At 38.7% G+C, this 58,512-nt stretch overlaps 8 protein-coding genes and 2 non-coding genes across 10 annotated transcripts; 6 read left to right on the top strand and 4 right to left on the bottom strand.

The window, feature by feature from the left end:
• The first annotated feature begins 7,023 nt into the window (after nucleotides 1–7,023).
• On the top strand, nucleotides 7,024–7,587 carry LOC116253239 (uncharacterized). The gene has a single exon (XM_031628005.1). The coding sequence runs from the start codon at nucleotides 7,024–7,026 to the stop codon at nucleotides 7,585–7,587; it is 564 nt and encodes a 187-aa protein (XP_031483865.1).
• A 2,788-nt stretch (nucleotides 7,588–10,375) lies between these two features.
• LOC116253240 (uncharacterized) lies at nucleotides 10,376–10,858 on the top strand. The gene has a single exon (XM_031628006.1). It carries the CDS (start codon nucleotides 10,376–10,378, stop codon nucleotides 10,856–10,858), a length of 483 nt encoding a protein of 160 aa, XP_031483866.1.
• A 2,297-nt stretch (nucleotides 10,859–13,155) lies between these two features.
• LOC116253242 (uncharacterized) lies at nucleotides 13,156–13,734 on the top strand. Its single transcript, XM_031628007.1, has one exon. It carries the CDS (start codon nucleotides 13,156–13,158, stop codon nucleotides 13,732–13,734), a length of 579 nt encoding a protein of 192 aa, XP_031483867.1.
• Nucleotides 13,735–18,868: 5,134 nt separating this feature from the next.
• On the bottom strand, nucleotides 18,869–24,741 carry LOC116252871 (uncharacterized). The gene is made up of 4 exons (XM_031627477.1): nucleotides 24,568–24,741; nucleotides 20,999–21,158; nucleotides 20,445–20,732; nucleotides 18,869–19,774 (listed from the first exon to the last, which is right to left on the bottom strand). The coding sequence occupies exons 2-4, from the start codon at nucleotides 21,140–21,142 to the stop codon at nucleotides 19,094–19,096; spliced, it is 1,113 nt and encodes a 370-aa protein (XP_031483337.1). The 5' UTR covers nucleotides 21,143–21,158; nucleotides 24,568–24,741; the 3' UTR covers nucleotides 18,869–19,093.
• Nucleotides 24,742–30,446: 5,705 nt separating this feature from the next.
• On the bottom strand, nucleotides 30,447–35,948 carry LOC116253063 (ATP-dependent Clp protease proteolytic subunit 4, chloroplastic). The gene is made up of 2 exons (XM_031627799.2): nucleotides 35,427–35,948; nucleotides 30,447–31,071 (listed from the first exon to the last, which is right to left on the bottom strand). Exons 1-2 carry the CDS (start codon nucleotides 35,894–35,896, stop codon nucleotides 30,588–30,590), a joined length of 954 nt encoding a protein of 317 aa, XP_031483659.1. The 5' UTR covers nucleotides 35,897–35,948; the 3' UTR covers nucleotides 30,447–30,587.
• A 473-nt stretch (nucleotides 35,949–36,421) lies between these two features.
• Nucleotides 36,422–40,908, top strand: LOC116253752 (40S ribosomal protein S3-3). Its single transcript, XM_031628734.2, has 6 exons — nucleotides 36,422–36,581; nucleotides 37,561–37,708; nucleotides 37,821–37,992; nucleotides 39,444–39,498; nucleotides 39,587–39,718; nucleotides 40,562–40,908. The coding sequence occupies exons 1-6, from the start codon at nucleotides 36,552–36,554 to the stop codon at nucleotides 40,721–40,723; spliced, it is 699 nt and encodes a 232-aa protein (XP_031484594.1). The 5' UTR covers nucleotides 36,422–36,551; the 3' UTR covers nucleotides 40,724–40,908.
• On the top strand, nucleotides 38,906–39,021 carry LOC116253780 (small nucleolar RNA snoR83). Its single transcript, XR_004172543.1, has one exon. It is a non-coding gene; the product is annotated as a small nucleolar RNA snoR83 (small nucleolar RNA).
• LOC116253779 (small nucleolar RNA snoR83) lies at nucleotides 39,181–39,300 on the top strand. Its single transcript, XR_004172542.1, has one exon. It is a non-coding gene; the product is annotated as a small nucleolar RNA snoR83 (small nucleolar RNA).
• A 998-nt stretch (nucleotides 40,909–41,906) lies between the features above and the next one.
• LOC116253751 (uncharacterized) lies at nucleotides 41,907–46,650 on the bottom strand. Its single transcript, XM_031628733.2, has 2 exons — nucleotides 46,420–46,650; nucleotides 41,907–42,853 (listed from the first exon to the last, which is right to left on the bottom strand). Exons 1-2 carry the CDS (start codon nucleotides 46,596–46,598, stop codon nucleotides 42,232–42,234), a joined length of 801 nt encoding a protein of 266 aa, XP_031484593.1. The 5' UTR covers nucleotides 46,599–46,650; the 3' UTR covers nucleotides 41,907–42,231.
• Nucleotides 46,651–49,189: 2,539 nt separating this feature from the next.
• On the bottom strand, nucleotides 49,190–52,534 carry LOC116252772 (probable polyamine transporter At1g31830). Its single transcript, XM_031627295.2, has 2 exons — nucleotides 52,079–52,534; nucleotides 49,190–50,791 (listed from the first exon to the last, which is right to left on the bottom strand). Exons 1-2 carry the CDS (start codon nucleotides 52,098–52,100, stop codon nucleotides 49,317–49,319), a joined length of 1,497 nt encoding a protein of 498 aa, XP_031483155.1. The 5' UTR covers nucleotides 52,101–52,534; the 3' UTR covers nucleotides 49,190–49,316.
• Nucleotides 52,535–58,512: the final 5,978 nt, after the last annotated feature.

Genomic DNA, 58,512 nt, shown 5'->3' on the forward strand with positions numbered 1-58,512 from the left:
ACATATGTTATGCTACGAAAATGGCGTCAGTGAAGACCCATCGAGACACTCACCATCGATGGAAAGGTGTAGTGCTAGTATAGTGTCAACGGAGACCATGAGTCATTGCTGATAGGCATCAATGATGACCCATGTGAGTCCTACCCCCCATCCTTAAATGACATGGTTTGTTTTAGCGTTAATGAAGATAATCAAGTCTCCAACCATTTGTCACGCACAGATAATGGTGTTAATGAAAAATCATTGAGTTGACTGCCTGTGAAACAGTTTGGTATAGTGTCAACTGAGGGCATCGAGACTGTGAGTAATATCCTTTATGCAGTGTAAGATGGCATCAAAGAAGACAATCCGTCCATGATGCCTTTACAATTACTACCACTAAATATGAATCTGCTCTGACGAAATACCAGCACATGTCATGTTTTCTTTCGGGCTTAGATCTTCTTTTCTTTTTCTTTTTTCGCCAATGAAAGTGGCACTTTACGAACACTTTCTTTTTTCCACATTGATAAGGACCCAATTTGTTGCAGTACTGTGAGAGTCGGTAACTACAAGTTTGTGGTTGATGGTATGGAGCGTGAAACCCTAAAAAGGAATGTGGCTTATGTATTGCTCATTCTCACCATGATCGGATGGCAGATTTTGTGACCATTCTTGCCAAGTTCACCATACTTTGATTTCCAATACCAGGATATTATTGCGTTAATATTCATTTGGCAACGACGAAGAGTTTTTGTAACTTGTTTGGAGGACAAATATATTAGAGCAAACAAACATTGCATGTAGGGGTTGTTTGGTCAAACTCAATGCCCAAAAAGAAATGGAGGCTAAAATACATAAACAAGCGGCAAATATTGATATTGAAAACCATCTTTCACGAGCTCATGGAGAGCTCCACAAATTGCAACGTTCGGCCAATAGCCCAATCCCGTCTATCACAGGTCCTAGATTGCACCCTTCGCATTGGGAAAGTATTGGATTTCATTTCGCTGCCCAAATTGTTGGTGCCTAACTTATATTTAAGCATGAGCGCTAGTCAGTTCATCTCATAGGCCTTGAAGAATGAACTAAAGAACGAACTGAAATTCCTCGACTGGGTCATTTCTTATACTAAGTTCTTATCTTGGAATTTTGATGGGGCAAGGGTCATTCATTCTATCTACTTATTGCTACCTGTGGTGGAGGCACAACAAAGAGCGGCCTCTTCCCAGGGACAGAGCCAGGGAGGGCAGGGGGCCATGGCCCTTTGTAAAACTTATACGAATTACGACCTATGAAATTAAAAATTTTCAAACATTTCATTTAGTTGGTCGTATGACTGCGATCGAGAACATGATCTCAGCTCTGCCTCTGCCTCTCCTGAGGCCGCAGTGTATGATCTGCTTATCCGAATCAACTGGAAATTAGCCAGCATTTGCACATTTATCCAACGAATGAAGCCTGAGAATCCTAGTCAAGCCATGTAATGGGGAAATGGCCCCATGGCCGAGAGACACCTTCACTCGCCGGCACCATTCACCATGTGGTTGGGAGGCATCCAACCAATCCACCTAGGGCTAGGGACGACCATTGAATATCCCCATCAACATTCATATACGTACCCACCAAGATCCTGCAGTTTGGCAGTCCGAAGATGGACCATGATTAAGTGAAAAAAAAAAAAAAAAATCTAAATTCTCATCTGATGACATTTACAGACAACGTTCTCCTTGCAACCCAAAACCCAATCTGCCTTCTAAATACTGTAACCGCAATTTGATTGCAGAAAGAACAATGAAAAAGGCTTATTAATGGTGTCTGCACATCGATATTTGGGCAACCAGTTTTCCTTTCATTGATTGGCCAATCATTCAATTTATTTGCGGATGTATCTTATTTGTATATAAATATTGGAACTTGCGGTCTCCAGATCCATCGCAGAATCTCATTTTATCAACCTCCAGCAGGCTCAATATTCTAATTTTCTTCTCCTCAAACTCTCACACTCCCCCATTTCTCACGGATGCGTGCGCCATTAGGTGCACGCGACCTATATACCCCTAAAGGAAAAAGAGTACATTTTTGTTAATTATTGAAAAAGAAATGTCTTTTTTATATTTTTTTTGTCCTCACAAAAAAATTTCCTTTTTCAATAATCGGGGATATTTTCGTCACTAGTAATACTGGTGCACACAAAAAATCATACACCAGTATAGCTTACATGGGCACCCCTTAAGTTCTTAACCCAACATAATTAGTGAGGAGAGTCCCACTCCTCTGTCTTCTCATCAGTATTGCCTTGTGCATTTGGGTCGCAGCTAGTGCCAGGGACGTGCCCAAGCACCAAGAGACTAATGGTGATCCACAAATTATACGTATGATGATCTATAACTGAAATTCATATACAAGTCTTCACGTTGGGGATTGCGTTTAGGAAATTCCCCCGTCATTTCCGAGACGTGGAAGGTTCTGAAACAAGGGAATCCATGCTTTCAACTTCATTATACAACTAGTCAAGACATTCTGATGAAAAGCGCAAAAAATAATTGGAAATTATATGTATATGTAATTTTGAGTTGATAATTATGGGTCCGTTAATTCATTTGAGAAAACAAAAGCGGCTCTATACATGGTCGCCATATTCTTAGTAGGGAATCGATTGTTGAAGGAACAAAATTGTGCGTACTATTATAAACGAATTTCTGACCCCTGCGGTGAACATCTTCATTGGTGCTGTTTTAGTGCCACAAGGCTTTTGGCTCCGTTGTTTCATTCCCTCATTGGAAGGCGAAAACAAACTAATGTCAGACAGCCGAAGGTTCTCATTGTGCACTAAGAAGTTAACCCAAAATTAATTCTAACTTCAATACATTTCGGACAAACCTAGACACCTTAATTTTCTCGATGTTTTCTGCGTTTATTTTGAACGAATATATACATTTCGGACAAACCTGTACACTTCTTGGGTGTACAGTTTGGCGCTCAAGAAATGGGTCAAATCCTTAAAAAACAACTTAATATATAACTGATCAGAGTAAAAGGAAAGAGTTTCTGAATTAATTTGGATCAATGTCCCATAAATGATGACGACGTTGATGAAAACTGGCAAAAATTGTAAAGGCCGACTATGCTGGAAATATCAACCACTAAAATAATTCAAAATTTCAACCTAAGTTAATCTCCGGTGAACAACTCAAAGTTACACTGCTAGAAGGACGTCGTGGGAACCTCAAAGAAGCTATATAATGATTAGACTCATGCGTGCTTGCACGTCTTCATAATTTCTTTGAGAATATGATATGTCCATCAAATGACCAGTACATGCATACATGACTACTTCTCTATATAAAGGGGTCCAAATCACTCTTTGTTATCCATAGCCTAGTTCTTCTTCTTCTTCTTCTTCTCCTCGATCGGCTGCTTCCTTTCCTCACCCTCCCAAGCTCCTCTGATCTTGTGCAAAAATGAAGAGCACGACATTCCTCCTCATTCTCATCGTAGCTATTGCCCTCTCCATATGCATAGCGGGTGCCAGAGACCTATCAGAAGACCATCGTAAGGAGCACGAGCATGACCACCGTGAGACGCATTTAGACCATCACCATGAGAAGGATCACAAAGATGGCCACCATCCGCATGGCCCTCATGAGGAGCATCATGAAGTGCATGATCATAGGGATCACAAGGACAATGAGAAGCATGAACACGACAAACACGAGAAGGATCATGACGAGCACGAGCATGAGCACGAACACGAGCACGAGCACGAGCATGAGCACGAGCACGAACACAAGCACGAGCATGAACATGACAAACGCAAAAAGGAATATCGTAATGAGCATGACCATGACGGACACGAACACAAGGAGGATCATAAAGAGCGCGACGATGGTCATCATCATTGATCATGCTTTGCATGAGAGTAGTGCATCTCAATTGTGTTGAGATGATGCATGCTTTTGTTATCTCATTTGCTTTTGCTATTTGGTTTTTGTCATTGATTATGTTAAATAAGTGAATGCTACACAATTGCAGTTAGACTGCTACATATAATATGAAGGAGTTCAATAAAACAAACCTTTGCCTTCTATCTATGAAATGACTATTTTATTCCCACTCATCTTTGTTGTGAACGCATATCGGCATAGATCTTTTATTCCTAGGTCGACTGAATAGAAAGATTATCTTTACCATCGACTCTCTCTCTCTTTCTCTCTTGAAACTTTCGTTTTCAGCAACCGCATGGAATTTTGTTCCCGCTAGGAAAACACTTAAGCGCCTATTGACGAGTGAGAATAAAAGATGGAAGAGAGTTTATATCTGCCTTCCGATCATGATGAGCTCGAGCACGAGCATGAGCACGAGCACGAGCACGAACACGAGCACGAGCATGAGCACGAGCACGAGCACGAGCACGAGCACGAACACAAGCACGAGCATGAACATGACAAACGCAAAAAGGAATATCGTAATGAGCATGACCATGACGGACACGAACACAAGGAGGATCATAAAGAGCGCGACGATGGTCATCATCATTGATCGTGCTTTGCATGAGAGTAGTGCATCTCTATTGTGTTGAATTGCACGCCTTTGTTGTCTGATTTGCTTTTGCTTTTTGGTTTTTCTCAATGATGATGTTAAATAAGTTAATGCTATACAATTGCAGTGAAACTGCTACATATAATATGAAGGTGTTCAATGAAAGAAGCCTTTGCCTTCCATCTATGGAATGATTATTTTATTCTCACTCGTCCATGTTGTTGATGCATATCGGCATAGATCTTTTATTCTTAGGTCGACTGGATAGAAAGATTATCTTTACCATCGACTCTCTCTCTCTTTCGCTCTTGAAACTTTCGTTTTCAGCAACCGCATGGAATTTTGTTCCCGCTAGGAAAACACTTAAGCGCCTGTTGACGAGTGAGAATAAAAGATGGAAGAAAGTTTATATCTGCCTTCCGATCATGAGACTGTTTCATGAATCTACCTCAAAATTAAGATGAATGTATGGGACACTTGAACCATATTGACATTGTGAATTCTTTTGGTTTACCTTTCCTTGATAGCATATATGGCCATTATCACTTCCTGCCACTTCTCATCAATGTATATGCGTTTATTTTTTATACTGAGAACAACGAAATGTTTGTCCTTCACTGCGACCTGTTATTAAGTTGTTGCACACGTTGACGTTTTGCTTGGTCATAGAAAAGAGGCATCTAATTACACGACAAATTGCTATTTTGGGACGAGATCATACCTGAAAGAACAGATTTTTGTTAAAATGAATGCAAGAAACATACAAAAAAGGTGCCTGATTTGTTTCTGATATCTTTTTCTTATATGTATAAAATATAAATAATATATGGTTATGTTACTTCCACAAGTAACTCTTTTGTGCTTTTCTATGATCATCTTTCGCGTGTGGGTGAACTAGCTACTTATGGAACTTAAAGCATGTGTACTTCCGTGATTGTTTACTTCTATATAAAATCTCCAAATCCGTCACAGTCTCAGTATATCAGTTCAACCTCTGGCTGCCTCACCTATAACCAAGTGGTACCTAGGCGCTACGGACGTGCCCAAACACCTGCACAAGAAGAGATTAATGGTGTGATCATCGACAAATTATAAGATGCTACTCAAATTCACAAGCCCCAAGTTGGCGATCTGTCAAGGAAATTCCACAAACAGAAATTGATTGCCATGAAAGTACGGCGCTACAGGCCTACAGCACACAATGTGATGAAGAAGAAGCTGGAGTGGACTTTGTATTTGTTTAATAAATAAGATATTGACGCGTTGTGTTCACGAGGAGCCACTAATTTGCCAAGCTGAAAAGATACGTGAATAAATCGAGTAAAAGGAAGAGGTTTGGCAGCCGACCGATCTAAAAGCGAAATGCAGATCCACTTCCAACTCGCTCGGGAACGTGATCAGCTGATCTCAACGAGAAGCCACCCATAACTAAATCTAGGTGTTTTCATGGACCTGGGGTTCAAAACTGGATCATGGTATCGTCCTCCCTCATTGCTCATGAAATTTATTACCTCGAAGTAGCGAGGAGGTGACGACTTGCATTAAGATGAGAAAAGGTGGCGTCCGCCATTTCGTACGGTACGCAGTGAAGGAGCAATGGGTATTTTTGTAATTTTTAAAAAGAAATGTCTTTTGTAGTATTTTTTACTTTTCACTATTTTCTTTTTTATCTTCACAACAAGTTTTTTTTTTTCAATGTCAAATAAAAGTATTTTAATCATTAGCCACACTGTGACACATATAACCCAATAATAGGTGTGGTCCTACTGTCATTTCCAAGATGTGAAAGGTTGAAACAAGGAACTCTTGCTTTCAACTTTCACATATATATATATATATATATATATATACTTTTTTCAATTTGTTTTTTTCAACATAAACGTAACAATATATATATATATATATAAAAAGGGAGAGTTGTGGTACTTCTCAAAAAAAATATTTGAACACTTTTTTTTCAGTGGTCTTTGTGTTTATTTTAGAAGAATATATATATTACTGTATGATCACTTGCCTAAATTGGCAATTTACTCTTCTTAGATGAACCATTTTGGCGCTCAAGAAAAGAATCAAAGTCTTAAAAACAACTTAATAAGTGGCCGGTCCGAGCAAAAGGGAAAGTTTATTAATTAATTCGGATCAATGTCCCACAAGTGAAGATGTTGAAAAATGGGAAAGGCCAAACATGCTAACAAGAAAAGGTGAACCATTAAAAGAATTCAAATTTTCAACCAAGTCAATCTCCGGACATCAACTCAAAAGTTAAATTCTAAGAGTACGTCGTGGGAACCTCAATAAAAGCAATAAGATTCACACTCATGCGTGCTTTCACGTCTTCGTTTTTTTGAGAATATGCTATGTCAACCAAATTACTAGTACAACATCGCTACTTCTCTATATAAAGGAGTTCACTTTGCTCTTTGTTATCTATTCGCAAATTCCTCTTCTTCTCTGCTGCTTCCTTTCCTCACCCTCCCAAGCTCTTGTGATCTTGTGCGAAAAATGAGGAGCACAACATTCCTCCTCATCCTCATCGTAGCTATTGCCCTCTTCATATGCATAGCGGGTGCCAGAGACCTACCCGAAGACCATCGTAAGAAGCACGAGCGTGGCCACCATGAGACGCATTTAGACCATCACCATGAGAAGGATCACAAAGATGGCCACCATCCCCATGGCCCACATGAGGAGCATCATGAAGTGCATGATCATAGGAATCACAAGGACAATGAGAAACATGAACATGACAAATGCGAGAAGGATCATAATGAGCATGACAAACATAAAGAGCACGACGATGACAAACATAAGCAGCATCACGAGGTTCATGACGATGAGAAACACAAGAAGGATCATAAGACTAAGCATGACGATGACAAACACGCAAAGCATCATAAAGAGCATGATGATGACAGACATAAGAACGAACACAAGGATCATCATGATGAGAAACACAAGAAGGATCATAATGAGCATCATGATAACAAACATAAGCATGCTCACAAGAGGCACGATGATGACCATTATAAGAGGGATCATAGGGAGCATGATGGCCGTCATTATTGATCGTGCTTCGCATGAGAGAAGTGCATCTCTATTGTGTTGAGCGGCATGCCTTTGTTGTCTGATTTGCTTTTGCTCTTTGGTTTTTGTCTATTATTATGTTAAATAAGTGAAGGCTTACAATTGCAGTGAGACTGCTAAATATAATATGAAGGAGTTCAATAAAACAAGCCTTCGCCTTTTATCTATGAAATGATTATTTTATTCTTGCTCGTCCTTGTTGTCGATGCATATCGGCATATATCTTTTATTCTTAGATTGACTGTATAGAAAGACTATCTTTTCCGTTGACTCTGTCTCCTGAAACCTTCATTTGTGGCAACAACCAAGGATTTTGTTCCCGCTCTTAAAACACTTAGGGGCCATTGGATATAATTAGGAGCAACACAACAGAGTTTCAGAGTTTCATGAATTTTTTACTTTAAAATTGGGGTTGATTCATGGAGGCACTTGTTAAGTGTTTCCTAAATCTACTTCCAATTTGAAGAGGGACTCATGGAATATTCACATCGCAGGTGGCATTATGAACAACTTATGAGTGTTTCATGAATCTACCTCCATTACAAGACACTTGTTCAAGTATTCCATGAATGTTTCTAAAATTTGAGGCAGGTTCATGTGATATTTGCACATTATTTCTAATGCCAAACAATCCCTAAAGGGCTACCATGGCTGTCAAGGGTCTCTCTCGCAGGTAGCCAACACATAAATAACTAAAATGTCCATGAGGTTTTGCTACGTAAAAAAGCAATTTATGTGGGGTTGTGCCTCCACCACGAGGCCCGGGGCCCATGCAAGGGCATTCTGCATCCTGTTGGTTGCCATGCCTACCTTGGGCCAGCATGGCTCATCCTTGGGCCATGTTAATGCTAGGTAAAATACAAGATATGCACTTCAATACATGAAACGTATTGAAAGGTGTCCTGTCATTGATTTGCATAATTTTCTCTGTTTTTTTAACTCGATTTAATAAAGGTGGAGTATCTTTGCATATATAATGAATTTTTACTGAAGTATATTTGTATTAACCTTTACTTGAAAGGGGTGAGCCGTAAGCACCAAAAAATGTAATGCAATGAGATTATTAATACTGTAGACAGCGTGAAATGAGGTTGTTCTGTATTTGCACTATATATGTCGTAACATGCATGCTATATGTGCAACCGAAACATATGTAATGCTGCGAAAATGGCGTCAATGAAGACCCATCGAATCACTCACCACCGATGGAAAGGTGTAGTACTAGTATAGTGTCAACGGAGACAATGAGAGTCTTTGCTCATATGTGACGCACAAAATTTAGCATCAATGAAAACCCATGTGAGCTCCCCCCATCCTCTCTTAGAAATGTCTTTTTCACTTTTTTTTTTCGACTTTTTTTCTCCTCGCAAAAAATTTTCTTTTTCCAACAATCGGAGATATTTTCGTGATTCGTGATACTGACACACAAAAAAGTCATACACCAGTATGCCCTACATGGCCACCCCTTGACCGAACATAATTAGTGAGGAGAGTTCCAGTCATATTTCTTCTCATCATTCTAAGTCCGATGCATGTATTGCCTTGTGCACTTGGGTCGCAGCTAGTGCCAGGGACGTCTCAAGCACCTCCACAAGAAGTGACTCATGGTGATCCACAGATTATATGTATGATCTATAACAGAAATTCATATACAAGTCTTCACGTTGGGGATTACGTTTAGGAAATTCCACTGTCATTTCCGAGACGTGGAAGGTTCTGAAGCAAGGGAATCCATGCTTCCAACTTCCTTATACAACTAGTCAAGACATTCTGATGAAAAGCGCAAAAAATAATTGGAAATTATATGTATATATAATTTTGAATTGATAATTATGGGACCTTTAATTCATTTGAGAAAATCAAACGGCTCTACACATGGTCGCCATATTAGTGGTCAGTTAAGCAAGTATTGACAGTTGGCACGGATTAGCTACCGCCATCTCTGGTGTTAAGATGGCACCAGTCTGTTCTCATTGTGCACTAAGAAGTTAAAGAATGGTAAAAAGCTTTTCGCGTTAACCCAAAATTAATTCTAACTTCAATACATCTCGGACAAACCTGGACACCTTATTTTTCTTAATGTTTTTTGCGTTTATTTTAAAAGAATATATACATTTAGGTATGATCACGAGCCTAAATTGCCAATTTACACTTCATAGGTGTACAATTTTGGCGCTCAAGAAATGGGCCAAATCCTTCAAAAACAACTTAATATATAACTGGTCCGAGTAAAAGGAAAGTGTTTCTGAATTAATTTGGATCAAGGTCCCATAAATGATGATGATGTTGATGAAAACTGGCAAAAATTGTAAAGGCCGAGTTTGGTGACAAAGAAATATCAACCACTAAAATAATTCAAAATTTCAACCTAAGTCAATCTCCGGTGAACAACTCAAAGTTACACTTCCAGAAGGACGTCGTGTATCCTCAAAGAAGCTATATAATTATTAGACTCATGTGTGCTTGCATGTCCTCATAATTTCTTTGAGAATATCATATGTCCATCAAATCACTGGTACATGCATACAAGGCCACTTCTCTATATAAAGCGGTCCAAATCAATCTTTGTTTTCCACAGCCTCGCAAATTCCCCTTCCTCTTCTTCTTCTCGATCGTCTGCTTCCTTTCCTCACCCTCCCAAACTCCTTTGATCTTTGGCAAAAAATGAGGTGCACAACGTTATTCCTCATCCTCATAGTAACCATTGCCCTTTCCATATGCCTAGCGGCAGCTAGAGACCTACCCCAAGACCATCGTGAGAAGCACGAGCATGGCCACAGTGAGGCGCATTCACCACAAGAAGGATGACAAAGATGACCACCATCTGCATCACCCACATGTGGATCATCATGAAGCGCATGATCATAGGGATCACAAGGACAACGAGAAGCATGAACATGACAAACGCAAGAAGGAATATCGTAATGAGCATGACCATGACGAGCACAAGGATCACAAAGGGCACGACGATGACAAACATAAGCAGCATCACGAGGTGCATGACGATGAGAAACACAAGAAGGATCATAAGACGAAGGATCATAAGACTAAGCATGACGACGACAAACACGAAAAGCATCATAAAGAGCATGATGATGACAGACATAAGAAAGAACACAAGGATCATCATGATGAGAAACACAAGAAGGATCATAATGAGCATCATGATAACAAACATGAGCCAGCTCACAAGAGGCACGATGATGACCATTATAAGAGGGATCATAAGGAGCATGATGGCCATCATTATTGATCGTACTTTGCATGACAATAGCGCATCTCTACTGTGTTGAGCTGCATGCTTTTGTTGACTGATTTGCTTTTGCTATCTGGTTTTTTGTCAATGATTATGTTAAATAAGTGAATGCTACACAATTGCAGTGAGACTGCTACATATAATATGAAGGAGTTCAATGAAAGAAGCCTTTACCTTCCATCTATAGAATTACTATTTTATTCTCTCTCGTCCTTGTTGTTGATGCATATCGGCACATATCTTTTATTCCTAGATAGACTGTATAGAAAGACTATTTTTACCATCGACTCTCCCTCTCTTTCTCTCTTCAAACTTCCGTTTTTAGCAACCACAAGGAATTTTGTTCCCGCTCTCGAAACACTTAGGGGCCATTTAACATTAGGAACAACATGGGACACTTTTTCATGAATCTACATCAAAATTAGGGTACAATTATGGGACACTTAAAACATACTGACTTGTTGATATTGTGAGTTCTCTTTGTTGACCTTTCCTTGATAGCATATATGTCCATTATCAGTTCTGGCCACTTCTCATCAACATACAAGCGTTTATTTTCGATCCTGAGATCAACGAAATATTTGTCCTTCACTCCGACCTGTTATTAAGTTGTTGTACACGTTGAACAGCAGCACGCATCTTACTTCTATATAAAGTGTCCGAATCCGTCAGTCTCTGTATATCAGTTCAACCTCTGGCTGCCTCACCTATAACCAAGTAGTAGCTAGGTGCTAGGGACGTGCCCAAACACTTGCATGAGAAGAGATTAATGGTGTGATCATCGAAAAATTATAAGATGCTACTCAAATTCACAAGCCCAAGTTGGCGATCCGTCTAGGAAATTCTTCAAGCAATAATTTACTGCCATGAAAGTACTGCGTTACAGGCCTACAGTACACAATGTGATGAAGAAGAAGCTGGAGTGGACTTCGTATTTGTTTAATAGATATGCTATTGGCGCGTTGTGTTCACGCGGACCCACTAATTTGCCAAGCTGAAAAGATACTTGAGTTGAACGTGATAAGCATAACAAGATGGAGTAAAAGGAAGAGGTTTGGCAGCCGACCGCTCAAGTTGAATATAAGGGAATCAACTGTTGAGGGCCCAGAATATTTTAGTGTGCATATCTAAAAGCGAAATGCAGATCCACTTCGAACTCGCTGGGTAAATGCGTGGACAATATCAGCCGATCGCTATGAGAAGCCACCCATAACTAAATCTAGGTGTTTTCATGGACCTCTGGTTCAAAACTGGACCCTGGTATCGCCTTCCGTGATTGCGCATGAAATTTATTACCTCACCACATCAACGAGATCACGACCGGCATTAAGACCAGAAAAGGTTGCGTGCCGTTGTGTACGGTACAACGTGGAATGGGTATTTTTGTAATTTTAAAACAATGTCTTTTATAGTTTTTATTTTTATTTTTTCTATTTTTATTGAATATTTTACCCATTAACTATAATGATGCACGAAAATTCATGCATAGTATGACTCATATAACCTAATAATAGCAGTGATGCCGTTGTCATTTCCAAGTCGTGGAAGGTTGAAACAAGGAACCTATGGTGAATTTAGTTTTTTAGAGTCATTCAATCATTTAATAAGAAAAAAAAGAAAAAGGCAATGAGAATTTCTAATATATATATATATATATATATATAAGAATTTCTAATATATATATATATATATATAAAGAGAGAGAGAGAGAGAATAGTGGGACATCTTAGACAAATTTTGACAAGTCTTTTCAATTCTTTTTTAGTTTATTTTAGAAGAATACATATATTAAGGTTTGATCACTCGCCTAAATTGACAATTTACTCTTCTTAGATGTACCATTTTGGCACTCAAGAAAAGGGTCAAAGCCTTAAAAACAACTTAATAAGTGGCCGGTCCAAGCAAAAGGAAAAAGTTTCTTAATTAATTCGGATCAATGTCTGACAATTGAATATGTCGAAAAATGGGAATGGCAAACATGCTAACAAGGAAAGGTCAACCACTAAAACAATTTAAACTTTCAACCAAGTCAATCTGCGGACAACAACTCAAAAGTAAACTTCTTGAATCACGTCGTGGAAACCTCATCGAAGCAATATGATTTAGACTCGTGCATGCTTGCACGTCTTCGTTACTTTGAGAATATGATACGTCAATCAAATTACTAGTACATACATCGCTACTTCTCTATATAAAGGAGTCCACATCGCTCTTTGTTATCCATTCGCAAATTCCCCTTCTTCTCAGCTGCTTTCTTTCCTCACCCTCCCAAGCTCCTCTGATCTTGTGCAAAAATGAAGAGCACAACATTCCACCTCATCCTCATCGTAGCTATTGCCCTCTCCGTATGCATAGCGGGTGCCAGAGACCTATCCAAAGACCATCGTAAGGAGCATGAGCATGACCACCGTGAGATGCATTTAGACCATCACCATGAGAAGGATCACAAAGATGGCCCACATGAGGGGCATCATGAAGTGCATGATCATAGGGATCACAAGGACAATGAGAAGCATGAACATGACAAACGCGAGAAGGATCATAATGAGCATGAGCACGAGCACGAGCATGACAAACACAAGAAGGATCATAAAGAGCACGACGATGACGAACATAAGCAGCATCACAAGGTGCATGATGATGATAAACACAAGAAGGATCACAAGACTAAGCATGACGACGACAAACACGAAAAGCATCATAAAGAGCATGATGATGACAGACATAAGAAAGAACACAAGGATCATCATGATGAGAAACACAAGAAGGATCATAATGAGCATCATGATAACAAACATGAGCCAGCTCACAAGAGGCACGATGATGACCATTATAAGAGGGATCATAAGGAGCATGATGGCCATCATTATTGATCGTACTTTGCATGAGAATAGTGCATCTCTATTGTGTTGAGCTGCATGCTTTTGTTGACTGATTTGCTTTTGCTATTTGGTTTTTTGTCAATGATTATGTTAAATAAGTGAATGCTACACAATTGCAGTGAGACTGCTACATATAATATGAAGGAGTTCAATGAAAGAAGCCTTTACCTTCCATCTATAGAATTACTATTTTATTCTCTCTCGTCCTTGTTGTTGATGCATATCGTCACATATCTTTTATTCTTAGATTGACTGTATAGAAAGACTAACTTTTCCGTTGACTTTCTCTCTCATTTTCTCTTAAAACTTTAGTTTTTACAAATGCCAGGAAATTTGTTCCCGCTCTCAAAACATTTACAGGCCGTTTGATATTAGAAATAACATGAGATTGTTTCATGAATCTACCTCAAAATTAGGATAAATTTATGGGACACTTGAACCATAAATCTGCTTCCATCTTGGGCAGGATTCATTAAACATTCTCATCGTGTTACTAACATCAAAAAGGCCCTTAAAAACCACCTTGGCTGTCAGGGGTCTCTCTCCCTCTCCCCCACTCTCTCTCTCCCTCTTAAAAGGCAGCAGATTTCTCTGTCACCATGCATGGATGCTGGTAGCACCATTACTGTTGTAATTTTTACTTCGTGGGATACCAAGTAAATTAGTAAAATGTCCATGAGGTACTGCTACATAAATAAGCAATTTATGTGGGCATGTACCTCCACCACTAGGCCCGGGCGGCCCATGCGTGGGCATTCTGCATCCTGTTGGATGCCCCGCATGTGAGACCCTGGCCAGCATGGCTCATCCTTGGTCCAAGTTAATGCTAGGTAAAATGTAAGATATGCACTTCTATACGTGAGACCTACTTAAAGGAGTCTTGTCATTGATTTGAATAATTTCTGTCTTTTAAACTCGATTTTGTTAAGGTGGAGTATCTTTGCATATATAATGAATTTTTACTGAAGTATAGTTGTAATAATAATCTCTACTTGAAAGGCCTAAACACCAAAAATGTAATGAAATTAGATTAATATTGTAGACACCATTGAATCAGATTGCTCTGTATTTGCATTATGTATGTCTTAACATGAATGTTGTATGTGCAATCTAAGTAGACGAAAACATAGATGTTATTTATCAACTTAGGACAATTCATTTTTCCACGAACTTTATTGAGATAGCATCTTCTTAACATAATGAGCTTGTCGAGTCATTGTTGATGACATTTGGTGAGTATAGGTCAATGGAGATCTTAAAATTCAAGGATGGAGAATTATCTCCTACATCGACATTCACAACGAAAGGAAGACGTGCTTTCATAATGGTGGGAAGTGTTTCATGCTGGATTTTTAGCACACTTTTGCACAAGTTCAAGCAAGAACTATTACGAGGATGAAGTTATGCAATTAAATTTTAAAAATATAGTTGTGCTATGTATTGATTGGATTCAGGTTCAGTTTAGCCCCACCCAACGAACTTAGGCTAGGATTCTCACAACAGGTGACAAATTTTACTTATACATAAAAGAGTCTAATCGAATGATACCACCATAATATATTTACTGTGTGAAATTTATCACGGTTTATATAGGTGATAATCACCAGTATAGAGAACTGGACCTTTGAATGATGTTCAGGTGCTCTCACTCTCTCAAGGATCGACGGTTATTTGACAGTTTGAAGTATACTCTCGTATGGATATAATTGTTGGATACCATGCTTGTGACCGTGGGCCAGCATGGCTCATGCTTGGTCCAAGTTAATGCTAGGTAAAATATAAGATATGCACTTCAATACATGAGACGCAATGATCAAAGGTGTTTTGCCATTAATTTGCATAATTTCGTAAGTGTTTGATTGATGATATGGAGAGTGAAACCCTAACAAGGACATATGACATATGTGTTGGTTATTTTCACCAATGTCACAGGATTGCTCTGAATGTTGTGCCCGATTAAAGAGGAAGGCAGATATTGTGACCATCTTTGCCAAGTACCCTACTTTGATTTCCATTGCGGGGTTCTTCCGATGCTGGACCAATGCTAGTCAATATTCGTTCGATCCTTGATATGATCACGTCTTATGAATGTTTTCATATGCAACGGCAAAGAGTTTTTGTAACTTGTTTGGAGAACAAATAAGAACAAAAAAACATTGCATGCAGGCAGTGGTTGTTTGGTCAAACTCGATACCTAAAAAGAATTGGAGTTAAAATTCATAAACAAGCAGCACTGCCAAGATTGCACCGTTAGCATTAGGAAAGTGTTTGATTTCAAGTGTAGATTCCATTTTCAGTTGTTGGTGCCTGCACTTATATTTAAACACGATCGCTTGTCAGTTTCATCTTATATGCCCTGAAGAATGAACTAAAGAACGAGATGAAATTTCTCCATTGGGTCATTTCTTCTCCTGAGTTCTTGTCTTCGAATTTTGAGGGGGCAAGGTTCGTTCTATATATCTACTCATTGCTACGTGTGGTGGAGGCACAACAATCGGCCCTACCTTCCCAGGGACAGAGCAAGGGGGCGGGCAGGGGGCCATGGCTCTTCGTTGAAAATTTAATTTTTACATATTAAAATTTTCAGAAATGTTAGTTGAACCCTTGTAAAACTTTTGGAAAGAAAAACACAGGAGTTGAGCCCTATGAAATTAAAAAGTTTCAAAATTTTCATTTAGTAGGTCGCGTAAGTCGTAACTGTTCGACCCCCTCTAGAACAAGACTTCATCTCTGCCCCTGCCTCTTCCTAAGGCCACAGTTCAAAGATCTGCTTATACGAACCTGCTGGAATTTGGCCAGCACGTAAACATTTACCAAAGGAAGCAAGCCCGAGAATGCTGGCCATGCAATGTGCTGGGGAAATGGCCCATGGCCGAGACCCCTTCACTCGGCGGCAGCATTCATCATGTGGTTGGGCGACATCCAAGCGATCTAGGGCTAGTGACTGCCATGAATCCCTATCAACATTCATATACGTACATACCCACCAAAATCCTGCAGTTGGGCAGTCCACCAAAAAAAAAAAAAAAGACTAAAGTCTCATCTGATGACATTAACAACCCAAAACCCAATCTACCTTCTAAGTACCGTAACCGCAATTTGATTGCAGAAAGAACAAAGGAAAAGGCTTATTCATGGTGTCTGCATATTGATATATGGGCAACCAGTTTTCCTTTCCTTGATTGGCCAAACATTCAATTTCTTAGCTGATTTGTATCTTATTTGTATATAAATATTGGAACTCGAGAGCTCCAGATCCGTCACAGAATCAATCGCTTTTATCAGTTCAACCTCTGGTAGGCTCGCTATTCTAATTTTCTTCCTCGAAGCTCCCACTCCGTCACCCCTTGGCCCAAAATAATTAGTGGGAAGAGTTTCAATCCTCTTTCTTCTCATCCTTCTAAGTCCGATGCATGTATTGCCTTTGCATCCGGGTCGCAGGTGCTAGGCACGTGCCCAAGCACCTCCATATAATAAGAGATTAATGGTGATCCACAAATTATATATAAGATCTATAACTGAAATTCATGTTCAAGTCTTCAGGTTGGGGACTACGTTTAGGAAATTCCACTATCTAAGAAATTGACTGCCATGAAAGTGCTTTTGCATAATGCGACGAGGAAGAAGGAGTGGACGTTGTATTTATTTGCCTTGCGAGATATTGACCTATGATGTTGATCAAAACGAGCTATTTGCTACTTCTGGAAGATACTTATATAGAGGCCTTTGTGTTACGTTAAATCATTGAGGAAAGCAATGAGGGGGAAGTACGGGGTGGGGGTCTTTAGAGGTTTTTAAATTTCCAAATTATCCTTAAGCCCTTGTGGTCAAACTTAACCACTAAAAGAAATTGATTATTTTAGTGACGCGGAATAAAACGCAAGTAAAGATGGGTGACACGTCAATGAAAGGTCAAAGCTTTCTGACAAAACTTTCGGGGCAAAAGAAAGTGTTAGTGAAAGTCATGGCGCTGATGGATTACTCATGAAATACAAGAGCATCAGTGAATAGGGACATTGAATAGAGCGGCACAAATGCAGAAGAAAGTGTCATAAGAGATGGTAGGTAGGTGAATTAGTAGTTACTTTTACTAGCAAGTATTGCCCCAGTAATAGTACCGACACCATATGTAAACCTTAAAACTAGATTGGTGAAATTGAACTTGAAAAACAATGTAGTGCTTCCATGGAAACAACCATTGTTCTCTTTTGTAAAGTTTTGGTTGTTAATTTACCTGAACAGAGTCCACCTTAGGCTACCAACGGACTTTGATTAGTGGGACATGTTGATTATTAGTTTGACCTTCTTGAATGCTGGATTAGTGTATGTTCAAGTCCCAAACGTGTTGCATTGGAAAGAACACCGTAGCTGCCATGTTGAGGATGAGAATGTTGTTCAACCACCACACCGAACGACAGACAACAATACAGGCATTAAGATGTTTCAAAAATGGACTCCAAATTTCAAGCCATGAAAAGAATAAATATAGATGCTTGAAAATTTCTCTGATCCCCGATTCATCCTGTGTTGGTAATGAAACGCAATTCGTCAGGCATGGGGATGACAAAGGGTGTCTTTCAGATGACGGTGCCCTATACAGAACTCAAGAAGAGACAGCCCCACTTCAATCCCATCGAAGCTTGTGAGGCCAGAGCCTCTGAATGGAAAGTTAGGGTTCCTGGCAAGTTTCTTATGTCCGTAGTGTTGGTCATATCGAAACTCAGCCGTATGTCATGTTTTGGCATTCCCACATATTAAACACATAATATAGGCTAAGCTTTTCTTTTGTTCAGGCCTGCTCAAGGAAGAAGCATTGCAAAAATCGAGGGTTATTTGACCGAAAACGATCCCCCGTCCAGGACCAACAGGCCAATAGAAATGGAAGAGGATGATATTCATGGTGTTATATTCACTCCAGGGTTGAAAGAAGGCAAGCGGGAAGCTATAGAGGCTCCCCATTCATCGCAAGAACAAAAAAAGGAGTTTGACCACATCTGGATTTGCTAAGGAACATTTTTTCTTAATGTAAACAAACAAGTCACATTCCAAGGGCTGTTCACACGACACGTTTATGCATGAAATGGAACAAGGATGTGCAGATTCACGGGGTGATCCACGCATCATCTCTTAGAATAATAGATGCTATTTCATCAAAGATTTTTTAGGACAACCAGAACTAAAGACAAACTTTTGCAAGTTCAACCAGTTTACACTAAGTTCAAACCTGGTAAAACCGGCAGTTTTGTTTACGTTAAACAAAGTGTGGTGTTTTTATTTATTCCTGCAATCTCCAACATACATGCAGAACCTCAAAGAAATAAAGAGTCACCCAGACTCCCCACGAGCCAACTTAGAAACAAACTTCTTCAGTAGAAGATTCTGGAGACGCCTTCAGTGGAAGTGGGCTCCAGACATACATTCCGCACGTCCCAGTCCCACCCCGGTGCTCAGGGTGGGAGGTACTCCCGTCAGCTCCAGCTGCAAGAGGTGCGCTAACTGCATCTCCACCATTTTCCACTTTGAACACCTGCGTCGGCATTACTGCTGACTCCACGTTTGCTCGTGCTGCTAGTTTCTTCAATCTGTACCTCTCAGCTCTTGAGCCAATTACCTGACCCAAAACTGAAGCTGCAATCGTGAATGCCATTGCTGACTTGGGCATAAGCACAGACTTCCTCAACATAGCTATGAATGGAATTGCAGCATGGATGGCAACAAACCAAGATGGAGAAAATTTCTTGGTATGCTCTCTCCATACGCCCAAAGGAACATTAGCAGCCATGCCCAACATGCCAATTACAAGCATTTTTTCAGGCAGGGGCTGTGGTCTTAGGTTCTTCACAAGTGCAGTTCGCGCCAGAGCTGCCCGGGCAGCAACAACAGCAGGTGGGCACTTGAGCTTTATACCTGGAGGTGGTTGCAATGCTTTGGCAACAAGTGGCAGGACATGACTTACTGCTCTATAGGATTTTGCAATTGGACAGTTCCCAGTTTCAAGCCATTCATTGCTCATTGCTTCGTGAGAGCTTCCCTGGAAACATTTTTAGTGACGTCATTTTCCTTGCTTTAGATGAAGATCAACAATCCAATTTGACAGATAATCAGACATTGCTACTTGATTTAAGCTGTAACATATCTTAGCAGAAAACTAGAAGCAAGAAATAAAAGTAGTAGGTGAATTCCCATCAAATGCTCAAGAAAGCTAAAGCATAGCATCATAGACTGACAGGAACAATGAAATTAAATGACTTAAGGATTACTTGACCTGAAGAAATTCGTACTTGCAATGGTCAAAGAGTACAAAACCAACTGAAAACTTTTCCAGGTTATCTAGCCATGCAAACCAATTAATGGATGGTGGTTGTAACTTGTAAAAGCTATTAAATGAAATGAAAGCCTTCCCTTCCATATCCATAACCGAAAGCTATGAACCATTCCTATTCATGCAACAACCAATACTCTTCATCAAGAAAGACCAGTATTTCACCTTTGTTTTTGTTTTTTTCCATTACCTTGGTTTTACTCAATCATGAAGCCCAGAAAACAGGCTTCCCTGACTTCCAGATACTTGTTTTTAATATATTTGATATTTAACTTCTTACGGAAAGCATCATGCATCTGAAAAATTAAGCACAAAGACCGCCATTGCCAAGATTCCCTTGAAAGTCATGAACAAACCATCAACCTGAAAGAGCACGTACCTGCTGGGAACCTTCTTTCTTGGATGAAGGCCTCTGATTTTGTTTCTTCCATTTCTCAGAGAAAAAATCAAAGCTGAAGGGGCCCCCAGGTCCAAAGGCTGAAAGGCTTATTGTTGCTGCTTTTGCAGCCAACGGGTTAAATTTTGGAGCAGATTCAGGCTCCAAAGTATCTGGCTTGTGAAAGGATGTTCCAGTAAGTGGAACAACTCCATCACGACCATGGAAAAGCCTGAATGCCAAGTCAAAATTAGGCCCATCCTCAAAAATGGGCCCTTTAGCTCCTCTCACCTGAAAATCGATGCTGAAAAATATAAGAACTCACAGCCCAAGATAGGTCCAAAAGATAATATCTAAGTTGCAAGTGAATAAGGCCAGTTAGAACTTGTACAAAAAGACACATTTCTCATTAAGAATCAAACTAATAAAAGATGAAGCGGTCAGGGATCATAGATTAAGTGGATGAGAAGTCAATTAGAAATCAGACCTAAAAAAAACATGAGCTAGTGCATTCTTCAGTAACTAAAAAATTACCGGAAGAATGAGATAGAACTTACAGGTATAGGGAAACCCAATCTTGAAGAGAAGGAAAAGTTTGTCGGCTCGTTGATGTTCCTCAGAAATGGACATCTTTGGATATCCTGTTGAGCAAAGACCAGCTCTGATGATGGCTCGTCACTGAGACCTCTAAAAAACTCCATTCCTGACAAACGATGCCTGCACAATGAGGGCATATACACGCTAAGACCATGCTTACCCTTAAGGATATATCAAACTAAAGATTCCGTAAAACAAAAGTAAGGAGAATTGCAAGAAGGAGAATTGCAAGAACTTGCTAACAACAACCTGTAAAAAGATAATTTGTTTAGATGTTCACTGTTCAGGTTGCAATACATATAAAAATTTGAAGGAAGTTGCGAAGATACTCGAATAGTTACAAAAGCAGTGCACAATGATTGTAAAGCCGAATCAAGTCATAGGTTATGTCTCCATAAGTTTGTCCAAGTGCAAATCAAGTAGCATGTCGCCATCTAAATTAAACATTCCAGGAGATTGGACATCAACACGAAGCTCCCAGCAAAACTCTTTCATTTTTTTGGCTTCTTTCTTTCCAATCAATTAAAAAAAAATGTTAAAAGATATTCTAATATTCTATTCTAAACCTTGGCAATTGTACTGATATTTTTTTTTTACATTTTCTGATCTGCTCACATGTTTAACTTGCAGAAGGAAGCTCCACTTGTGTTATATTTCTCTTTCTGGATGCTCATTTTACCAATTAATTTCTTAAATGACATCATAATCCATGGTTCCCCTGCCTGATGGACCAAATTTCAACCTTTTAGAGAGGAGCAGGGCCCATAGGCTTAAACTCATGACCCCTTATCAACTCTTCTTTCGCCTTTTGATAACAACTTTGGAGACTTTCAAAAGCCACCCCAACTAGAAAAGTGAACCCCTGTAGAGAACTCCACTCTACTTGCCAAGATAGTCCATAAGCACTAAAACATGTTTCCTATAAAAAATGTGAAGTGGGAACATGGTCACTGAAGTTAACCGTTTTGGCACAGGCATCAGATGAGCAGAACCTCATTTTAGAATTTTTTGTTGGCTTGTGCAGCATTGGGGTACTAGATTTTTCCTTTTGTTCTTTAATCAAATCAGAAAACAACTGGATTTTCAATCGTAATTTGCTAAAGAGGTAAAAGCAGCTGAAATCAGGAAGGAAGCCCTACTAAATTCATAATAGTAGGTGTACCAAAATAATTCACAATAAGAGCGCAACCAGCTAAAAGTATCCTGATATCGCACAGGAAAAAAACTCTAAAATAACCAGAGCATATACATTGATATTCAAGGCTAGATTCAGGAAACTGGAACCTAAAACCGCTTAATCTTCTAGGGCACCAAAACTCGTCGTGTTAAAAAATGATAGCAAGTAAGACTCATACAATTGAAACTACGAACTAGACCTGCAGAAAAAATGTTGATAATAAGCTAGCTTGTAGTGTCAAAATTAGTCCCCAGGCTTGATGGAAGATATGTCCAACTTTTGAACCATTCACTAGATGACATGAACAGATGAGGATCTTCCTCTCCAAAATATATAGGAGTACTTAAACAATTCCAAACTCTTCTAAAAATCCAGAAGCAGTGAAGAAAAATTTATCTAAACCAAGCAATTAAAATTCATGAAGTCTGAGTATGCGCACCTCCAGCTAATCAAGTGCAGAACGTTTTGGATGCAAATGTCATCTCATATAGATGCACTAGAAAAATTGTTTTACTTGAGAGAAAGTACCTTGAAAAACAATATTTGCTTTAGGAGATAAGATGAGTGGAAGTTGGACTTGATTGCTCTGTCAATCCATGTTATTCCTATGTCCTATAAACCTATTAAGCATATTGTTGTTATGTATCTCAACTATGAAACGGCAAGCGTCATGTTCCCTGTGGAAACTATCTTACACCATTCATGTATCAATCATTGGAACAAGACTCATAATGATAGTTTTGAAATCTGCGGAGATGAAAGAGGATTCTCTGACATTCAAAGCATAATTTTTTTAGCTGAATAAAATTCAATGAATTATGCATGACAGCCTTCCTCGGATTCCTTTATGTGTCATGCTGCAGCTGTTAATATTATAAAGTGCAAAGCATTAATATTCTTTGTAAGTAGCCACGGATGTGTTAGACATTTAGACTCAAGTAACATTTCCCAGATATGATTATTAGCTTTATAAAAAAATCGTCCTGTGGTAGTGTCAATTCTACTTGTTGAATTCACATAAATCACAGATTGTTTGAAGTCACTTTGAACATAGGCAATCAATCATAATTTGGCATTCTCCTTATTAATCATGATAGGCAAATGAATGTCATTTTGCAGAAGACAACTTATAGTGACACTTATCTATCTTTTGTTTCTGTATCAACAGGGATGCAAAAAAATATCTGAGGGATACATTCTAGAGAAAAATAACTTTTGGGTCCCATGCCAAAATCACAACCTTACGTCCTTCTGGGACTCGTGCAGTGCATCGGGAAATATCGTATGAAATATAAATCGTTCCCGTGGAGAAACAAAATAGTCATGGGGCTGCCTCCCACAGAAGAGGACGAAGATGCTAATGTCTAGGGCTATCAGAAGCTTTACCTCTGAATTCAACTAAATAAATTTAGCTAAACTCTTAGAAAATGGGGAGAAACGGGCATCTGGGAGGAAGTTGAGAAACAATGAAGCACGAAACAAGAGAGTAAATCCTTAGACATCCAGAAGACCTGAAAAAATTTCTTTGCTGGATCAATCTTGATGGAGATCCCAAAAGAAGGGGCAGTGAGGAATGAAGTTCGACATGCCTGAACTTAAAAGAAACAAATAAAATTAAGAAAATAAGACCAGCTCCTGCAAGAAAGTTATTCATGGCTTGATAATAGAAAGGCTGGTACTCTGGCGCCTCCAAGATGAAATTCGCTGACAAAATATTCAATCAGCAGAACTTCAGCCGTCCAATGACATTCAAGAAAATTAACAAAGAGCAACCAACCAAAAAGAGGTATAAAACAGCAATATTTTATCGAAATTACTTGTAAAATAGTACCTCGATCAAAAGCGTTAAAAGGAAAAGAGCAAAACCCTAAATCTGAGATCCTTCTGGTAGCTTACTCCTCAACTAATAAATAGTCAGAAGACTCAAAACAAGAAAATTTCAACAAGGAAGCCATAAGAAACGCAAGAACCATGCCGAAAGAAATAAAAAAAAAAAAAAAATTCAGCGGATGCATGGGTTAAGACGACAACAATCATTCCCATAGTGCGGAAAGAGGCCTTCCTAAAGAAGCACTACTTAAATTCTATTTCTCGTTTATTTTCACATGTGCTATCCCATTTTTCCATCAAGATCTCCAGGATATTGGGGGCCATGTACAGCCATCCGTCCAGAATCAAGCAGAAACTATCCCCAGTTGTTGCTCAAAACGGCATTAACTCGCGTCCGGAACTCCAAAACCACATCAAAACCTCTAATTATTCCAGCAAGTGGGATTTCCAGTTCTCCAGGAGCAAGGGCACGAAAAGAGAAGGAAACTCGGTGGAAAAATAGAACCCAAGACAGAGCTTTACCTCACGAACTCGGGTTTCGCGCAAGCCGGTGGGCAGGGACAAATATGGACCGTCGATTTTCGGATCGCCCCTGAAAGTACCGCCGGAAAATTCACCGCATCGCGTGGAGAACACGAGGAATCCTCCCTCCTCCCCCGCCTTTATACCCTCCGGCGATGTTTGGACGGTCAGTATTGGCTTCCCGGGGAGACGTGGGCGTCAAGAGCCATGGTCCCCTCTTAAAATGACGAATATACCCCCCTCTTTAAGAAAAATCATGCGACTGAACGAGTGAAAAGTGCCAACTGTAAATCGTGCTGCCTAAACTCCAACTAGAGCATCGAAAACAGCTCAACAAACAATCTTCATTTTTCTTAATAAGATTCCTCGAATCCCCCAATGGTTTTACATTTAAATTTCGATGTCAATCTCCTACGAAATCCAAACCTCTCTGATCTTTGGAGAAATTTTATATATATATATATATATATATATTCAAGTGTGAACACTTTTAGTGTTGCTTAAATGAACAGATATATATATTTATTTATATTTATATATTCAAGTGCGAACACTTTTAAGTTTTGATGTTGATTAAATGAACAGTTTGACAAAATTAACTTGGATGAGAGAGGCCCAGTAAAAAAAAGCTGCCACGCGACATGAAATATCGGGTAATTGTCTGGTGGGAACGAGAAAACTATCATTTGGTTTATGTAGATTGGAAGACTTTGTTCTTCTTTAATGATACTACACTGTTGGTGGACCAACTCAAACAGAGATGGAAGCCGTTGATGGTGGCAGAGTTGGTAGGAAGACTGGATGAATGAGCCGAAAGCGAACGAGTTTATGGTGCTTTCTGACTTTTCTATGAACACCACATTCATTCTTGGCTTTTAATTGCGAAGCCTCTTTTCAGTTGAATTACGGCGATAAAATACATGTAACACCAGATTTTAGTATAGATCTGGTAGTGAAGGAGCTAGAATTTTTTTTTTTCTTTTTTTTGTCGAGGGTCATTGATCCATTTGTGCTTTAAAAAAAAAAAAAAATGCAAGACACTGATGGAAATCTAAGTCTGGTGCAGACACCACAACATGTGGCTAGACTCAGGTCTCTCGGACTAACTACTGAAAAGCTCCACTATTGACACAAGTAATTCCAGAAACTTTTATCCTCCACCAGTTTTTTTGTTACCCCTGATCTTATATAAGAAGTGTTAATTGAACAAGGAACCCACCTCGCCGTAAATTTATGGTTCTAATAAATTGTGGATGTGAGAACCGTAGATTCAATGTCACCAATAAAGCTTACATTCATGTTTCTCAAGTCAAAGGGGATGGAGGTGTGACTTGAGATCCATGAATTTTAAGATGCAAAGTTTTCGTAAATCTTTGGCGCAATCCTTTTTATCTGTGAAATCAAGGATTTAAGATCTTAAGATCATAGATCGCCTCATATCTAAGATTCAAGTAATCAAACAGACACCTAAGTACCGTTTGTTTGGCGTTGGTAACACATTGTTACTGATTCATAAACCTAACCACCTTTTGGATTAGGTGCATGGTACTGTTCTCGAATGACACCTTAACAGGCATAGTCATATAGTGACAGACAGAAAGTGTCATTCAAGAAATAAATACAAATTTCCACTCTAATGGGATTCCTAATGCATGTTTATCATGTTGAATGAATTTAAAAATCAAAAATATCTACTGCTTGATGATACAGGCATTAGAGTCTTGCCATCTTTTTGGGTACTAAATAAAATCTTGACTGGCGGCCAGCAATAGTTTAGTTTTTGTCTTAAATTGGAGCCATCTGCATTTTTATAACAATTGCGTGGGACTTGCTTTCCAAGGTCAAAAGATGCCGTTCACACTAGTGTTTTGAAATAGGCCTGGGCATCGGGCCGGGCCGAGTACCAGGCCTCATCTTTTCAGTCTGAGGCCCGGTTCGACCCGTTTATAAATTGATAACCAGGCGGGTGCCGGGCCCGGTTTGGCCGTCAAAGACGTATTAATTCCCCTTGAAGAAACAATTACTCCCGCATTCTGAGGTCAATAAGGACATGACAGACATGTTTTCCCGGTAGAAGTCTCACCAGTGTTTGACAGAAGGGTGAGGTCCATATAGGAGAAATTCATAGGAAAAGGTTTTTCTTTTCACTCTCAAACGCCCTTTTACCTACACCAAAAAGCTTTACGTTATTTTGGGTTCTGGTGCTCTATGATTACCCTGTAACGATATTTACGGACATTTTTAACCCAAATATAAAAGCTAAATTGAATGGATTCTCCACAAGGATGTGCCGTGATAGAACAGTTACACATAAAAGCTAAAAATCTCGCCAATCAAATCGTTTTCAAGTTAATTAATCCACGAAAGTTTGTCATTTATTATTAACGAATTGGCAGTTTCTTGCGTTTGATGGTGGATGCATTTATAATGCTGAGCTGCCACTAAACTACGTGCCGGCCTCCGCTTTAACTTTTTTAATAATTTCTTATTACAAAAACGTGTCCAAGTTTTGATGATATAATTAAAATAAGCTTAAATTTAGGTTTCTTCCATCAAACCACAAATGTTCTTTTAAATTAGGTGGTTAAACAAAAGGAAATGAAAGCGTAACTTGAGAGTATTTTTTGTAAAATTTTTATTTGGTAATTACATTATAGAGAGACAAACTCTCCTTTTCTTTTCATTGTAAAATTTATTTAATAAACATATTATGTGTTTCTCTTGTCGTATATATGCTTTAGTTGGAAGTCTTTTTCGCAGTTGGGTTCATCAAACAGCCTACCATGAGAAGTCACCTCGATATTAGAAAAACGTAAAAAAATCAACGTGAAGCAACTACTTTCCGTATTATCCAAGGGTTTCCTAAACTACCTTTTAGGGTCATAAAATATATTTTGAACAAAAGAAAAGTACGAGTCCATTTTGATTCTTGGGTTCGTAGTAGACACCACATCCAGTTAATTTTGTACAAACACTCGACAATATGAGTTGCAACTACTAAAGTTAAGTTCATCGAAAAAAATTACTTACAAAAAGAATAGGGATCCGTAAATTATCTCCTGGAACTACTAAAGTTATCGGTAAATTCAGTACTTTCTCTAAGAATAGTCCAAGAACGAAGCTGATCTCCTGAACTATTTTTGCAACAAGTCGCGCAAAATCACTACCGTATCGCTAAATGTATAAGCCAAGGATCATTTTGCTGAAAAAGAAGAAAAAAATAATGTCGAGATCGTGAAGTCAACAGATCTCTAACATTTTGCAGGAGATCTGTTCACCAACTAAAGTCTGACAGGTTTCTACCAGTTACAAGGAAAAAAAAAGTTATTCTGCTTCAAACTATGCGGTAAAGAAAGGAACTAGTTTGAAGATTTTTCATTATAAATTGAATGATTTATAGTTGATGACGATGTTTTCAGCGATCCATGTTCGAGCGGTAACGATAGATGCTTCATCCGCGAATTGGCATAACATTGCGAGGATCTATAAAATGAAAACAAGTCTTCAACGGCGTTTTGTAATTGCTACGGCAGATTAGTTCTTCCTGCTACCATGGTCGTAAACAAACTATTATCAACGGATAATAAGCTGACTGCAGATAATGATCAGTATATTTCTGTTTTCAAGATACAAATAATTATTAACTCTAAATCCCAACCTACCAACACCTAACTCAAAATGCCCAAAACAGAAAAAGTAGTTCATCTTCTTCCCAGTTATGCAAATTTAGTCTATCTTCGTTAAAACAGGTTTGCCTTAATCGTGCATCTTCTAGATGTAAGACAGAATTTTTTGCCAATTAATCTTTGCTTCCTGTCAAGGTAGGTTGCTGTAACTGTTAACTTCAGTCCGCTTCCTCACGGAAAGATCAGATTTAAGAGGACTGTTCTGCAACAAAAGGTGTTTGGACGTTGTTGGTATTCTTTTTTGGTCGACACTCGATTGGTTGAATGTAAAATGTACAAATCTGGTGCAATCAATCTTTAGAAACTGGCTTTTGAAGTCTTTCTTCTTTAAGTTACAGCTGTTCTGCAGGGTTGGCAAAGAAAAGAGGGCTGCTTGTTGTCTTGCTTGTCTGGGCGTCATTCAAGACTGATGCTGGAAAGAGAAGCCATCTCAGAAGTGGGTGAACATAACTCGGCAACCATTGCATTTGCTAATTCACTGCTACAACCTTCTGCCCACAACTTCATCTTGTTCGTATTACAAATGTTCCAATACCAGTTCTTAGAAAACGACTCATCAAGAAGGGTCTTTTGATTGGTGGTCAAGGAACCAAAAAAAACAGATCGAGGACACTTTGATTTTTCTTTTTATTTTCCCCTTCTCATTATTTCACAGATCTCCCGATAATATGTGATAAATGACATTATTTTGGTGAAATAGAGACAACTCATGAGTTTTGTTTAATTGACAGTTGAATAGAGCAGCTTATTGTTTTATATGTTATAAGCTCCTATATGGTTCTAGATACAGTTTAGGTACAACTGAGAAGGCGGATCGGCTGAAGTACTTCAAGTCGAGGGAACTCAAAAGTTAGGTAATTACGATGCGTCATCGATAATAATTTAGTAAATATCTGCCTAACATCAGCTTACCAGCCATTAAAAGTAAAAAAAATCCAACGCTTAAGGAGAAGGTAACCGGAGGTTTTAGTCCTTGGAGCTATTAGGTGAGATGATTTTATCAATCTATCTCCTAATCATGTACATTTATTTGGTTGATTTATTTACCATGTTAATAAATGTAGACCCTTGGAATAAATAATATGACAAGATGTTGATAAAATAAAGGTCACAATCTGCCAACATTAGATTGCTCCAAGAATTGATCAATCTCAGTTTCAATTAAACTCGTGCATAGGTCAACAGCTACAGTACTGGAATATCAATAGGGACGCAAATGGGGCGGATCCAGGATAGACAAATGCATTGGGCCAGCATTGAACATAATAGGGCGAAAAATAACAAGACCCTTAGTGCCATATTCAAACGCACAAAAAACGCTGAAAAAAGCGCACTTAAAATATGAAAAATAAAATGCCGAAAAACTGATAAAAAACGCCAAAATGGAAAAGACACATTTTTCTCATCTTTTCATTTTAAATATTTTTGTAATGTAAAACTCCTTGTTTCTATTTTCCAATTTCTATGTTCCTACTTATGTTTTGTTGTTTCTTAATTAGCTTCTCATTTATTTCTATTTTTAAGATTATTTTAATTTTAAGAAAATCTAAAGTATTTTCACATATTTTTTTTTCCGTTTTTTCAAGGTCGCATGTGATACTAAAAAAAAACCTTGTCATTTTAAAAACAAAAACAATAGTTCAACCATAGCGACCTTTAGTTTCTATAGATATAGCCAGTTTGTCCAGTATGTCAGGTTCCAACACGGTCGACAATGTCAATGGATCCAGTTATCCCTTGCATGAATGGAGACTGTCCTACTTAATTTCATTCACTTTACATTTTGCGATGCAGTGGACGTCAACGTATATTCCCCGAATATGTCCACGCACTAACCCGGTTTCGTACATAAAACTAATTCCAATTAATATCTGGAGAGCAACTTGGCCTTGTGGTTTTGTATCCGAGCACAGTGGATATCTGCCTCCCTCTGCACATGCAGACTTGGTTCAGGGATTCACAGTTGGATGCGATGAAAGTTTTTCGCCACCTGAAAGGATTCGAAACCCAAAACGAACTGCATGTACAACCGCTCAGCTTTCAACTTAAAAACTCTCTACTCCCAGCCTAGAAACATAAATTGTTGCTTCCGCAAGATTCTAGGAAAATATAATCTGCTGACCGCACCAAATGGATAAGTCATCCCAATGTGTAGACAGCAAAGAACCTACAACATGAAGGCCAAACAAGCAATAGCCAGAAACGAAAACCTTATCTATTGTACAACGAAACATGTTAGAAGAATTCAAATCGTTCTTTTGGCAGAAGGCACCAAATTTCTTCATGAAAACAATGTGTACTACATAATTACGTGCACTAGGGAATGCATGTAGTTCAGTATATCTCATCATCAGGAATATCAGGCCTGAGGAACTTTTGTGGGTCTTTCATTATCTCTTCATAGTCAAGCTTAGATCTAACTCTCTCCGGCACTGGCTCCAGAGGAATTATAGCATCCTTGTCAATGACACCATCTATGATTCCATATTCCACGGCTTCAATTGGAGACATATACCGGTCACGGTCAATATCTTTCTCCACCTGCTCAAAAGATCTTCCAGTGAAACCTGCAATAATTCTGGTGACATTCTTTTTGTTGTGCATGATTTCCCTGGCCTGGATTTCCACATCAATTGCCTGTCCACTTGCACCACCTAATGGCTGGTGCATCATTATGCGTGTATTTGGCATAGCAAGCCGCTTACCCTTTGTACCACCTCCAAGGATGATTGATGAAGTTGACGCTGCAATGCCAAGAGCGATTGTGGAAACATCGGCTCTGACGAGCTGCATTACATCATAAATTGCCATGGTAGCACTGGCAAGAAAATTTTCAAGGTTTCAATGAACATGAACTAGAAAACTTCTGTACATTGAACAAGAAACTGAAAAAGAAAAAAAAGTAAAATTATCTGTTAGGAATGGAAATATCAGATTTTGGACTATTAATGCTACCAATTGATGGCCATGTCAGAGATATTTCCTCGTTTATAGAAACTTGAATGAAAAAATTCACATTTTCCTTCTAAATTGATCATTAGGCAAAACGTAACCTTACTTTGGTTGGAAGTCATCAGCATCCTTGATTTTGGGAGATGGTGCATGTGCATGGTGTGCATATCTGCATATTGGTGTCCAATGCGAGAGAGAGAGAGAGAGAGAGAGAGAGCAGAAACAAATAATTGACACAAGAAACCTTAGAAAAAATGAACTAAAAATATTCTTAGTGTTAAAAAAAAGTGACTGGAAAGGAAAACTTCAAGGTGATTTCTTTAACTTGGAGGCTTTTGTAGTTTGTTGCTCGTCTAGGATTTTGTGTATTCAATTTCTTCAGTGCAATGATGAAAAAGAAAAGTTCGGGTATCTAGTCCCTTGCTAGGAGAAAAACACACACACTCTAGTTAGTCATTTGGACTGACAGGCAGTATATGACCTTTTTTGACATTAAGATGTCTAAAACATAACCACTCGGTCTTTAGTTGCAGATTTTCTGAAATTGTACATGCGGAATCTACAACCTGGACCAAGGGACACAATCACTTCTCTAGTGCGTAAACCACATACATCCTCCCCCTGCCCCGATGGTAAGGACCTTCTTTTGCTTAGGCTGGGGCAGGCACCAGTGGGGTTAAGCACAGGGAGGACCACTTGAACTGAGAGTTGGCTCATACTGTTCTGTGATCTAAAGTAGAAAAACCTGGCAACATGGTCATTGTAAGATCCATCTTCCTAGGGGAGGAGAGTAGCTCAAGCCATAGGCATAACACTTGTTACTAACCTACAAAGATGAGACACAGAGGAAGTAACCCAAAAAAGGCATATGCCTCCTTCAGAACAAACGATTAGGCAGCTATTGCTTTGAAGAGCACATACACCACACCCTCGGTAGAAAAGTATCTGAACAAATATAAGTATTGGGTGGCATCTAGCATTTTGTAATTTGTTAATCTGATTGGTGTTGCTCCAAGAATGCAAATGAGTCATGGCCAAAACACCAAAAAGGAAATGCTGGACTGCTAAAGCTTTCAAGATATAAATTTGCAGATGATTGAAGACAGAAGAGTTAAAATACACATCCCCCAGAAAAATTCCATATAAAACTTTTGTGCAGCAAACATTACAATCAATCTCCACATGAGCTAATCTTAGTTTACCAAACTGACTAGAATCCAATCTTAGGCCAAGCATAGGTGATGATGTTGCAGCTAAGCAAAAGTCACATGTGACAAAGGTATTCATCAGGAATGGCTGAAAAAAGGTAGAAGAGAAGAGAATATCAGAGGAACAGAAGCACCTCCCCCATGATCAAACCAAGTTATTCACCAAAAGAAATACCTAACTAGAAAGCTACAATCATTTCCCTACTGTAACAATTTCTTGTTAAGGTTGGAGAGAAATCATGTGAAACTAAATTTGCAGCTCATAGCTAGGATCCCACCATTAACATTTGCTTGGTTAGGTTCCTATAGTAAGCCATCAAAATCCATCAATCCCCATCATGGGTTAATTCCCTACTACAATCCAAAAACCAAGAAGACATATGGTGTGCCAACACTCAGTTTACCCCCAAAAGAGGAAAATTGAAACAGCATGGCTAGGATCCTCAAGATGACCCCTTTTCTCTCTATTTATTTTACCAACCTTGGTTTGGGAAAGAACAAACCAAGATAACAGCCGTTGTACAAGATTGTTACCATCTTTAGGATTGCTAGCTATTCATAATTTCATATCATGTGAAGGGTCACTTGGAAGAACAACCAAAGTGAGTCTTAGTTATATAAGCATGGACAATTGACGCCATTGTGGAAATGGCCCACATTGACCATTCTTAAGCAGCTCACTCACTGTAAAGATGGAATTTTCTCCAGATCCAATCAATTAAAATTTAAAATTTTCTACAGGTTTTCTCATTTGATTCACTCGCTTTGTGTCTTCTGAGTGACAATGCCTTTCCAGCTGCTTAGAGTTAAATACAACTAATATGTTATTGTTATAGTTTTTACTTTTAACAGTACAAGAGCAGTGCTTATTGTCCATTTCACTAATCACTATATTGCAAAGAGTTACTAATTTCTTAGAACAAGTGATATTCAACTCAGATTGTGATAATTGTGTAAAACCAATAACCATTTTTGAAGCCAAAAAATGAAGAAGGTGCACCCTGTAAAATTGTTAATATAAGAAAAAATAACAAATTAAGGACTGAAAAAGTAAAAGAAACAAAAAAAAGGAAGAACAAGAATAAAGAGTTCCACATTCTTGAAATAAAAACCAACTTTTGATGCATCTAGGATTGCAGACTTATCACCATCTTATACCAAAAATTCAACATAAGAATTCAAAAGTGATAGTATGGTTCAATTGACGTCATCATAGAAAAGGAAGAACTATTGCATGAAACAAGCCAACTTTTGGTACACGCAGGACAGCAAGCCTATTGCTTTCATTATGATGTAAATCTCAACAGCAGCATAGCAAATTAATGTCATAACATGGCTCAAGCCACTCAACTATTGGAAGGCTATTTATCAATCATGCACTTGTACAATATGATACACATGCATGCACAATATGATACATGCACATATACAATGCGATACATTCAATATATTACACAACTTATAATACAATACACAGTACAGTACACAATAGTTAACAACACACCCAGCATTTGCAGTAAGAAACTTTAGAAAGGATGAAACGATGCTGCAGAAGAAGCCTATTTTAGAGAAATTTTAAGAATTTTAGTTAAATCACGAAGAAGTTTATCATTGGTTAAATGTTATTAAAATCTATTCAGACATTAACTGTGTCAAGAAAGGCCTACACATAGTGTTCAAGAATTCCATAAACAGCAAAAAATCCAAGTAGACAACCTGCTATCGTTTCAGCAAATTCAAATCGCAAATAATTATTGGCACCTCATATCCTAAGACTACACTGAGAATCAAGATGGGGCACAAAGAACTCCAATTTACATTCTTCCATTCGTTAAAACTTAGAAGTGCACGACCAATGAAAATAATATCATTGGGCATTTTAGAGTAAGAATGGCCGATGCCCTCTCAAATCACAGATCCCATCTTTATTCCAAATGAAGAACAATATACGCAATGTAATATTCTTATGTTATAAGTTTAAGAGCCCAAAGGAAAGGATACATTGATTTTAAAAGAAACAAACCCTTTTCCAAAACTCCTATGAGAAATAGGTTCACATTCACGTCCTCAGACCTTTTCCCCTCTTAAACACTTACGCCTCTTAAAAGGAACCAAATTGTCAACTCAAGAGCTCATTCATCCCGTTTTAGGAGTCCCTAGAGCTTGATATAATTTGATATGCAGAAACTTTCGCACCAACAGAAAAAGAAGAAAGTCAAGGAAACAACAAGGAGAAAACCTTAGACCTTCTTTTTCCTCTGCAACCATTTGGAACTCGATACAAGAAAATAAACTAAATGAGGTGCAGTTTAATTTATTTTCTCATTGTTTGAAATTAAGGTAAATAGATTTTGAGCTAGAATATGCACCGTGAATGAGTTTTCCAGTTTAGCAACGGATACTGCAATGCCATGTGGGTTTATGTATTAAAAAGTTAAACCAACATCGGACACTTTCCCCTTAAATTTGATGCTTAGCTTTCAACGAGGTGGCGTTCCCAACTTCATCACGACCAATTTTCTGTGTTATCTATTCAATTACCGTGATATGAAACAAAGAAAATGTTTAGCGCCAAAGGAACTCTATAATTAACATCACAACCGACGGGTATGACAAGGTAGGTTCCCTAATATCAATTTGCATAATATTAATAGCTAATGTGACTTCAGCTTCTGGGACTCGTATGTGAAACAATATAGCAAGATCCAGACGATCTCATGAGAAGTTCCAGGGATGTAGTTAGTAGGCCCTCGTTCCAGCCAAAAGTGGCACCAACGATTCCAATTTCCAAATTCCGGGGCTCGACTATTTCAAGCCTAAAGTACAAAAGTTTCGCTTGAAATGTACCAGCAAGCCAGAACTGACATCATCCTTGCTGCAGAATATCCAACCCTAGGAACTATCTAGCATCATCAACCCCATTTGTAGAATATCAGAACAATTAAATGAACAAACTATATAAAACAAACCAAACACAGGAATGAAAAAGGAAAACCAGGAGCAAAAAGCGAACCTCAACGATCCGCCAGGAGAATTGATGAATAGTCTGATATCCTTAGTAGGGTCTTGTGCGTCCAAGAGGATGAGCTGGCTAATGATCGCGTCGGCGACGAAATCATCTATGTTGCAGCCCAAAAACACAATCCTCTCCTTCAACAACAATCCCATGACGTCCGCTTCCGCGCCTCTCATGGCCGTCGAGTGCGTCTGAGGCGGGGCCGAGTTGAAGACGGAAGACGAGAACGAAAATGGAGAAGGAGAAGAAAGAGAGAGCGGAAGCCCAGAACCTAACCCTAAATCGGCGGAGAACGACGGCGAGCTCGCTGAGGCAGCAGCAGCGGCAACAAGTAGAGGCCGAACAGATAGAGCTGAAGATGGCTTGAAGGAGCAGGCGGAAGAAGGGAAATGGGTTGCAGGACGAGGGTTTAGGGCTTTAGAAGAAGGGGAAGGAAGAATGGAAGCGGAGATAGAGAGCGAGCTCATCTTGGTAGTTTGCACCTCTCCCTCTCTCTGCCTCAGTGGAGTTAAAGAGTCTGCTGAAGAAACAGAAAGAGGATAAATGGGACGCAACAGGACCCGGGCATGGGTCTAAAACTGTTTGGGCCCAAACTCGACCTTGATTGCATTCGGATCCAAACAAATAAAATTTGATAAAGGCAAAATCTGAACTATTTACATCTGTTTTAGAGTTTATTATTTATCATCATTATCAAAAGTAGTCGATTAAAAAATTGTTGTATTTTACTTGCAAATTATAAACCAGGGATTTGTTTATCTAAATTTGAATCAATTCATCGTTTTCGAAATTAATTTTTTATTCAAGACTGAATAACTTGGAACATACAAATAAGTTTACTGGCAGGAACGTATCGGAATAAAATAGTTAATAAGTGGTCGCGACTCGCGAATTATCTGATATACAAGAAAGTATTATTCATTTTTCTCGAAATCTAGCTAATTCGGGATCTTCGCTTTCGTAAATAGCAGGGGAAGCATAGGGACATTATCGTCATCGTTCCCGCCATAAGATAGAGGAGAGGGCACTCGATTCCTATTAGGGTTTGTTGGTCCATCCGTTCAGTCTCTTTGTTCACAGCGTTACGCGGCCGTCTTCCTCTCTCCCCCCCTCTCTCTCAGTATGGCTACTCAGATCAGCAAGAAGAGGAAGGTACTCTCTCTTTCTCTCGCAAACAGGCACGCCGCCAACACCTTATATCGGAATTCTCTTCATGCCTTCTTCATCCCTGATTTCATCGGATCGAGCGGCAAACTGAACCTGTGGTCTAAGTAGCGCCTGCCCGTCCAGTCCTTTCCATGTTATTTCGGCGTTCTAATGTTTTTGTGTTTTCTAGGATGCATTTTTATTGATTTTTTTGTGGTTGCCTTTCGTGATTGTGCGTACTTTTTTCTAACGAAGGAAACGTTCAGACGACGCGGACATTTGTATGAAATATTGTGTTCGGAACAATGGTGCCACGAACTCATTTTTTCCTAAGTTATAGCTCCAAGCACTGGAGCTAACCCTAGAGATGTGGTTGGCACTTTTTTTTTTTGGTATTTTTTATCCTTATTGGTGTGCTATGAAATTCATCTTTTATATTGGAGTGGAGAAACGAATTTGTTGCACTTGTTTGGAGGCGAGGATTTTTTAGTGAGGCCGAAGATGGTAATAGATTCAACTTAAACACTTATCGGCTGTCTGGGTTTCTTTTTTCAAGGTTAGGTCTATGGGTGACAATGGGTTCATCTTGCGCAGATAAAGTTTCATAAGTGCGATCCAGCTAGATTTTTTCTTTTAGTAGCCGAGAACAATTGTCTACAACCATAACTTGAGGGTGGTTCACACGCAACAGACCCTTCTACCTGTTCATTGACATCGATCCATTTTCGTTAGGACTCCCACTAAGCTTTATAGAAAATATAGTTTAATGATGGGTGCCTTTACATTCAATGTATGTGCACTCATTATTTCTTTTGCTGCTTTTCACATTGCCTGGACGATGAGGACCACAGATGTCTTCATCCTTCTTGGTTTTGTTTTATTTGTTTTCTCTTTGGCCATTTTCAATTGCAGATTTACTTGTCCGTTGCTGAAAATGTTGCAGTACTAATATTGCATTGTGTGGTACTCATTTATTCTGCGGTAGTTCGTTGCGGATGGGGTCTTCTTTGCCGAACTAAACGAAGTCCTTACTAGGGAACTGGCAGAAGATGGGTACTCTGGTGTTGAAGTCCGGGTTACTCCAATGCGCACGGAGATCATCATCCGAGCGACCAGAACTCAGAATGTTCTTGGTGAGGTTACTGATATTGTAAACTCCTTTGATCTATTTTCTTTGTTGATTTTGTTGGTGCTTTATGTTTTTCTCTCTGCAGCATGGTTTTATGATTGATTTTTGTTATGCAGGTGAAAAGGGAAGGAGGATCAGAGAATTAACATCTGTTGTGCAGAAGAGATTTAATTTCCCAGAGAACAGTGTGGAGCTATATGCTGAGAAGGTCAATAATAGAGGTCTTTGTGCCATTGCTCAAGCAGAGTCTCTTCGTTACAAGCTTCTTGGTGGTCTTGCCGTTAGGAGGTAGCCCCAAATTTCTACGCCTTCAATTTTAGTTTATGTTTTGTTTTGTGTTATCTGCTCTGCCATGCTATGTTCTGGTCATAGCCACAAATGCCGCAATATGTTCAAAGTTTCAAACATATTGTGATATTAACGAAAAAAATGGGAAAAAATGATAAAGCTGGAAAAAATACGTGATATTCCAGAAAAACGTTAAAAATGAATTTATCGTGATTTTTTGTTTTTTTTTTCATTTTAAAACTTGATAATTTTATCATTTTAACAAGATATTTTTTATGTCTTCTTATTAGTTTTTGATTTATTTTATTTTTACTTAATATTTTAATTTTTTTTGTTTTGGAAAACTTGGAGATTTCCCTGAGAAAACAACTTTGCCTAAAAATACCATGAAAAACATCATCTATAAAACCCAAAAATGATATTTGTGGCTTTCTCCCTGTGTGTATTAGTGTTTTATGCCAATGTCTGCCCTGCTAGTCATATAGGTTGTACATGCTTCAATGTTCTCTCAAGTTCACACATAGATGTGCACCTATTGAAGGAATAATTAAAAGAAAAAATGCCTTGCTCGGATCCCCTTGGTAGTTTATAAATTATAAGCATCCCAGGTTCTTTGTTAACAAAGAATACCATTTTGAATTTTTTAAATTGTTAGTCTTTCCTCCTTTTTGATCACACATAAAAGGGAAAATTTGTTCAAGGAGCTTTAATATAATGCTGAAAAACTACTTCATGCTTTTGCTATAAAGACATCCTATACGGTTCTTATGTACAGTTGAAGTTTAAATTCAGAAATTGTTGTCAAATGTTCATAACTGCTTTTGACTGGCGATTACAGTCTATAACTGGTTTTATAATTTCTTCATTTGCCCTTTTGTTTGCAAATGATGTTTCTTCACATCGTGCCTTCATAATCCCAGCCAACCTTGTTTGTTTGTCTGATTCATGGGAGGCACAAAATGATGATGGAAGTTTCACTGAGAGCACTATTTCGTCCAGTAGAAGGTGCTTGTGAATTATTATATGTGTAAGTACGATACTTGTTGCCAAGGGCAGTAAAAGGAAAAGGTTGTATGCACAGAAACACGTGAGATATCTCATTTCTCCAAGCAGATTGTCTGCTGTTTTTATTGCTTCCTCTAAGTAATATTTTCTGTCGGATATGTTTCTTCACATTATGCCTTCATAATCCCAGCCAAACATTGTATGTTTGTCTGATTCATGGGAGGCAAAAAATGATGTTGGAAGTTTCGCTGATAGCATCATTTCATTTACTGGGGATGCTTCATAGTAGCTCACCATACATCTCTCTTTCTCTGGTATGCAAGTGGCTTAGCATATGCTAGGTATTTGATTGTGTATAATTGCTAAGAGGCCATAATCAGTGATAGATGATGCTTCCTCGTTTTAATTGCATAAACTTAAATTTTGTTATGGTTGTGTTATTCCAGGGCGTGTTATGGAGTTCTACGTTTTGTCATGGAGAGTGGTGCAAAGGGTTGTGAGGTTTGTTATTTATTGCGTCCTATGTGAATTTGTACTTGTATGGTATGGTGATTATTGCCATGTTAAATTAACTTAAGTTGCTTCTCAGGTCATTGTCAGTGGAAAGCTGAGGGCACAACGTGCCAAGTCCATGAAGTTCAAGGATGGCTATATGATTTCGTCAGGCCAACCTGTGAATGAGTACATTGACTCGGCCGTGAGGCATGTCTTGTTGAGACAGGTTAGTTTCGGTATCAACTGTCTGCTCCTATAATTTGGTATAACTGTTTGTGCACCAGAAGCTTCTGTGGACTTCGGCAGTTTTTTGTAGCCCCATGAAGTTTTTGCAGTTTTTCATATTTTCAAGTTTACAGGATGTCATGGCTCCTGTAGTTGCCATTATTTGAAAATATCTCAATTGTTATTATTATGGCCAGCTCAGAGTCCTAGAAGTTCAACTCAGTTTGTGGAAATATGGTTCTCTTCCTTTTGGTTCTTTGGCTCTTTTGTGGGAAAAGGCACTATAGAATCTAATATTTCACAATCATTTTATTTTCATTGGATTTTAAAGCTTTTTAAACACAAGGTGGTTTATTTTAAAGTACATCTTGACATGAATGAAGACCTTGTGAGGTCCAGTTTTGGTTACTGTGCAATTAGTTCTCATTTTGCTTTGTTTTAATGGGAAATTGAACGTGCTCTGTCTCGGTGAACTTGTTAGAAAGTTAGAGGTCGTTGAACCTATGGGTTGTTTTATTGTTGGCTATGGAGCTATGTGATGAATATTTGAGCTGACAATCATGCCTCACGACTCATATCCTATTTTGTTCATCTTTACTTTGGGATTGATAAAAGGTTTCTTCCGCAAATTTCATTGTTGGCGTTTTAGTTGCATTATCATTAAGTTGCGTGTAGGTAGGATCTTGACCAGGACCATTTCAAGAGTAAAGTGATTTTCATGCCCCACCATTTGATTTACTTGTTAATCTATCTTGATTTTAATGTGCTTTTGTGTTGCTTTGAATTTGTTATCTGTGCATAGTCAACTGTGAGTAGTTTGATCACTTTTCTTTAATCGAAACAGGGTGTTCTTGGAATCAAAGTGAAGATCATGCTGGATTGGGATCCAAAGGGAAAGCAAGGGCCAACTACACCATTGCCGGATCTCGTCACCATCCATACTCCGAAAGAAGAAGAGGAGTATGCCCAACCCGTTCTAGTAAAAGAAATCGACGTTGCTGCTTGAGGCAGCTTCTTTCTTGGTGGTTACATGGAGAAGATTTTCCTGCATGTGGACAGCACTTCAAATTTTGCTTGGCAGTTGGATGTTTCAGTTCCTTTTATGTTTTAAGTCTTTTTTGGTTTTCGGTTTGTAGTTTGCACTTACTAGGTGGATTGCAGAATGAGTTATACAATTCTACCATTTTATCATTTCTAGCGTGTACAGTGACTCATTTCATTCTGCTCGTCCATTCTGCATTCTGCTTCTCTCGCTTTTGATACTATGCCTGATACATATGTTGGTTACAAACTACTTTACGCTATGTTTGGTTGGAGAAAGGGAGGGAAGGGAAAAGAATGAAATAAAATGAAAAGGAAATAGTTAATTAAAAAGCTTATTTGGTTAGAAATAAAATGAAAGAAAAAACTAAATAGCATATGGATTTAGAAAGAAAGGAGGAAAAGAAAAGGAGGGGTAGTGTGTCTTTCACTTATTATTTTTTTATTTTTTTTCATTTTGCTCAGTTGTATCATGGAACATCTGGAGCCGCATACTCAAACATCGGTTGCATACGAGTGAACCGCAAATAACCTAATCATCCTAGGAAAACAACCTTTAACCTTTCTCGAAGTTACAGGGCTTGTTTACAAGTTGAGATCCCTTTTGATTTAGGAAAATTTAAACTGAGGGCGCAAGACAAGTTTAACGTTACAACTGATGACTGAAATATACATGCACGAGAGTAAACTTTATGTAAACTCAAAATATTTTGGCCATGATTGACAAATGTTTGTTTAAATTGAAGGTTGCATTATAAAATTAAATTTTGAAATTTAATTTGTGTATTTGAATTTTGCTATATCAACTCCATTTTGGATACAGGTTTCCAAAAAGGTAGAAACCTGGACTTTGTCTTGTGTTGTTATATTGGCGTTATTTAACTTAAGAGGAAAAATCCAGAACAGTCAAAATCTTGTCAAATCCAGTTTTGACATCACCCAAATACACTAAAAAGGCATTTTGGAGGCATCGATTTTGCATTATAAACGTCAATTTAAGCAGCCCTTAACCTGTAATTTTTTTAATCTTTTTCATTTTTAGCTCATTTTAATATGATATAATATCTATAGAATAATATACCATATCAGTGACCAAACTTATACCGCGTCAGTATTTTTAGTGACACTGGTACGTACAACTGTCACCCTTTAAGGCAGGATCTATGTCCAGTGCTTTTTTTGTATCCAAGTTCCACAAATCAAGGCTACCGTTACCAGATAGGTGATCAATTACAACGCTTTTGATGCACGTCCCTCAAGAATCTTAACCAAAAGCATATACAACACATTTGGACCTAGGAAGTTCCTAACGATCAGGACAGTCATTGGAAGTAAGGGATGGACCCAGCCTACTAAATCCCGGCTGGGTTCGAGAGGGCAGGTAGTGGCAAGCAAGTACTCAGTCATTAAACTGAGGAGAAAACCGAGAAATTGATCTATTAGTTAGAGCAACCTTGTTCTTCTGTCTTCTTTTTATTCTTCTTCTTCAAGGTCATCACTAACAAGAAGGTGCTTCAGCGCAACCTTGTGTCTTTTAGGTTCTGCTACATTTTCTTCGATCTTGGCTTCTGCAATCGATCGTTTGTTGCTCTCGACGGTCCTATCTTCTTGATCTTCATCCCTTTCATTAGTTCTCTCTTCCCCTTCATCGCCTGCAGATATCTCATGAACAGACGCCTGCTCAGCTACTGCTTTATCTTCCGCCTTTTCACATCCATTTGTGTCTTCTTTCTTTTTGGTAGCCTCCTCGTGGCCCATCAGAATTTTTTTGATCTCTTCATTGCTGGCGACATCTAACGGAAGTTTCCCAGCCTTTGTCTTCGCAGTTAGGCTTGCACCTTTCTTCAATAAGTACTTCACAAGATCCAAGTGAGAACCCTGGACGGCATAATGGAGTGGTGTGAAGCCTTTCCTGGTGCGTGCACTGACAGAAGCACCTGATGAAACAAGAATCCGAACAATTTCTAGATGCCCTTTCTGCGAAGCAAAATGAATTGCTCCCATGTCATCAATTGCGGCTGCCCCAACATCAGCTTTCAGGTTGCAGAGAAATGAAACCACCACAGTCTGGCCTGACCAAGCAGCCAAATGCAATCTCAATTACAAACATCAGGTTAAGGAAGCTCAGAAAGAGAACCATAGAAAAATGGAAAAAAAAAAAAAACAGTTCTGCTAGTATTTCTGGAAATGTTAGTTCAGAATCAAAGCAAGGAAAGATGCTCCGTTCATGCAAACAGTCAACAAATGACCTAAAGACAGACTACTGGAACATGCAGACCAAGCTGTTGAAGCAGAACTGTAGATTCTGATAAGAGAATGCACAGGACATCAGAACATGCATGAACTGAAAAGATCAGCAAAATTTGTCTATGTGGATGCTGGTGATGATTGAGAGATGAGAGACAGAATGGCATTTGCCTGAGACGCTTTCATTTTGATTGTGCACACATGAAAGATCAGCTTGTCTATGTGGATGCTGGTGATGATTGAGAGATGAGAGACAGAACGGCATTTGCCTGAGAAGCTTTCATTTTGATTGTGCACACATGCATGCCCGTATTCACAGGTAATTATCAAAACTTCAAACTAGTGAGTATAATGCATCTGATTACCAAAATGCCCCCATATCCCTTATTTTCTTAAATTCACAATCAAATTCATGAAAACAACGCATGCTGTTCTCCTAAGCTGTGTCATGCATGTCTTGTGCATGACAACATTCTTTTATTCAAGTAGCTTCCTTCTAGTAAGTTCAGGTTATTATGTAAGAGATGTAAGTTTGTAATTATTAATCTCTAGAGGGCATTTAAGAACAGGAATGTTGAGTCTTTGGAACGTAATGTTCCATGAATATGTCCCAATGGGTACTAGTAAATTCCAAACTTTCCTATTTGTGCATTTGGACTAAGACAAGTATATATCCTGTTCAACTGCACCAAGTTTCTTTAGCCCAATACTTAGCTCTTTCGCCGAGTTGGATACTTGTTTTTCAGTTAAAAGCAAGGGCAGATGATTAAGTATGCAGGGTTCATGGAAAGGCTCATAGTCAAGAAGAACAGTGTGCTAAAACCATGCCATCACAACCAAACCAAGCTCAGTTGCTCATGGAGTCAGCAAAGTGAAGGAAACCGGTGTAATATATGAAGCAGAGATCCACTAAGGCATCTACTGACATAACACAAGACCAGAAAGGGATAGACCAGCATATTGCTGACTAGCTTCCTGGAACACAAGGAAAGAACTTTCAACTCTTTCCACTCCCCAGCCATGCCAGTTCCTAAGTGAGAACCCGAAGGAAAAAGGATACCACCTAAAATCAATCAAGTGAGAAGGAAAGAGTTCCATCATTAAGTGTGACGAGTCTTGTATTCCATTACTAGATTCAGCTCTCATTTGCTTTAGATGAGAGATTAAGGGAGTTCTTTAAAGAAATCACTCATGAATCAGGCATTAATCTTCTCAGTTGTGGAACATGAAAACATCCCACTCAAGCATCTTAGGTAATCAAGCTTGTTGTTTTGAAGTTACAGATGCCAGTATATTATTCAAGATAGTCTTCGTAGCTTTCCAAAACTTGTAGTCCAACTCTTATTTTTCTCTAGGGTTTCAAACATTTCCATCATAATGCTTGATATTTACTGTTTACACATATGATCCAAGAGAATCTTTCTCTTTCTTTTCCATTCCTGTTCCAGGCTTTGAGTCATAAGCAACAAAAGAGTTCCAGATTTACTGACAACCAGAAAAGATCCTATTTAATAACAAGCAGTCAGGGTTAAGTCAACTAAAAAACCCTGTCTCAAACAGTCTGCCACTGAGATAACTAGGTCACGGCGATGTGTGCATCTTTACCTTGTTTCTGAATTATATTAGTATGTAAAGAAAACTTAACTATCACCAATAAGACTTACTTTTCTCTTATAATTGTAACATTATATTAACTGCTTAAGGCAAGAACATGTACAACCAACAAGCCAGAGGCCCTACATGGGTTCCAATAGTCCATAGGATGGTTACTGCAATTGAAGGAAGAAGGGTCTCAAATCTTAGATCAAGCACATAGGTACCTATGGCTGTTACGATGAATCACTTAAAAGGTCTGTCCAACGAAGCAGTAGGAAGCAGAATTAAGACCAATAAAAGCAGTTTAACCAAGAAAAAAACAAGAAAGATAAACATCCCAATAGATAATTATTTCTTTCTAATGGGTAAAATTCACATCATGTGAATGCATAACCTTTGCTGAAAGTAGTAACATAACAATACAGTACTATGATTCATGTCAGAGTGACACTATTTCTGCTTTTGGAATTATAGCTGAAGAATCATGCACTATGGGAGGTAGGGATGGGTAGTGGACTTCCCAGTTTCAATATACTTCTCTCAACATCTTTGACAAGAGTCTAATGTACAAACTTTAGATAAGCAAGATATGGACCATGGCCACATAACCGACAACAGCTAAAAACATGATACAACCAGGAGGGCAGAGTCAACTAGGTTTACCAGTAAGCTGCTAACCTATTGTGTAGTCTAAAATTCAAATTGCAGCTCATCGGCAAATCCTTCTCTAAATAGGAAAATCCAGTTTTCTATATTTTGACTTTAGAACAATTTTTCTATATCAACCCTTCACTTGATGCATGAACCCTGTTTAACTATTCATGAGTCGTTTTACCATTATAGATCTGATTACCATGACTTGCATCAGCAAGTCTCATGATCTTTTACATCAGTTCCTCAGCAAATGATAATGATAGCAGGGACAAGTACTGAATACCAAGTTGAGAAAAAGTAACCAAGCTTAACAAGCACATGCATCCACCATTCCTAGCCTGCAAAATCATGTTTGTGTACTTACACGGGATGCTAGGGGAAAGCAATAGGCCGTACACGACGAGCGACACCTTGTTGAGTTTGCTTATAAGTTATAAGTTTCCAACTTGTCAAGACCTTTTTTCTTAAATGCATTCCGGGAGCTACTTTAGCACACAAGTTCTCCTTGACACCTTGTGAAGTTATGTTCAAAAGAAAGTGCCGAAGAATAATTCCATGAGAAAAGTGCAAAACCACAAAACCAACATCATACATACATTAACTTTTGCAACAGAAGAAGAATAAGAAGATAACACGGTCTAAATACAAAAAATAGTAGAAAGTAGCACGATAGGTTGAACTCAAGAACAAACCCTAGACCCAGCTTCCCTTCAGAGACATTTACAGAAATATGCGAACAAAGGTTGATATAAAACCCCCTTATTTGGAAAGGGTAAAGAAAGTATCCTGAGCCAAACAATTCCATAAAAGACCACATAGAAACTTAGAAAGCAATAAGAAAAAGCCAACGAGAGAACCCCCAAAAGCCCCAGTGTCTACTAAAACTTACAAGGCAAAAGCCAAGGGAACCCCGTCAATTGGAAAATCCAAGATTATAATCTTTAGAACGTCCAATTCCTACGGGCAAACGAGATATCAAACGACCTAGTCTCTTTCAGAATTGAGACGAAAGTCCAGAAATTAGAAGGCAGATCATATAGCCACCGAAGATTACTAGCTTGAAGGATGGAGAAGACGGCCCATTTCACAGAGGTATTTCAGAAAAAAAAAAAAAAAAAAACAAACAAACAAACAGATCGAGTGAAGAGTGCAAAAGTCGGATACGGTGTTCTCGAGTGCTTATCTCTGGAGTTGATAGCCAACGGGTTGTAGTTGCAAATCTCCTCGAGGACAGGCATATTGCCTTCTCTCGCAGCTGCGTGGATACCTCCATGCAAGTTATCTCCGGAGTCCGATGCCTTCCTGCCGCCACCGGAGTTTGAATTTCTCTTACTGCCGCCCATTTCTGAGATCTCTCCCTCGCTCTCACGCGCGCGCTCTCTCTCTCTCCTACCCTGCCTCCTCTGTTGCTTATATAGGACCAAAGAACGGGCTAGGCCTGTTGCTGGGTACCGCGCCCGGGAGCGGGTGAGATGGGATTCGGGTCTGATGCTGTTATTAGTTAAACTGGTCGTATCGGTTACCGGCATCCAAATGGAGAAATAGCATCATTGAAACCAGATCTCACATGCCTTTGAGTATGGAATCAGATCCTTATGGAAAAATTGGCATCACTGAGGTTAGGATTTACAAGCGCAGTTTTACCTATTGGAACTAGATTTCTAGTAATTGGGTTCAGTAAAATAGTCTGAATCCGATTAACAATATGTTTCAGTCTCAGTTTAGTGTTATCCCAACCAAGGATGGATATCCAATCTGATTATAAGGCAATTCTTAGGTTCCAAATAGTAATATCCAAACTAGTTGGAAATAGCTTGTCAATTTTTTTAACGTCCAACACTTAGATTGCTGAATCGCTATGTTTTTAGAAGTTCTTTCTCTAAATGTTCGCACCTATTACAGAATATTGCATAGAAAATGCTTAGTTAGTATCGGAAAATGAGATACTAAATACAACATGGACATGAAACAATAAAATCTTTCTCTATTTCTCTCCTTAATTATGCCTCTGGTGATTCTTCAAGGAAAGGATCTGAATGATTGGTCCATCATTGTAGATGCAGTTAATTTCCCCTTCACAAATCACTCATAGGCAACGCCAGATCAATAGCTTTTCTCTGTCTGTAGCATTCCAACTCCAACTATTGAAGATATCCCAGCATCTATTCCACACTCTAGAACAAAACTGCTGATTGGGAAGGCAATATCTCCCTGTTATGAGCTATCGAGTTTCTTCTCCACCATATGCACCAGACTACTATATGAAAAGTCGCCAACCAGCACGCTTGGAGCCACCTGGTCATCCGCCCAAGTCACCTGATTTAGGCAAGTTGCATAAACGCTTGGCCTGATGATCATCAACTGCAAGTCTGCAACTTTATCATGATATTGAAGAAACGAAATGGTGATTTTAGAGAAAGCAGGATAGAAGACCATGTGTGGTAGTGGACTTTTATAAACATACATTTAAGTGCCCAAACATTATTTTCAACTTAATGGAAGCCGCAGCGAGGATCGGAGAAGGAATATTACCAAAACATTTGAAAAAAATAGAATGCTCGTGAAGCCACTTTGTCTAAGCAAAAATCGCTGACTTGAATCACAATAGCTCTTACCTCAGCTGGTTCAGGAAAGAAGTGGGCATGAAAGATATGGTATGCCTCGAACTCCATCTTTTATGTACCAATAAGTAAAAAGTCGTTACAGGTTATACACAATGTCACATGGGCGTATCTGAATAGCTGCCGCGTTCGTGTCGATGCTGCTGCAACACATGTCCATTGCATATGTGTCGATGCCACTACTGTTGCTGCTCCAACACTGCAGGCCCATTGCGGTCAGCTGAACTTGGATCATTTTAAATGAAAATGGTCATCTAAAATGGTCTTTTGCATCCACACCAACACCCATGTAACATTTCACACCTACATCTCTACACCCACATCAAACACCCAGGAAACATAGGTTATACACTTACATCTCTATGCCCACACCAACACCCATGTAACATATAGGTTATACAATGGATAAAGAAAAGGAATGCTTGGGAAGTGACACTTTAGAAATGTGAGAAGTCTGAAACGTGAAGCATGAACATCTAATAAGGACTGGGAAGGGCAAATAAAGGCATGGGAGCTGCAAATAAAGAGGGAGAAACCATATTCATCGATTTCTTTGGTTGTTCGGGGGCATATACTTGGAAGATGAACGAGTTAAATTGAGGTAACAGAGGAGGTGGGACCTTTTCCATATACTTCTATGAGAGGATATTATATTGCCCGGGTGAACCCAGAATTTTTTTTTATATGTAAAAAATCAAATGTTTTTAGTTTGGCTCGACCCGTCGCTCCTCTTGGCCCTACCCGCAGATGGTTTGGCTCGCCCCTAAAATAATTCTGGCTTCGCCCTGCTGACAAATATTCTTTCATCTCCATATATGCCCATAAAAAATGGCCATTGTTGTCTCTGTTCCCAGAAAAGTTAGTAATGAGGACGCACATGTAAAGCACAAATTGAAAAAAGAAAGCAGAGATTAAAAATGACACGGAAGCGACAAGGAAACGAAGTGGAAGTGGAAGAAGCACTGTTGCACCGTGGGACAACCAAATTAAGACATGTTAAGTGTGCACTTCCTAGGGTCATCGACCCAACACATGTCAAAGGCATTGAGGCGTAGCGGAACGTAACAGCACGACCGTAAGCTGTGAAGCACATTGGTAACCAAAAGCACTGCAGCACCTTGTACCTTTTCAAGTTGCATTACGCCATGAATTACTTGTTTTGCGGGGACTCCGTTCCCCATCACATGCCTGGAATGAGGGTTGCCATGCGATAGATGCAACATCCACTCAGATAATCCATACCTATCTATCATATTGATCAGATAAAGCAAGAAGAAGAAATGGATACAGTCGGGAATTAACGCCAACCAAAAGAAAGGAATTGCAAATCACTTGGTTTAGCTGAAAAATAACAGCAGTTGCTACATAAACAACTAAAGCATAGAGGCAGTTCTTGCTTACAATAAGCAAGGCCACACATAGTGAAAAAACACAGAGACCTCATCTAGTATGGGAAGATAGAAAAGCAACTCGTTCCACATCGGATTCAGTCCAATCCTGGTCCATAGCTTGAAGATCAGGAAGATCAGTGCTTGTGGAGAACTTCAGAATTTTCTTTCTGTTGATATACTCAAGAGAAGGATAGAGCACAAAGCCAATTAATACAGCAGCCATGCTTACAGCTACAACCTTGAGGGAAGCAATCGCCAGCACCACACAAATTAAAGCTGTCGGAGCTAAACAGAGTAGGATGGCACCGGCAGTTCCCACAGGTATCTTGTAGGGACGTGAAGCAGTTGGACTTTTTATCCTTAGATATATGAAAGCCACAAATTCAAGGATCATCCCAAAACAGTACAGATAATTCTCAGCTGCAACTATCTCTTGAAAGCTTAACCAGGAAAGGAGGAGTACCCCTGAAGCAGAAAATAGAATTCCCAACAGAGGAGTTCCATAGGATGATCTTTTACTGAACACCTCAGGCAGCATTCCCCTTTCTGCCATCCCGAGAAGTTGAAACGAGTCACTACTCATTTCAGCAATGAACATGCCCATATTTGATAATGCGGATGCTCCCTGAATCCACCACCACAACCAAGCACCACCAAGCATTTTTGCGATGGTTGCAAAATACCCATCACTCCATAATGCTCTGTTGAGAGAAGTTGCTCCAGTTCCAGTCAAGAGTGGAATAAAGTATCCAAAAACCACCAATATAAGCGCATAAAAGAGAGCTTTTGGTAGGGTCCTCTTAGGGTCTTCCACCTCCCCTGCAAGGGTGCTAACTGAATCCCAGTAGTTAAGGTTCCAGAAGAGCGTATTTAAATACAATGCCCAATTGACGTTGTTCAAGTCAATCACTAGCCATCTTGAAGGTTCAATTTTTGGTATAGCTAAAATTCCCATTACAGCAAAAGGGAGAATAGAGAAGATGCCCAGTCCTATAGCGGTCCATCCAACTATGTTCAATCCTCTGTAGTTCATGTAGGTGAGAGCTACAGTTAACAGTAACACAGCAAAAACTCTTGGTAGCCCTTCTCCTAGAGCGGGAAACTCAGATTTTAAATAGTCCAAAAACAGAACAGGGTACAAGGCATTATCTATAACTCCACTGAGCCATTTCATCCATCCCTGTTGGAATCCCCAAAATGGGCCCAAGGCTGATGAGACCCAAACAACGTATCCTCCATTTTCAGGAAACATTGTGCCCATCTCTGCAGTAATCAGGGCTTCCGGGATGCTCCATATGATGGGGAAAATTAGAAATCCCAAAAGTGCCAGAAGAGGGCCACCTGCCTTAACACTGTCCTCTATGCCAAAAGGTCCTCCAGACACTTCATAGTAGATAAGAAAAACAAGGGGCAGAACAGAGACCTTTCTGTAACTATCTAGTTTTGGTACCTCGGTTTCATCAAAGTCTTTGCCGAAGTATTCCCCCATCAAAGAACACCTTCTATGTTTTAAGCTGCTCAATTCTGAAAACAATAAAAGAAATCCATTGAGTTATTATGACTAAAATCCTGAAGGAATATCTAAAAAGTTAGGAATAGGCCGTGCTAGGTGATCATCTCTTGCTGTTGCAACACGCATGGAAACTGATGAATACCGATTCTTCCACTGACATGTTGAAGAGACAAACCATATCAATGCATAGTACACACTTAGGTACAAGTAACAAAACAAATGATTCTTAAAGAACAACATAATGCTTGTGTGAAGAAAGTCTGATAAGATAATCATTTCGTTTCAAACAAGCCAAAAAGAAACCACCTAAAACTGCATTTGGGCCTGCAACTCTTGGATAAAACTGAGGGTTCACAGCCATTCACTTATAGCAGAAATACCGCAAGAACAACAACATGGCAACCACTGAACAATCTCCATGTATCTTGACAACACTGAGGAATGAGGATGGCCAACTCGGCGACTCATCAACTAAGATTGCATTTTAGTCTTAATGCACTATAATATCCACTGAACAGTCAGGCTTTCAACTTTCTCGACTTTGGGAGAAACAAAGAAGCCACTGAAACTATTTCAGGCTTTGCATAACGTCAACAAAGTAAATATGACACAAAATCATGGCCTTCTACCCTTCTTATAGTGGTCATCAACTATTCAAGACCTCTGAAATGCCAATTAAGAGACTATTTCACGTTCAGCAAACCGTTTGTGCAGTTCCATTCTTCAACAAAGACCAAATTCTTGAAAATAAGAGCTTAGAACCGGAGAAAATATGGCAAACGATTTGGGTCCTTCTACTCTTGGATGAAGGTTCAGGATCTCATGCAATTTAATCGATTGAATGATGCAAAATCTAAGAATTTGCGAACATAGTTCCTCATGCACGCCTAAAAGGTTCCCAATTCGTTTCATCAATCAGGGTTAGAAAACCAGCTCACGCCCTTAAAATTCTAAACGGAAACAAGACGGACAAGCGAAAGAACAATCAATTAAGATTACCTAGGCCTATAAAAACAAACAAGGAAAGAAATACCCATCACTCAGAAACACCAACCAGAATCCGCAAGGCAACAACCAACCATACCTACAAAGAAAATCCGTTCCCCCAAGAAAAGAAGGACATAGTTACATTACCTCCGCCGCCCTCAGGATTAAGCAATAAAAACATCCAATACTAGAGAACAGAAGAAGCCATATATTCCAAAACGATGAAATTTCAGGATCATTGCCTCCAAATCGAAGAATTTTAAGGGAGAAAGGGGAGAGGTAGTGGACAAATGGGTCGATGAGATTCTCACCAACAGATGCCACGCGTTTCATCTGAAGGGAGGCCAATCAACAGGTGGCATCTGGGTGGTAGCAAGAGACACCTGATGCAGAACCCACTGGCGAACAAATGGACTTGAAGAACGCTGATGATGAACCTTGGGATTCATTTTATCTCCGCCTGTAAACGTCGAACCAAGAATCACCAACCTCCTTAGACGTTACTTCTGTGCCTGAAGATTCCCTGTGCCCGAGAGTCGTATCCTTCGCTTGCATCAGAAAGGAAGAAGAGGTAGATGGGTGTTCAATTACGGAGACAGGAAGGAACGTTCAAGTCGATGACCTGGGACATTTGGGAGCATGAATAAATAGAACGCCGTCCCTCGCGTCTCATATGAAATGGTGTCGCAACGAGCCTCTTATCGCCGTTTATCTTGAAGATGAACAGTTCATGACGGCCGAGGCCATAGGGCGAAGGTTGTAGCTCTTGCCGATGAATAATGTTTTATGCCGATGAACGAAGGTTGTCACTGTTGGAGACGACGAATATACGGTCCAAGTTGAGAAAAGTATTTGCTAAAAATTTCTGTGTTTTAGAATTTGGCTGCAAGAATGTCCCTCAGCATCATTGTTTTAAAATTTTCTAACCTTGGATCTCAGATTATGCTTCTTATTATGAAGGAAGATACATGAAGTTTTTCATCTTTTAGTGTACAGAGAGCGTGTACCCACATCTATTGACAATAATTTGAGAACAACTATTTGAAGACATTGAAGAATATTTTTCCGCGCTGCCCAATGGCGTCAGAATCAGCAGCATAACCTTATCCATCACAAATCAATAGGATAACATTGATTCATGACGCGCTGGTGAAAGTTTGGTCATCAGTTTGATTTTTGTAAGCACTATTTGTTTTTTATTCAAAACACTTGAGTTGAAGAGTATATGTAAATCGACCAAAGTCTCCAAATCAACCAACAATTCTAAAAACAAGAGAAATAAGGTGGTTTTCTTGCGGTTTGCCAAGGTTGAAGTTATGTTTCTGAAAAGATTGTTAAATATTTTAAGCTATCAATGTTATCTTCACATAATTCAAATTCATATCCAGAGACATGGTTTGTAGGATAAAAACTTCTAAGCATGCAGTTTCTTCTCAATAATCCCGTCTCTCTTCATCACAGGACATGAAGATCACATACTTGATTTTTTATGTACTTCTATATTGCGTGTATCCAACTACAAAAAGCTATATATGTTTATCACATTACTGTGAATCTGATTCACACAAACGTCCCATTCCATAGCAAGCCAAAAAGCATCATCTCATGTGGAGGCACTTTAATTATTTTATTGTCATCTTTATGTTTGTGTGCCCCATTGTATTTTTCAAAGTTCTTCGGAAGAAAAATAAGTTGTTCTATCGGAAAAGACGGCAGCCTAACGCATCCAACAAAGAACTTGCGGTCAGGAGCACCGCCACTTGTGGGGGGAACAGTGGGTGGGACACCTTGGATTTGAGAACTTTGGAATTTGCTTTTATTTAAGAATGGGACTTGGTAGTGATCCGGTTCACCTCCCGCTCTTTTTTGGATTCACATGGGACTTTTTTGTGACAAGATTGAAAATTTTTTGTTTTAATGATATGGTCAGGTAAGTTCTAATTATCTTCTGGCTTTCTAGAAAGATTTCAGCAAATTCTAGAGTCTCTCTTTTGATAGATGCAAAAATGTAGAATATATATTTCGGTCCAATTTTAAGACTGAATTTTAATGACTTCATATCTTTAAGTGTTTCTTTGGAAAAAAATTATGCATGCAGATGTCGTTGGCATGGTATAGATCCACGCAAGAATCAAGTTCTTAAAATGCTTCGGACTGCATGAGAAACGAGTTTCAGAAGCTCCAAAATTCAAACAATTGACTTTCAAAAACTTGTAGATTTTGTATACACATTTACAGAACATCATTTTCGTTTTTACTTTATAGGTTCATAATGATCTTACATGTAAAGTTCACATGCATAAGCTAAAGTTCAAAAAATGTTGAAAGGAAAAAGCATGCATGATAAGGACTAATTAATGATTTTCAAAAAGTCTTTTACTAGTAGCACTTTTTGAATGATCAGATAAAAACATAATTTGGTGCATACTGTTCTTATGTTTACTTTATCATAGACTATAATTAAGTTAGCACAAGATTATCCTTGATGGCAAAAGTTAACTTCAGAGCAACTTTGTTAGTTTCACTCTCTGAGCCACAATTAATATGGCAGATTGAGCTTTATCAACTGATAAGATGAACTGAACCACTACTATTAAATATGTAATATTATGACAATAATGTTATCATATAAAACCTGGTTTTTTTATGAATAATCTGAGAGGTTTAACTTTTTCACTCTTTTTTTTATAAAATTGGGTTTTACTTAACCCAGTTTTGATGGCACCCAAATACTAAAAAAAACCTTATTTTGGGGTGTCATTCAAACACGCCACAGATACTTTAAAATGAGCAAAGGGAAGCTGGTTACATCCTCCAAAAGACATAAGACGAACTATAATTAGGTCTGCACAACGAGCCGAGCCAACTCAGGCTCACCTCGAACTCACTCGAAAAAACTCGGCTCTTGCTCGACTTGTTTATAAATGAGTCATGTTCGAGCTTACAAAGATACTCAAAACGATAAACAAGTCGAGTTCGAGTTTCAAGAATTCAACTCGTTTATACTCGCAAACTGGTACTCTATATAATATTGCTAACACTGGTTTCACAAGTTACACGAGTTAAATGAGTTAACGCTTGCATGAGTTAAATAAGTAATGCTTACATGAGTTAAACGAGTTAATGCTTACACGAGTTAACTCCTAAACGAGTTAAATGGGTTAAACGAGTCGAGTTCGAGCTCGATTTTGTGTGGTCGAGTCGAACCCAAGCTGGCTATAAGGAGCTCGACTCGAGTTCAAGCAGAGCTCGAGCTCGAGTCTTTTGAGCCGAGTCGGGCTCGAGCTGGCCAAGCTCGGGCTCGACTCAGCTCGTGTGAAGCCCTAACTACAATTAAAGTTATCTAGACGGTTCAGGCTTTTCTCCAATATAAGCAACTCCAAAAGGAACGTTATTGGATCTAATTTCTTAATTCGATCCAGATTTAGACTCGGAGTCAAACAATTAAAGTGTAGGGCCAGTTTGCCGGCGGATCATAATCCGTTAAGTATAATCCGTTAAGTTGCAGATATAGTATATTTGGCCCTAGAGAATAAACTTTCCATACGAAACTGTTTAATTTCCTTTCGATAAAACAATAGCACTCGATATCAACGAAGGTGAAAGGAATGGATAAATGCAATGAAGCACAAGTATTATTATTATTATTATTTTCTTTCTAAAGCGAGATAAATAGGGATGTACATTGGCTCAACTCAAACTCGGATCGACTCAAACTAAATGAGTTGAGCTGGAGCTTGAGCACGAGCTCGACTTGTTTAAACTTGATTAGGCTCGTGTTTTCCTGTTTGTTAATCTTTAGAGATACTTTGGTAACTTTTGATGAATTTTAATACCTTTTTTGTGTTTTTCGTTTTCATTTAAAGAAAAAAAAAATGTATAAATAAAGTGACAAATGAGTCTAGTTCAAGCTCGAGCTAGGTTTACCGAGTGTGGCCTCATTTCACGCCGAGCAATATGTGACTCGAGCCAAGCATGGTTAGTTGTGCAATTGCATATAAGTCAGCTTCTGAGTACATGCTGGAATTTTAGCTTCCCTCCCTTCAGTCAAACGCGAGCCAAAATTTCATCCCAACATGACCACCACAGGTGACAGAAGCCGATGCCTTAGGAACTCCTCACTCTCATGCCTCCTCTTGTTCCTGATGCTCCAAAGCCTCTACACGACCGCATGGAAAGCAATCCTCCAACACACTTAGCAGCCATCTAGTCAGTGGTGGAGACATACATTTTTTGTTAAGGAGCTCTGTTGTAGTATTTTTAGGAAGTACAACATATATACACAATTGTAACACATTTATATACAAATAAAAACAAAAATTTGTTGCTGGTGCAGGCAATTGCCCACGCGAGCCTATATGTAACCGCATGAAATCTCACTTTCAGTCAGTCGAAACTTCTCATTTGAATCCTGCCATGGAGTTCTTCTTCTCCGGAATTTGCATATAATGAATCTCGGCACCATGTCTCCTTCTATCAAGCATAACCAGTCTCTTATGCGAAGCCATGATCAAGGACCAGCACGCCCGAGACCATACCTTACTCCTCCACTCATGAAATCGATCACCTTTAATTCTGAAGATTCTTGCCTTTAGGTTCTTAATATTAGGGAAGCAGGCTGCAATCTGATGTGATGAAGCACTTGAGAGATGGAAGGATTCATCTCTTCTGCCATAGATACCTTAATTTGAGTTCTATTGAGTTCCTATGATGAAGGACGTGACCAAGACCTGGTGGGTCTATTGAGTTTCTAAAAGTGACACAAGTCTCTACCTGCCGGTATTACTACATCCCTTCCCTTAGCACCAAAAAAAAAAAAAAAAATCACTCTCCTGTTTATCTTCACTGCCAGTAAACGCGGTTAAGTAAGTATGTTTGGCCGCGCCACACCACTGCTACTCGGGTTCAGAATTTCAAATCCAATATGCAGTTTCGTAGTAGATTTTGAATTCGAATACGATATGTGACTGAGATCTAATAAAGATGCAACCCAATTATATATAAATGTTGAATCTCATGCAATAGTGAGATTTGTATGCATTCAAGTAAGCACAACTACCGGTATGACACAAACACTAAATAATTGCAAATAAATGAAGAAAGATGGAGGTGCACATGGGCTTCAGTATATAAATGTCGCCTTCCTACCAGCATGCAAACTGTTCATAGCAGCTGATGGACAACTTGGTTCCTAAATCAAACACTACCTCTAACAAAAGAAAGCAATAAACAGACGCAAGGAGTAACGTATTCGACAGGGCATCCGCTCATTTAATTCATTTTAAATCGTCAATACGTTGGGTCTTTCTATATTCCCACGGCATCATCAAGAGATTCCTTGCCCCCACTTGCATGGGCATGTCAGGCCAATTTGATACTCAAAACATAGTTCAATAATTGGTAGAGGTAACTAGCTCATCAATGAAAAATATAGATTTTATATCATTTTAGTTCTTTTTGAACAATTTGTAAAAGTAGCAGCAACCCTTCGTCAGGTTTTTTTTACTTCGGATCTGAGATCTATGGTGATTTGAGGTTGGACCTGCTGCTGCTAGCTGCTGAAATCCAATGTTTCTTTCATGCAGCGTAGATTCATTTAGATCCACACCAAACGCAGCCTTCAAGAAAATGAGTGCTGTCCACTATAGTTTTATCCATTAAAGCAATAATGGATATTTTTCTTCAAAAAGGTAAGTATGTGATGCACATGATGATATTTATTCACAAGACTTCATAAGAACATCACACATTATATATATAAAATAGTTTATCAAAAATCCGATTCAGGAGTAATTATTGGGCCGTTTGAAAATAGTAAAAATATGTTACTACCGTATGCATCTAATTTGAATTGAAAATTGGGGACAAAGTTTCAGTTCTGTCATTGGTAGGCAAAATATAAAAAAGACCATTGAAGTTGAAAAAAGTTGACCATGGCGAAGTGTGATTGATTTGATTTGCATTTCCAGTGGATGCATCCACTTCAATATGTTAGTTGAGACCATAAATTCATCTTCAAACCGGTCCCTAGCTTAATAGAATTTAACAAATTAACTTGTTTTTTAGCTTTAAGAAGTTGATAAATTCATCCTCTCCTTTTTTTCTTCTGGTTTTACTCTCAAAAGAAACATAGTTTTTTTTTTTTAATACTACTTTTCGTAAAAACCTGAAATTTCATCACTCAAATACATAAACACCGTCGCTTTGCCTTTAAAATTGCATTTCAAGTGTCATTAAACACGCTTTATATTTTTTGTTTAAAAAGTAATCTACTGATTTTTTTTTTTAAAATCCAATAAACAAATGTTTGATATAATCATAAAATATATTTTAGGAGCACTGTGATTTTGTAAGGGACATTTGGATAACAATTCAAAATGCAAACTCAAGCTTTAGTTTCAGGAAAACCTAATTTTTTAAAAATTGGTTTTAAATCAGTTTTGAAAAACTGGTTCATGTATTTGGATAATAAGACCAAAACACATTATTTTGCCAATGACCTAGGAGGTGTTGTTTATAAAAAATAGTTTTTGGTAAAACTCATTTTTAATAATATTTGGAGTGTTGGGTATCATCAAAACTAAGTTTGATGAAAACCTAATTTTTTAAATTAGTCCGTTTTAACAAACTGGCTTACATATTTGAATAATAGTATCAAAGAGAAACAAGTTTTATCAAAAATATTTTTTGATAAAATTCATTTTTTTAATAAACCAGACACACCTGCAATAGCTTTTTGAAATTA

This window comes from Nymphaea colorata, chromosome 4 (assembly GCF_008831285.2).
Source record: "Nymphaea colorata isolate Beijing-Zhang1983 chromosome 4, ASM883128v2, whole genome shotgun sequence".
Classification (NCBI taxonomy): Eukaryota; Viridiplantae; Streptophyta; class Magnoliopsida; order Nymphaeales; family Nymphaeaceae; genus Nymphaea; species Nymphaea colorata.

Bases quoted from the DNA above. Each gene is read 5' to 3' on its own strand.
- LOC116253242 (XM_031628007.1), top strand. From the start codon at position 13,156: ATGAAGAGCACAACATTCCACCTCATCCTCATCGTAGCTATTGCCCTC.
- LOC116253240 (XM_031628006.1), top strand. From the start codon at position 10,376: ATGGCCACAGTGAGGCGCATTCACCACAAGAAGGATGACAAAGATGAC.
- LOC116252772 (XM_031627295.2), bottom strand. From the start codon at position 52,100: ATGAAACGCGTGGCATCTGTTG. The intron at 50,792-52,078 runs GTGAGAATCTCA...TATTGTTTTCAG, and splicing joins GAAACGCGTGGCATCTGTTG to AATTGAGCAGCTTAAAACAT.
- LOC116253063 (XM_031627799.2), bottom strand. From the start codon at position 35,896: ATGAGCTCGCTCTCTATCTCCGCTTCCATTCTTCCTTCCCCTTCTTCT. The intron at 31,072-35,426 runs GTTCGCTTTTTG...TTTTCTTGCCAG, and splicing joins TCTCCTGGCGGATCGTTGAG to TGCTACCATGGCAATTTATG.
- LOC116253239 (XM_031628005.1), top strand. From the start codon at position 7,024: ATGAGGAGCACAACATTCCTCCTCATCCTCATCGTAGCTATTGCCCTC.
- LOC116253751 (XM_031628733.2), bottom strand. From the start codon at position 46,598: ATGGGCGGCAGTAAGAGAAATTCAAACTCCGGTGGCGGCAGGAAGGCA. The intron at 42,854-46,419 runs GTATCCGACTTT...TTTGTAATTGAG, and splicing joins GATAAGCACTCGAGAACACC to ATTGCATTTGGCTGCTTGGT.
- LOC116253752 (XM_031628734.2), top strand. From the start codon at position 36,552: ATGGCTACTCAGATCAGCAAGAAGAGGAAG. The intron at 36,582-37,560 runs GTACTCTCTCTT...ATTCTGCGGTAG, and splicing joins AGATCAGCAAGAAGAGGAAG to TTCGTTGCGGATGGGGTCTT. The intron at 37,993-39,443 runs GTAGCCCCAAAT...GTGTTATTCCAG, and splicing joins GGTGGTCTTGCCGTTAGGAG to GGCGTGTTATGGAGTTCTAC.
- LOC116252871 (XM_031627477.1), bottom strand. From the start codon at position 21,142: ATGGAGTTTTTTAGAGGTCTCAGTGACGAGCCATCATCAGAGCTGGTC. The intron at 20,733-20,998 runs GTAAGTTCTATC...ATCGATTTTCAG, and splicing joins GATTGGGTTTCCCTATACCT to GTGAGAGGAGCTAAAGGGCC. The intron at 19,775-20,444 runs GTACGTGCTCTT...AAATGTTTCCAG, and splicing joins AGAAAGAAGGTTCCCAGCAG to GGAAGCTCTCACGAAGCAAT.